This window comes from Pinus tabuliformis, chromosome 3_2, assembly GCF_031772625.1.
Source record: "Pinus tabuliformis cultivar Carrire ecotype Pingquan chromosome 3_2, CPIR1, whole genome shotgun sequence".
NCBI classification, from domain to species: Eukaryota; Viridiplantae; Streptophyta; class Pinopsida; order Pinales; family Pinaceae; genus Pinus; species Pinus tabuliformis.
Window position 1 is genome coordinate 1,147,475,510 of NC_142302.1, and position 72,089 is coordinate 1,147,547,598.

Consider the following 72,089-nt stretch of genomic DNA (forward strand, 5'->3'; position numbering starts at 1 on the left):
TGCAACTCCATTTTGCTGAGGTGTATATGGAATAGTCTTCTGTCGTGCTATACCACACTTCTTACAGAATTCTTCAAATTCCTTGCTGTAAAACTCTCCACCATTATCTATCCTCAGCACCTTTATCTTCTTCTCTGTCTGGTTTTCCACCAGAGCCTTGAATTCTTTAAACCTGTCAAAGACTTCAAATTTCTTCTTAAGGAAATATATCCATGTATTCCTTGAGAAGTCATCTATAAATGATACGTAGTACACAGACTTACCCAGTGATGGAACCTTCACAGGTCCAAACATGTCACTGTGCATAAGCTCTAATATCTGTTTCGCCCTCTTACCACCAGAGGGGAAACTCACCCGATTCTGCTTCCCATATACACAATTTTCACAGAAATCAAAATCCAGAGAGCTATTACTCATACCTTCTACCATACCTTTACCATGAAGTATTCGAAGGCCCTTCTCTCCAATATGTCCAAGCCTTTGATACCACAACATGGTCTTCTCTCCAGAGACCACTAGATTTTTTGCTCCACTTTCAGGAACCACAGAACTGTTGCACCCATCAACAACAGTTCTACCTTGCAGCTTGTACAGAGTTCCAGTCCAAACTCCCCGCATCAATACCAGTGCTCCTCAAACCATCTTGCAGGTATCCTTCTCGAACACTGTTTTTACACTTGCATCATCCAACTTGATTACAGAAATAAGATTTCTGGCTAATGCAAGAATATGCAGAACACCCGGAAGTGTTCTAACCCCTCCACCTTGCAACTTCAATTTTACTTTTCCTCGACCAATGATTCTAGCCTTCCTATCATCCCCTAAGAAGACATCACCACCATCGTATTTATCATACTCGCAGAACCACTCTCTATGGGGAGTGAAGTGAAAGGATGCACCTGAGTCAATCAACCATACCTCATGATCTACATGTGTACTTGAAGAAGCCAAGTACACATCCCCACGTTCATCTGAGGTGGTTTTCACCTTTGCAAAAGGAGCATCATTAGATCCCTTTCCTTTATCAGGAGCTTTAGATTTATAGTCCCTTTTGTAGTGCCCTTCCTTTCCGCATTTATAGCACACCACATTTATAAGTTTTCCTGGAGATTTAGATCTCCCTCTAGGTTTAGATCTCCCACTCGATGACTTTTTTTTGTTTCTATTCTGGGACCGTCCTCATACAGACAAGGCATCACCATTCTGGCTCTCCATATTTTCCATCTCATCTCCTCCGTTAGTAAGGATGAGACTATTTCATCAAACTGTAAGGCAATTGCATTGCTACCTATTGCAATAACCAAACTATCCCATGAATCTGGTAGAGAACACAACAAAATGATGCACTTATCTTCATCTGAAATTTAAATATCAACAGATGCTAACTGACTTACCACAGTATTAAATGGATTCAGATGCTCTATCACCGAGTCTCCATCTTTCATCCTCCAGTTATATAGCTTTTTATGCAGGAACAATTTATTCACCAGAGACTTAGATTGGTACAAAGTCCCTAACTTGTCCCACAAAGCCTTCGCCGTAGCTTCCCCTGATACATTCAGCAATACTGAATCTGAGACACACAATCGTATTGTGCTCTTTGCCTTCCGATCCAACTTCTTCCATTCTTCATCAGACACTCCCGTTGGTTTAATACCCCGATCTACCATGATCCATTGATCTTTATCCACCAACAGATCCTCCATCTTGAGTTTCCACAACTCATAACTCTGACCATTAAATTTCTCGATCTCTATCTTTCCATTGCTCGCCATCTTCTTTCACCACCAGAAACGATCTCGCTGATCTCCCACTGAACAGGGTTTACCACAGGCTCGAGCGAAACCCCTCAGCAACAAAGGCGTCCCCTTGAAACCAAAACTGTTCTGATACCAAATGTAGGTTTTAACCCCATACAAAAAATTACCTGCATATGAATTCTAAAACACAGGAAATAAACAATGTGAGAGAATAACACATAAAACACATATACACTGAGATTTCCCATGGATCCCAAAACTGGGACTACTAGCTTGATTTTTCATTATATTTCTTTCAATGTTACAATACATATTTATACATGCCGAAGCATCCAATATCATGGACTGAAAACCATCGCATCCAATACCATGGACCGAAAACCATCGCGTCCAATACCATGGACCGAAAACCATCGCATCCAATAGCATGGACCGAAAACCATCGTGTCCAATACCATGGATCGAAAACCACCGCGTCCAAAAACATGTGTGAAAATCATGCACAAAACCATAGGTGGGTCTGCCCAACCTAAAGTGGGGCTACGGGTACGCCTCAAACCCCCTGTGACCCCCCCCGCTACACAATCGACACAATGAAGGGGGGCTCCGCCCCCCTCTAACCCCCCTGTTAACTACGTGGGCTAGTCGTGGAAAGAATATAACACAACCCAACATGCAACTTGAGGATGTACTGGTGTAGAAGACTTTGGAAACCTTTCTCTTCTTTCACTTGACCCAATTTTAGGGCTTTCAACCAGCTTTCCTTCTCCTATTTTGAGTTTTAACCTTGTAAGAATGACATAAACTTGCAAACAATTAAATCCTTCTTTCACAAAGCAAATTTATTCCATTGTTAATGCTGAAAATTTGAGATTGTATGAGCCTCCTTTGATTGAAGATATAGGAGAAAGTGTATAGATTCCATAAATTGAAGACTTTTCTCTAGAATTCCTTGATGTGCTTCAACAAGACACTATACTTGACAGAAGGACAAGGATAACAAAAAGGGGAAGCATTGATTATCTTCGAGTGGGTCTCAAAGGAACACATCCATCAAAGGCAAAATGGATTGAAGTGGGGAAGGTCAGGGAAAAATACCCTCATCTGTTCAATAAATGAATATAAATCTTTTGGGGTCCAAAAGGCTTTAGGTGGGGAGGAGTGATCAGGTGCTCAGAATTATGCTCAAAACTAAAAGTTTCAGAATCTTTTCAAACTCAGCTTCAAATTGAAGAGCTCGTCATTCTAAATCCAATGGTGTGAACGACACCCAAATCCAAGTTTGTATGTAGAAGCTAGAGAAAGTCAAAGTTCAAGTTTGATTTGTCACATGGCAAGATTGGGATGATGTGGCAAAGTCTTCAACAAATGACGAGGCGCCAAGTGGTAGCTCGCCATTGGTCCTCGCATATCACATATCACAATGGTAAGTGGTTCGGGTTAAAGAATCAGCCCCCGGTACAGCTAGGTTTGTGATATGTGATATGCAAGGGCCAATGATGGGCTGCCACGTGACACCTCCTCATTCGCTGAAGACCTTGCCACATCATCCCAATCCTGCCATGTAGACAAGTCAAACTTGAACTTGGACTTGCTCTAACTTCTGCATACAAACTTGGATTTGAGTGACGTTTGTACAGTTGGATTCTGAATGACGTGCTCTTCAATCTGAAGCTGATTTTGATAAGATTTTAACACTTTTATATTTGAGCATAATTCTTAGCACTTGATCACTGAATACAAATATTTTGGGGTCCAAAAGGCTTATAGTGGGGAGGAGTGATAAGGTGCTCAAAATTATGTTTAAAAATAAAAGTTTCATAATCTTGTCACACAGCTTCAGATTGAAGAGCTCATCATTCTGAATCCAATGGTGTGAATGACACTCATATCCGAGTTCGTATGCAGAAGTTAGAGCAAGTCAAAGTTCAAGTTTGACTTGTCTACATGGCAAGATTGGGATGATGTGGCAAGGTCTTCAACGAATGAGGAGGCACCAAGTGACATCCCTCCATTGGCCCTCACATATTGCATATTGCAGCAGTGAGGGGTTCGAGTTGAAGAATCAGCCCCCATCACAGTGAGGGTTGCGATGCGATATATCACAATCGCATATCGCACTCGGTACTCGCCGATATATATATATATATATATATATGTGTGTGTGTGTGTGTGTGTGTGTGTGTGTGTGTTACCATCGGTAATGCTAATTGCGATTTGTCCCCGGATGCAATATGTTATACACTATATTTCATAGTCTGGCGGGTCCGCTGATATCGCAGTGGTATGGGTTTTGGTATCAGCCGATGGAAAGCGATGATTGCGATTGGCTACCCAAATGCGATAATTCATAAGTTGCAGTTTAATGTACTGACAGGTCCACCATATCGCTGATTATGTTCTCGCTCCGATTTCCAATTGCGATGAGTGATAAGACCCCAGCTGCGAGATTTTATATGTAATAGTTTAAGTTCCCGTCGGGTCTATTGATATCACAATCACAATGTTTTACTATTTTAACAAGACCTTCCGCCTGTAAACACTCACCAATTTTGATTTGCAATACGCCCGACAGGTTATGGCTAGCAGTGTGGCGAATTTCTCACTCCATCAGTGGATTTTGGAGTGGAAATGTGGTTTTTGGTCAGATTTGGAGCATTTTGTAGAATGAATAGTGGAAGAACTATGAGAAGTCATAACTTCTTCAGTTCTTATCCAAATTGGATGAAAAAAGAGTGAATTCTAGCAGTTTTGGGGATTCTGAACTCATTGCAACAGGTTTCAGAGGCATCTGAGCATTGTAAACATACTTTTGTTGTAATTTGAGCATAATAAAGAGGCCTAAGCCATTGGAAGCTGGACCAAGGAGAGGTAGTCCAGAAGGGGTGAACTCCTTTATCATGTGCTTGCTGTGTGTTGTATTTTGATGTTCTTCGCTCTTATTTTGCTACTGTTCAACATATGTTTTATGTTAAATTGTTTCTAATATTTACATAAGAAACTTTCATGGGAATTAGTTAATTAAGAAAAAGTATTGAATCCTTAAACACTTTATAAGCAAATGATAAGCATCTTGGGTTTAAATCTAAATGGAAAATTAGCACAACATTACTAATCTGCTCCATTTCAGATTAGAAAAGGGCTGAGGAATGCCCTCTGTTTTTTTTCGCATCCACTTGGAACTCTTTCCAATATGTTGTAAAGGAAGAGTATTACCTTGTGGGGAGCTATGAGGACAAGTACATACAATGGACCACGCTGCGACACCAAAGGGACCCAGATGTGCATGAGTTCACAAATACTTTTCATACTTTGCACACAAAGCTTGGTATCGAGGACTCTTAGCAACATCTGGTGCTCAAATACCACAACTGCCTGCACAAATAAATTCAAGAGGAAATGGAGTTCCTGGACATCTCCTCTTTCGGTGCAACATACATATATTCTTCCATGGTTGAACAAAAATTAAAAAAAAAGAAGCACGAATTTGTATTTACGAATAAGAAGTAGGGCAAGAACACCCTCAAACCACAGAACAAAGGATTGAGCCAAGGTGGAGTGGCCCAGGACAATGCATCGAAGCTGCAAGCAAAGAATGACACCACGAAGATGAATAAGGACATGGGAAAATGGTGTTAGTTCCAGAAGAGCCCCACTCACAAAAAAAATGAGTGTCATGCCAAGTAGTCATTGGTGGTAGAGCTAAAATCTTCAAAATCCCAATGCATGTTTTGATTCTGAGCCAAAAACCAACAAGGGGAACAACAAGAGGAATTAATTATTGATGCAGATCCCAGTGCCACCATTACCACCACCAAAGTCCAGAAGACTGAGCCTGAAGATCCATAGGAAGGGGAGCATCTCTTACACTCATAAATGTGGTTGAAGGGCACTCTGTTGTAGCTCATTGTCAACAATGGGAGCCAGAAGAAACTCATTTCTACAAAGGTTGTTAAATGGTTGGGCCTATCAACCACACCACATGGATGAGGTACTGTGTGATATTTTTGCTCTTGAAGTTTGTGATGTGTTACTAGGCCAACCATACTTGTGGAAGCATCATGCTATGTATGAGTCCAAGCCTCACACTGTTATTCTTACTTTGGGCAATAAGTTATACAGGATCCCGAAGGTAGCCCCACCTACTGTCATCTCTTTGATCTCTGCTAAGTAATGCAGTAAGATCACCTCCCTAACTGGGAAATTTGTTTTCTTTCTGATTCACTCTCAAAGCAAGGTGAAGATAGTGGCTACATACATGACCCCCGGGAAGGATTCCCCCATGCAGTAGAAGCAGGTGGATAAGGTCATGGAAGAATATAGGTACATCTTCTCCTCACCTATAGGGGTACCTTTGCATTGTCAGGTCAAGCATTCGATCGAAATGACCCCTGGAGAAACCCTACCTAATGGGATGATATACCACTGCTCCATTCTGGAAAATGAATAAATCAAGCGGTATATGCAGGAGTTGCTGCAAAAAAGGCACATCCGACCAAGTTCCTCACCTTGTGGGAGCCCAATTGTACTTGTACAAAAGAAGGATGGAACATGGCAACTTTGCATTAATTATTGGGTGCTAAACAAAAGAACTATCAGGAACAGGTATCCAATCCCACATATCTATGACCTTCTTGACTAACTCAAGCGGGCCAAATATTTTAGCAAGATTGATTTGAAGTCTGGCTATCACCAGGTTCCAGTAGAAACCACAAATGTATGAAAAACTGCCTTCAAATCTAAGGAGGGCCTTTTCGAGTGGTTGGTCATGCCTTTCGGGCTGACAAATGCCCCTGCAACTTTTATGAAGTTGATGGATGACATCTTGCAGCCTTTCACCAACTCATTTGTGGATGTATATCTAGACGACATCCTCATCTTCAACAAGAGTTGGAAAGATCACTTGCAACACATTCAACAAGTCCTTCAAACCCTATGGCATAACAAACTATGTGCTAACTTGGAGAAATGCACCTTAGGCATGAGCTAGGTCCAATATATGGGTTACATCATTAATGAGAATGACGTGCATGTGGATCTAGCTAAGATCTAAGTCATTTAGGATTGGCCAACCCTGACCACCCTAACAGATCTTCAAAACTTTTTGGGCCTTGCCAATTTTTATCAGAGGTTCGTGTTGGGATTCTCTCATATCACCTAGTCTTTGAGTCAAGTTACCAAGGGAAGAGCGAAAGCAAAGTTTTTTTGGTCTGAGTCCCAATAGAAGGCGTTCATTTAGTTGAAGCACCGCCTTTTCTCTACACTAGTATTCACATTTCCAGACCTACAACAACTATTTGAGATTGAGACATATGCCTCTGAATATGCTATTGGTGTAGTTCTCACCCAATAAGGAATCCGGTGGCCATCACAATGAGACACTTTCTAATACAATTTAGAAGTACCTCACCTACGATAAAGAGATGTATTCCATCATCTAGGCTTGCCGACAATGGAAACATTGCATTCTGGGGAAGGAGATGGTCATGCACATAGATCACCGACCTCTTCAGGTTATACAGACATAGGGGAAGTTGCAGAATGATCACCATCAGAAGTGGTCCACATATTTGCAATAATTCCTTCTAAATATTAAATACAAAATGGGAAACACCAATCATGTTGCAATTTGTCTCATTTATCCCCTAGTTGTAGCACTAACTACTGTTCTCAACTCTTGTGGCCACGAGACCTCTAGATGGTCACAACTATACAAAAATGATCCAGAGTTCGCCACCACATGCCATATGTTAGTGGATGGAAAGAAAGTTCCATATTTCCGCCTCTAGGATGCATTACTATGCTACTTGGGCCACCTTTGTGTTCCTTCAAGTGAGCATGGCAAGATGATTGGAGAAGCACACTACAGTCGAGTCATGAGATATTTTGGTGTGGAGAAAAATGTGGCCATACTACATAAGTATTTTTATTAGCCAAAACCCTGACAGGATGTTGGAAAATATATCAGATCCTGCACTACCTATGCCATCGCCAAGCCAACCATCAAGAAGAAAGAACTATACACTCCTCTACCTACTTCCAACTAGCCTTGGGAATCCATCTCCATGGACTATATGTCGGGCCTCCCTTCTACCAAATACGGTAATGACTATGTATTTGTAGTCGTGGAATTTTTTTCTAAGATGGTTGTATTGGCGACTTGCAAGAAGAGTATCACAACAAAGGACATTGCCAAACTCTTCTTTGAATGTGTGTGGGTACATTTTGGGATCCCAGATATAATTATATTAGATTGAGATAACATGTTCCTGAGCACATTCTGGTCAAACCTCTAGACATTATTGGGCACCAAGCTCACCAAGTCGACTACATTCCATCCCCAGACTTATGGCCAGACAACGGTCGTTAACAAGATGATAGTTCATATACTATGCATGTATAACTCCAAGCATCCATGAACTTGGGATGAGAAAATTCCTTATGTGCAACACAATTATAACAAAGCTCTCCATAGCTCGACTAGTTGCAGTCCCTTTAAAGTGGGTTTTGGATTTTAACCATTGTGTTCGATTGATGTTGCAATGCCTAATGTGACTACACAGACTGAATCCTCACATGTACAGTCAGAGGCTGATAAGAAACTAGGTTTATTGAATGCATCCAACACATCTACCAACAAGTGCACAATATCTTGGATAAGTATAATTCCAAGTACAAGTAGCGACATGATAAACATTAAGTGCCACATAAGTTTCAGGTGGGCGACAAATTCTGGTTGCATTTGCAGAAAGAACGTCTAGAAGGAGCCCATCAATAGCTCCAACCTCTCCGATATGGGCCTTACACCATCACCAAGGATGCTGGAGGCAGTGATTTTGAGATCAACATTCCCCCATTCCTTGGCTTGCACCCAGTGTTTAATGTGGACTACCTTTGACCATACTTCCTACCATTGATGGACACATCATACATTACAGAACAACTAACACCAACAGAGCTCAACCCAAATTGCATGGAACACACCACAACTGATCGGATAATGGAAACATACGTTAAGAACACTCGCCAACATAATATCCAACTGTATCGGTTTATCAAAGCTATACAACTTCTGCACCAAGGCAAGTGGCTCACCAAGGACCATGTTCAACAGAAGTTTCCCCATCTCATGGAGACACTCAATGCAATGGGGACCATTGCTTCCTAAGGGGAAGGAATTATTTAGGTGGATATTGGTGGCCACCCACCTATTCCACTTGGACCTCCACCATTGTTTCTTTTAGTTTTTAATTGTAGCACAACTTACTATTTTTGGCAGATTTTCGGGTCCTAAACTTCCGGAGCCATTTTGAGGGCCTAAAAGACGATTTTTGGGAAAACAAAGAGACTGGAAAAGCACAACATCAATTTCCCAGTCTTCTTTCAACCTCCTCATAGATATGTTTGAAATGAGGTATTATAATAATCAAACAGAGATCGTATGCCAATTACGATCCTAGGAAGTTGATGTTCCAATTAACCCCAACGGGGCCCACAATATTTTGGCACTTCATCTCATAGGGTTAAGTTTTTGGATGTTAAGGGTTTCAAATTGTTTCTTAATGATAAAAAGGCCCCCGCGCCTCATTATAACACAATTGAGAAGGCATGTAGTCACCACATATCTTCTCAAAGATAAGTTACCATTACCTGACCTAGTCTATTTCCTTTATGCATGTATACAATTTTCAGTACTTTTTTATTAATGAATTGAAGTCTTGTTTTCATTGTGACTCTGTATTTCTGTTTATATCTATATTTCATTTCATTCCTTCATAAATCGAGATCATGCATTTTGGGTATTCTTCATTATGCCTTTGATTTATGATTTTCCACTTGAATCTTTTGAAGTAATATTACTAGTTTGTATTTTTTAGTTTTTTCCACTAATTGGTTTGGATTTGGATGTTTTGTTGATCCCCTTTAATTGTAGGGTTTAATATATTATATTTTATTCCTTAAAGGAAAATCTAATGTGAATATCTTATAACTAATTGTACTTTTCTCATACATGGCCTAGGGTGGTCAATTCACCACATCATAAAGACATGAATTATTAGTTTCAATAAAATTCTTATTATAACCTTATATATGCTTGCTTTGTCATTGCATTTGGTTTATTCACACTTATAAGAGCACAAGTATACCAAGAAAAAGTAAAAGAAAATACATAAACAATAACAGATAAGCCTCACTAAAATACTCTTTGGTTTTGCTTGTATGCACACTAAGACAAGGGAAACCCTAAATTTTATGCATGTTGTTAGGAGAAAACCCCAATTTTTTCTTACTCAACTATATGTTTAATATGTGCATTCAAATGTGAAAACCACGAATACCTCTAGAAACCCTAAATTTTTTAAGACTTAGCAAAATCCATTATTCACACCTTTAATCCCAATTTCTAGATGTTTGAAACATAACATATTTATTTCCTCATAGATCATTCCCTCAATAGACATAATCTGAATATCCAATGTTTCAAATATTTGGATACCTTTCCAAACTTATGGACGCCTAGTGCATAATAGATATATTTCATCTTGAATCATCTTGTTAATAGACATAATCCAAATGGTTGGATCTGTCACTTTCACCATGCTAATTTCATTTTTTTTTCTCTTTTCATCTTTTTCCAAATTCCTTCTTGTTAAATGACAGAGTCTAAACATTGAAAATTCAAAATCCAGAAAAATATTTAACTTGTCATTTTTCAAAAACCTAGATGTCACATGTGGAAATATAACTTTGGTGGGTGGATCCTTAACGATATACTTGGATTTTCTTAATTCATGCAAATATCTATCTTGGATTTATGTGTACATGCTGACTCAACATCAAAATTAGGTTTTTTTTTAATTGTGATTTGGTCCACTTCAGGTTCTACTGCATGACCTCTTAGATTTTATGTGGCCCAATCATATCCTACCCTCTAGCATCTGGATTTTTTACCTACCAATCAACATCAGGATCCAAGTATTTTCTCCGATCAACTCTACAACACCTATGAACTTTCACCTCCTTCATCTTATGTGGTGTTAGACCTAAATTATCTTACTTGGTATCCAAATCTGAGAATTTTGTTTATGATGATTTTTGTTATTTTACATATTTCTAGATATTCAGATCTGGCTTATCAAGTATACAAATTTGGAACAAAATTAGATATTTTTCCTTGTGAATTATCCCATTAATGGAAAAAATATAGATATCCAACTTTTCTTACCTACCACTCATCATGCCACCTCAACTTAGACCTGTCATGCCACTTCAACATTTTTTATACTAGAGAAACTTACCTCTGTCTAACATGGAATCCTATGTGGCTATCCTACATGATATCTAGATATGGAATTTTTGTTTATGACAATCTTTGGATTTTTCTAATATTTGGATATGCAAATCTTATTTTTTAAATTTCTGAATCTGGACGTTTTAGACATCTGGACACTTGATTATGTCATCTCACTGCATCTACATGTTCTTATCCTATGTGGTACTTATGCGACATCTACTTATTTAATTTACATGTCATTTGTTTGGTGGGATCCATCTGAGGATATGGGATTTTTGGATATCTAGATATGGGATATGCCATTTTGTCTATGATTATTTTTGGAATTTTTTGGATTTTTAGATATCCAGATTTGGATTTTCAAATATCCAAATCCAACTTTCTTCATACATATGGATGTCTGACTAAACTAATCACATGTGTGACATGTGACATTCTACAATTAGAACATCTAGACTAACAATATTTGACTCAAGCAACTAGACAGTTAATGGTTAACAAAATGTAATGATGACATGAAAGTTAAAATGTCATACTATAACTCATTAGAGAAATTTTGAGGTCTAAAATTTGGCATCAAAACAAAAATGTACTACCAAAATAAACTTTATAAGAACCAATAGGATTCAAGATGATGATGTCAACCATGGGAGATGATTCACCATTTTTTGAGTAAAATAGTAAAAGGATTAAAAAATTAAAAAATTAAAAAAAAAAATTTGACTTGTCTCCCTACATTTTTACTGAAGGAGCACCCATTAGATGGATAATTTAATTCCCCATCCAAGGAGTACCCATATTGCATACTTTTGATGGACCCTACTACACGAAAAATGAGAAATACAGGAAAAATGTGATTGCAAGCATATGTTTTCATGTATTTATCATTTTTCATTTAGTAGGATCCGTTAAAAGTATGCAACATGAGTACTCCTTGGATTAGGAATTAAATTCCACATCCAATGAGTGCTCCTAATCGAAATTTGAGTAAAACTGTAGGGAGATAAATTGAAAATAGGAGTTGAAAAAATAGTTTTTTTCCCCTCTAAAATTTGATGATGTAATCTAATCTTATTTTATTATTTCGACTATTATTTTATAATATTCCTTAGGAGACCCATTTTAGACCTCAAAATTTCTCTAATGGAGAGACTACTCAAGGTTTTGTAGCTTCCTCAACTTCACAAAAATCATATAGGGAGGTCAAGACTATATAAACACATGAGAATGCTTTCTCTCAATGCATGTGGTATAAAAGATTAAGCCCATGAATCAACAACCAAGACTCTTTTGAAATGTGAAGGCCGCTGTGAAAATGTCAAACTTCAAATGGGGGATTATCAGTTGAAAACCCACATGTTTGCCATACACATGGGGGGTTGCGACATTGTCCTCAGCGCTGAATGGCTCCGCACTCTTGGGCCAATCACAATGGATTTCCAGGAGTTATATATGAGTTTTAAGCAGAACAACTGCACACATATCCTCCGTGGACTCCAGGCGGGAGCCCCCTCTATCATCAGCTCGCATAGGATGGAAAAATTGTTAAGAAAGGGAAATCATGGAGTTGTAGCTCAATTTAATGCCATCCAGGCAGTCGAAACCAAACCTCTGCCAATTCATCCTGAGATGCAATAGATTTTAAATAACCATCTGCCGGTCTTTGACAAGCCTCATGAGCTTCCACCCTCGCGAGGGGAACATGATCATAGCATCACCTTGGTTCCAGGGGCCCAACCCCCAAATGTGCGCCCATACAGATATTCGTTCACCCAAAAGAATGAAATAGAAAAAATAATCAAGGAACTTTTGGAAGCAGGTGTCATTCGTCCCAGCATTAGTCCTTATTCATCCCCAGTGGTCATGGTGCTCAAGAAAGACGGGGAGTGGCGGATGTGTCCCGACTTCAGGGCCCTCAATAAGTTGACAGTGAAAGATAAATTTCCCATCCTGGTGGTTGATGATTTGCTGGATGAACTCAATGGGGCTCAATTCTTCACTAAGCTGGATCTTCGCTCAGGCTACCACCAAATTCGCATGAAGGAAGTCAACATTCCCAAGACTGCTTTCAGAACTCATGAAGGCCATTATGAATTCCTGGTCATGCCATTTGGTCTTTGTAATGCCCCCTCTACTTTTCAGAGCCTTATAAACCACATTCTCAAACGATATCTCAGGAAATTTGTCCTTGTCTTCTTCGATGACATCCTCATCTATAGTTGCACTTGGGCCGCACATCTTCAACATGTAGATCTACTCTTGCACCTGCTCCGCAAGCATAAATTATTTGTCAAGATGTCCAAGTGTTTGTTTGGCATAGAAGAAGTAGAGTATTTGGGCCACATTGTGGGGCGTGAAGGTGTCAAGGTGGACCCCAAAAAGATCCAAGCAATGCAGGAATGGCCTCAACCTAAGACCTTGAAGAGCTTGAGAGGATTTTTGGGTCTCACAGGCTATTATTGTAAATTTGTCCGCAACTATGGTCGCATAGCGAAGCCCCTCACCCAACTCCTAAAGAAAAATTCATTCTTCTGGAATGAGGAAGCACAACAGGCCTTTACAGCTCTAAAAAATGCCATGTGTTCCACTCCAGTCTTAGCACTACCTGACTTCACCAAATCTTTTGTCATTGAATGTGATGCTTCGGGTACAGGTATTGGGGCGGTCTTAATGCAGGAAGGGAAACCTTTGGCCTTCACAAGGTAACAACTAAGTGGGAGGAATCTGGGCCAATCTACCCACGAGAAGGAAATGATGGCCATCTTACATGCAGTCGAGATCTGGCGACCTTACTTATTGGGGCGACGTTTTCAAATCCACACAGATCATCACAGTCTTAAATATTTTTTGGAGCAACGCCTATCCTCCCCACAACAAAATAAATGGCTCGCCAAAATGCTGGGATATGATTATGAGATCATTTACAAGAAAGGGAAAGACAATAGTGTAGCAGATGCATTATCTCGCCAATTTGAGTAGGAAAGTACTCTGCTAGCAATTTCCCTCCCCATTCCGGAATGGATTGAAGAGGCTCGTAGGGAATGGTTTTCACACCCCGGGCTCTCCCAACTCATTTCTCAATTGCAGGTAGATCCAAATTCCACCAAGGGCTACTTGTGGCAGGATGATATTCTTCGCTACAAGGACAGAGTCGTAATATCACCAACATCCACCCTCAAAAGTCGCATTTTGGCAGAATTGCACTCATCTCCCATTGCAGGACATTCGGGCTTTCAGAAGACGTATGCTCGCACCAGAAGATCATTTTTTTGGACATGCATGAAAAAGGACATCCTTACTTTCGTAGTAGAATGCGATGTCTGTCAATGCCACAAAGGGGAAACCGTCAACACACTAGGCACATTACAACCATTGCCCATTCCGGCATCAATTTGGACGGAGGTTTCTATGGATTTCATTACAGGTCTTCCAAAGTCAGGGAACAAGTCAGCCACAATGGTGGTTGTGGACCGACTGTCGAAGTATGCTCATTTCTGCGCCCTACCACACCCGTTTACACCAACTTTGGTCGCTCAATCTTTTATGGATCAGATCTTCAAATTGCATGGCATGCCCACTTCTATTGTGTCCGACCGCGACCCGATCTTCACCAGTAATTTTTGGCAGGAAATCTTTAGGATACAAGGCACTCAACTAAAACTCAGTACTTCCTATCATCCACAAACAGATGGTCAAACTGAAGCCGTTAACAAATGTCTAGAAACCTACCTTAGGTGTTTCACTTCAGAAAAGAAACACCTTTGGGTACAGTGGTTACCTCTGGCTGAATGGTGGTATAACACCAACTATCATGCCACCACCAAAATGACTCCCTATGAAGCAGTATATGGTCAACTCCCGCCTTCACCTACTTCGTATCTCAAGGGGTGCTCAAAAGTACAAGCAGTGGATCAACTCCTACAACACCGCGCAACCATGCTCGCCCATCTTCGAGAGAATCTTCATCAAGCTCAGAACCGCATGAAGCAACAGGTATACCAACATCGCTTAGAGCGCCAATTTCAAGAAGGGGATTAGGTCTTTTTACAGCTACAACCATATAAGCAAACATCACTCAAAGACAAGGTGTGTCAGAAACTATCTACCAAATTCTATGGACCATATCAAGTACTTTAGCGCATTGGAGAAGTGGCTTACAAGTTGGCCTTGCCACCTACTGCAAAAATTCATCCAGTTTTCCATGTCTCATGCCTCAAGAAAGTGATCGGGAACAATTGCAGAATTCAGACCAGTCTACCTGAATTAGACGAAGAAGGGTCCATCTAGCTTCAACCCGAACAGGTACTAGACACACGAGACAAGCAACTGCGCGACCGCATGATTAAGGAAGTCCTCGTCAAATGGAAAGACACCTCTCCGGAAGATGCAACTTGGAAACCAGCCACTATTCTTCAGCAGTTTCCGCAGCTTCAGCCTTGAGGACAAGGCTAGTCTTAAGGGGGAGGGCATGTTAGGGTCCCACCCTAACCCCCTTATTTATGTAATGGGATCACGTCATAGTCAAGAGTCAATAAAGCCCATATTAATAATTGTAAGTGGTTAATTCGAAATTAATGACGGGACCACAGTTAGTTGCAAATGGGCCGTAGTATTAGATAGATGGTATTAATAAAACCCACGGTATTGGCCTGTGGTATTGCATGTATGAGTCATATATAAAGGATAGAGACTCCCTGCGAGGAGCATCGTGTCTTATTTTGTAATCGAGCTCTGCTCTATTGGAGGTTGCCCCCTCGAAGAGGCAAGTGAACAATACTCTCTGAATAATAAAATCATTGCTATTCTGTGTTCTGGGTATCTTTTCTTCGCATATTCTGTATTTGGGTATCATTTTGCAGGTTAAGAGCATAACAAAAACAAAGGAAACTATCTGAGTTAACATTTCATTGGAACATTTTGTTTCTTGTATCATAACAGTGCAAGGATGATATTTGATAATTTTGTTCTTTAGGAGCTCCTATCTCAATTTACTGTTTAGGTCCCTAATGTTCCATGATAGAATATTCATTGACAAGTTAGAAGGGAGGGATGGAAATAATCTATCATAAGAGAGTTTCTATGAGAATTTACCAGCATTTATCCTATATCTTGTAGAAGTTGTCTATAGTCTATTTCTCCTTCTACCTCGTTTTTTGTCCTCCTTTCTTGTTTTGTTGATGTTTTTACATGTTTTTTTTTTACTCCTAGAGAGGAGTTACGAGGGATTTTCCCCTTAATTAGCTATTCATGCTTTTCCTGGGATTTAGTATAGGCTTTTGAAACTAATTGAATTTGCTAATTTAGTATAGATTATGGATTTTTTTCTTTCCAAGAGTTTACAATAGAGTGTAGATATATGTCATTTAGGTCCATGTCATACTTGTCCTTTCATTAAACATGTCCTCTATTTCTTGAACCATTTATGTGTCTTCTAGTCCTTTGGATTTCCCCCCTTTTTATGCTTTACTTTGTTTATTGTTATCCTCTTCCTCCTCTAAGGGTTTATGGTTGATGACCTCTAAAATTTTTTGGATACTCTCTTTTGGCTCTAGAATCTTTGCTAAAGTGTTGTTTAGAGCTTCATATCAGTTGTTGGTTTTGGGACCACGAGAGGAAGTGAATCCCAAAGGTTTTTAACTTATTCACCTTATATGGGAGACTTTCTTGAAACCATCCATATCCTTCTTGGTCTAAACATTAGGTGTATTTAAAGGGAAATCACTAAAAATATGGCCATGATTGTGGCATTTGCAGTAATAGAATGGAATGTGCTCATAGTTGATGGGTTGAAGTCAATCATTGTCCTGATACTTAAGACATATAAAACATGGCAAGGGTTTTGGGATATCTATACATACATAAGTTCTAGCGCAAGAGAGGTGTTTCTACCTTGTTATATTGCCTTGAGTCCATAACACAAGAGCCAAGGGAATTTCCAATTCCTTCTAGAATTAGTAATTATAGAAAAAAAGGACTATAACTATTGATTCATTGTTGACAATCATCAATTAGTTAGTATGTGTTGTACATAGAGAAAATGAAATAATTCATTTGTTATAATATTTAAATCATGTTCATGAAATAATTTATTTTCTATAATATATAAATCATGTTCATGAAATAATGTATCTGTTATAATATTTACATCATATTCATGAAATAATTTATTTTTTAAAATATTTAAATCATGTTCATGAAATAATTTATTATTTATAATATTTAAATCATGTTTGAAGTGTTTTTTCTAGTCACTTTGTTATCAAATATGGTTAACCATCAATTAGTGAGTCTTTGATTTTAAATATTTTTATGCTTTTCAATGTTTTATATTGGGAAAATGAAATAATTTATATTTTATAATATTTATATTAATTTTATAAAACACATCAATGACCAAATCAAAGTTATTTTAGTCACTTTATCACATGATTAAATCAACATTTATGTTGCTTGTTTATTTTTCTAGTAGGTATTGATGTTCTTCTTATAGTATTTGTTGTTGGTTTATTCTTCATTAAAGTTTATATTCTTCATCCTTCCTGTTTTCTTAATTATTTTATAATCCTATTGGTTCTTTATTCTTTTTAGTATTTTTTTTATTTGTTTAATGAGACTCAATAACATATTTTATTTTTGATTCTTTTTTATTTATTGATTACTCTTCTTTATATATATATATATATATATATATATATATTAATTTTAATTTTAATTTATTTTATCTCCATTAATTTATTTTATTTATTAAATGATCTTGTCTGGGTCTTGACTCCTTTTTATAATTTCTGACTTCCCTCTTTATTTGAAGTTTGACTTTGATTTTTTTTAATAATTGATTTTAATAAATTAATTTAAATTTTATTTTTCAAAAACTAGCCATTTAATATAGCCCTTACTTATTAATATTTGTTTTTAATAAATTAATATCATAATTTAAATATTATGTTTCAAAAACTAACCGTTTAATATATCCTTTAATTAATAATATTTGTTTTTAATATATCAATAAATTAATTTGATAATTAATATTATTTAAATATTGTGTTTCAAAAACTCTCTGTTTAATATAGGGGTTACTTAATAATATTTGTTTTTAATATATTAATAAATTAATATCACAATTTAAATATTATTTTTGAAATATATGAGTTATTTTAAATTATGGTCTCTACATTGCTCTCTATTTAAGAGTTTGCCATGGTCTGCCTTTTTAGTGATTTTTCTTAAAACAATTCTCTTTTAAAATATATATATTCTACCCTTTTCTAGATTTGAACTTGTAATCTATTGAGGAGAATACCGGTGCTCTTAACCATGAGGTCTACTCAAGTACAAATTATATATATTGTGGCAACTAGTAAACACTGAAGTAATTAATAATAAGGTATAAATTGAAGTTCAAAAACTTACTTCCTGTTACAATGATTCAGCTCATAATGCTTCCCTATATAAAATATATTTCTAAATTCTTGTTGCATACTTATTCTTTATCTTTAACAAAATGTAACTTTTAAAATTTAAAATTGCCTTCAAATAAAAATGAATCTAACATATATTTAAATGAAAAAATTGATTATATTTAATCAACAGCAACTATTCAACCCACATATATACAAATATAATTTAATTACATTTTGGTTGGATCAAAACCATTATAATATACTACAAATAACTAAATATATAATAGGTTGCAAATAATACCATACAATTTAACAAAGCAATATATTAGTCAAAAAGAAATATGATATACTACAAATAACTACATACAATATATATCAGGTTGCAAATAATACCATACAATTTAACAAAGCATGGACATAGCCACTACTATGGTACTTGTTTACAACATCGCAGTATAGTCACTGCTATGATACTGGTTTACAACATGCCACTGCGAATGGCACTTGTTTACAACATGCCTAATTAATTTAAAGAACTACATTTTAAAATTACAGTGATATGGGGTTTAACGGTAAGTTTCGCTGGGTGAAACCCACGAGACGGAGGTTCAAATCTCGTTGAGTATATGGCCTGTTGTGTCTTGGCTAGAAGAGTAGGCGACCCCAGAGTGGACGTCTCGGCTCTTGTTGAGGCATAAGTTAATTGCTATTGTGTGCGGCTTGCAGGCTGTTGCACCTAGCCTAGGTTTATAGTGGCAGCCAGTTGGATTTGATCCTGGGCCTGCTCAGGATAACTCTCACCAGTTACCGATTATCCTAGATCTAAAAAAAAAATTACAATCTTAAAATTTTATTATATTACTAAATATGCATATAAGATTTAAAATGTCATCTAAATTTACATAAAGAATCATATAAGATTTAAATTTTATTTAAAAATTCAAAATCGGTGCAACCAACTCTTTATCGAACTTAATCCAACCCTGATAAAGTGGTGAGCAGGATTCATTAGAAATGATTCAAATGATAATATTAAAAAGATTTCAGAATGTAGTTAATGCTTTACAAATTCCCACTTACTAGCAGCTGGTGAGTTGTGAGCATTCACTGACTATACATCATACAAATGATAATGTAAGGATTCAAGAAGATGATAATGTAAAGATTCAAGAAGATTTCAGAAGGTACATTTTCACAGTTTATATGTACTGTTTTTTTGCAAACTGTGCACTATGTTTTTGTCTAATTTGTCAAGTATTACCTCTGTATCTCGTTACCATTGAACAGCCGAAAATAATACACAATAGTGTTATAGTGTTGGAATTCTCAGCGATTCTACTGTGTTAATGACTAAGTGTTTATTATAAAACATTGCAATTTTTCAACAAAATGTCAAGAATGTTAGTGTAGTAAAGGTGTTTTCACATCCACTACTTCAGAAGCAGGAGGTGGGTGCTGATTTTCTTCTCCTTCTGCTGCTATGGCTATATCAGCTTTTTCGTCAGAAGATATTTTGATCTGGGTAGCATCGTCTTGGCTTTTGCCCCACAGAAAAAGGTAGAGACCAATGAATATAAGAATCACGCCCATCAAACTGTTCCAGTGCAGGAAAATCAAGCATTTCAGTTAATTAATCTTGTAAATTTTAATTTTGTAAATCTGTAGGCAGAATGAGAGAAGAAATAATAAATTTAATGTAAATTGTTAGGGTGGTTGTGGTAAATTTGATTTAGTAGAGTTATAAGTAGTTTTTGGGGTCCAAGTTATGGTTTGGCCCATGATAATCCTGTGGAATATAATCTATTTAAAAGCCAAAAGACTCATGTTAATTTCTTCCACTTATGGAGTCTTTCTGTCTTTAAATAAGCTATATTCCACATAAATACCAAGGACAAAATTATGGGCTTTCATGAACCCCAAAAACAGCTGATAACTTTCCCTAATCAAATTTACTTGAACCACTCTAACACAAATTGAAGACTTAAAAAGACATTAAAATATACTATATTCTACATGAATACCATGAACAAAATTCATGTACAAAACCATGGATACTCATGAGCCCAAAAACAACTAATAACTTTATTCAATCAAATTTACCTAAACCACTCTAACACAAATTGAATATTTGAGAATATAACAAACCACCCAATTGCATATTTGAAAATTTAACAAACCACCCACCTTCCCAAACGCAGTGTGTCTCCCAGAACTATAGATGATAAAATTGCTGACCACGTTGAATATTTGAGAATATAACGAACCACCCACCTTCCCAGACGCAGCGTGTCTCCCAGAACTATAGATGATAAAATTGTTGAGCACACGGTAGACACTGGGCTGAATACTGTAACGAATACTGGCCCTCGTTTCTGCAAACACCATAACTGTAATGGAAATGCCATTGCATTGAATATGATTCCCTGCCAAATTGGATTAATCTTCCACAAATCAGCTTAACCACCTAACAAAAATTTAAGTTATTCATGGCTGGGAAAATTGAGGAAGAACATCATTCATGTATGTAGACTTACAGCAGCGAGCACAGTCAAAATCCCAGCCCTATCCAGTATCCATGATGTTGGAATGATGCCTCTGTCAATAATGGTTATTAGGACAGCAGTTTGGATGGAGCCTAGAATGGCAGTAATTGATGTAAGGGACAGTGTGGCTGGAAATTTCTTCAATGTCTCAACCTGCACATGAAATTATAATCATACATTTGATTGGGTGGGGAGCTTTGAAACTTCTAAATACAGAAAAGGGTTATAATTGGGTATCAATTTAATATGCAAGGTGGTAGGGAGACCTGCAATATCATGGTAGTGGATAACATTATCACTGCTGAGATAAGGTAAATACACCCTCTAATCTGGTTCCCTGAATCTCCCTCGTGTAGAATGTTTTCCACTAGGTGTACTGTATTAGTGTTGGAAACTGATGTTGATTGTCCCCACAGAGGCCAGAGTTGGGCTAGAGTAGGACCTTGAAGGAAACTCATAGCCATTGCTCCACCCACACAAATTACAGTTCCCAGAATTTTGGCTCTGCTGGGAATACACATAATGTCTACTTTCTCCATCCTACACATTTGACACTCACATTAGATTCTAGTCATAATCAACTCCAAATGATGTAATCGACTCCAAATGAAAGCATCAAATATGTGAGCAATTATAAGCTCAAAATAATTTGTTGACCATTCGTAACCTAAATCAAAATAAATTGTTCAGAGTTTCATTTCATTAACCTAAATGAAAGAATCTTCTCCAAATTTCAACTATGTGAACAGTTATAATCTCCTTCCAGTTTAAACAGTTATAAGATAAAACATCAAAATAACTAGTTAGTCATGTAAATGAAACAAATCAGCCCCAATGAAAAACATACTCTTTTCAACTTTGCTTAAATTTTTAGTTGTAAAAGAAAAATTGCTCATTCCAATAAGTTTGTTAAAGAAATGGAGAAAAAACCCAGTATCTTCATCTCAACATACCCAATTTGTTAACTTCAGAAAAATTTGTTAATTTGGCCAACTTTACATTCTATCCAGGTGAGTGGGTATGGACAAAGATTACCAGTACAACTCCATTCAATCTTCTGAAATATGAAATAGAATCATTGAGTTAGAAGTACAAGTACTGACCCCAAAGCCCATGCCAGTATGAATATAAGGACGGGGGCCAAGTTTGTTGGGAATAATGCTTAATTAGTTATGTAAATTTCTATTTAGTGTTCTCTGCAAAAATAAGGCAGCAAATTGTTAGCTGCAGTAGTGCTGGAAAATAAGGCAGCAAATTGTTAACTGCAGTAGTCCTGGAAATTAGCTGTAGATTGATTGCAGAGTTGATTGACAAATATTTTAGTAATAGTTTTAGTATTTAAGAATGTAGTTTATAGTTGAATTAAATATATGAGATTTGCAGCATTTGTTAGCTCACATAGTCACTGTGTTTTTTAATTGTTTTATCTTTTATATGTTTTTTTCTTCATAGTACTGTTTTCTCATTTGGCTGGAAATAAGTCATTTCATATTCTACATGTGGTATCAGAGCAGGTAAAATTATTTTGGGTTAAAGCTGTATTGTTGGAATTTCGCCAAAGTTAATCATGTCGAATTCTAACCAGATGCTAGTTCCAGAATTTGATGGCAACGATTATGATTATTGGTGCATTAAGATGCTAACCTTTTTGATTGGAAAAGATTTGTGGGAGATTGTTGAATCAGGATATGAAGACCCAGCTGATTGGAATGCTCTTACAGCCAATGAAAGAACAGCAAGAGAGGAAGCAAGGAAGAAGAATGCTCAAGCTTTGTTTCACATTCAGATAGCTCTTGATAAGAGCTTATTTCCAAGAATATCTGGAGCAAAAACTGCCAAAGCTGCCTGGGAGACTCTACAAGAAGCTTACCAAGGTAGTGATCAAGTTAAGGTGGTCAAGCTTCAGACATTGAGGCGAGAGTTCGAGAATTCGAAGATGCAAGAAGCTGAAAGTATCAGTGACTATTGTGTGAGAGTCAAAGATGTGGTCAACAAAATGGCTACACTTGGAGAAGCTGTAAGTAATGAAGTTTTAATTAAAAAAGTATTGAGGTCTTTAACACATAGATGGAATCATGTTGCAATAATCATGGAAGAAAGTAAGGATTTAACAAAACTACAGTTTGATGAATTGGTTGGATCTTTGATGTCTCATGAAGAAAGATTGAAGGATACTTTTGAAGCTGTAGAGAAAGCTTTTTCCTCTAAATTACAAATTACAAAGAATGAAGATGCAAGTAGCAGTACCAAAAGCCATCAAGGTCAAGGTAAATGGCAAAGCCAAAATTATTCAAGAGGTAGAGGAAGAGGTGGCTCAAGTGGAAGAGGTAGTTTCAGAGGAAGAAGTAGAGGTAGATTTGATAAGAGAAATGTTCAATGTTACCATTGTAACAGGTATGGTCACTTTGAAAGAGAATGCAGATTGAAAGAAGGTAAAAATGCTAATTATGCTCAAGAAAGTGGTGAGTATCCTCAAGATCACTTATTTTTATCTTATGCCAAAGGTGAAAATACTAGTAAAGATGTTTGGTACCTAGATTCTGGATGCTCTAACCATATGACAGGGAATGAGAAGTTGTTTTCAGCAAAGGATGGAAGTTTCAAATCCAAGATCTAGCTTGGTGATGATAAATCATTGGAGGTTGCTGCCAAAGGAGCTATGGAGGTCCAAACAAAAGAAGGTATAAAGAGTATTCATGACATTTATTATACTCCACAATTGAAGCATAATTTGTTGAGTGTTGGACAGCTATGTGAGAAAAATTATAAAGTAGTCTTTGAAAATAAGACATGTACTATCTATGATAAGAATAAGGGAAATAGGGTGATCACTGTTGTGCCTATGACAAGAAATAGGATGTTTCCCTTGAGGTTTGATGAACATAACATCAATCTTGCTAATATGGCTTATGAGGATTCAAGTTGGTTATGGCATCTGAGGTATGGGCATTTAAATTTTCACAGTTTGAAGTTTCTAACCTCACATGCATTAGTTTCTGGTTTGCCCAAGGTAGAAGAGCATAAGGAGGTTTGTGAAGGATGTGCTAAAGGAAAGCATGCAAGGGAAAGGTTTCCAAAGGGAAGTGCATGGAGGGCTCATTACCCACTTCAGCTTGTTCATTCAGACATATGTGGTCCTATGCAAACTAAGAGTTTGGGTAAGTCATCATATTTCATCACTTTTATTGATGATTACTCACGAAATTGTTGGGTATATTTTTTGAAGGCCAAAAGTGAAGCCCTGGATACATTCAAGAAGTTCAAAGCCCTTGTAGAAAATCAGATCTCTTCTCCAGGGTTCATAGATCTCATGCGTTAATTATTACGGGCATCTCTCTGCGGCTCCAGGTCTCCAGGTCTCTCTGCGGCTGCGGCTCTTATTAAATGAGATCTTATTAAATCAGACCTCTTCTCCAGGTCTTATTAAATCAGATCTCCGCGTCTTTCTCCAGGTATCTGCGTCCTTCTCCAGGTCTCCAGGCGTCTATAAGTATATATATATATATATATACTTAGATCTAATTTTTTATGGTTAGATCTAGATCTAGGCTGCTCATTTTTTGCGGCCAGATCTAGATCTAGATCTTATCTTCTCTAAGGCTGGGTTCTACGGGCAAGTAAAATATGGCTCCGAGCTTCGCAAAAATCACTGGTGGCTCACCCGCCTCTGGAGGGCAATCTCCTGCCCATATCGTCAGTGAAGCCCCAGCTCCCACTATCCAAGTGGTCCAGGCCTCGATCGATGAAGCTTTGAAGTTTTCCGAAAGTGCCCTAATTTGCCGGTTCAATGGTTTTTGGCCGCGGCTGATAGCACTCCACAATTGGATTTCAGAGGTATGGAAGCCTGTCATTTCTGATGAAATTAATATCTACCCTTGTGCTAGGGGTTTCTTTATAGTAGATTTTGAAAATCCTGAAAGCAGACAATGTATTCTAGATTCCGGCCCTTGGTTTTGGGAAAAATCAGGCCTATTCATGAAGCCATGGGACCCATCATTCGATCCTTCTACAGCAGTGATAACCTCAGCACCAGTTTGGGTGAGATTGCCAAGCCTACCCTTGCATCTCTGGAATCTCTCCTCACTAAAAGCCATCGGAAATGCAATTGGGAAATTTTACTGCAGGTGCCCAGAAACAGAGGAATATGCCAGAACCACCTATGCACGCATCTGTGTGGAAATGGACTTCAGCGCCGGATTCCCAGCTGAAATAAACCTAACAAGTAAAGACTATGTGTGGAACCAGAAACTTGATTATGAAAGTGTCCTCTTCAGATGTCGATGTTGCTTTGAGACAGGGCATCTAGCCAAAAATTGCCCAAAAGCCTCTGAGAAAAATTTTGCTAGAAAAAACCACCACAGATCTACATGGTGGGAAGGAGCACAAAAAGAACACTACACTGTCATCAAAGAAGAATATTCTAGAGAAAACTCTGAGTCACAAGAAAGCAGGGAAGAAATAAACAACTCTCAAGACAAGCAAGAAGAAATCCCGCCCCAGCAAATCAACAGTTATGAGGATTCGAATAACTCAGAAAATAAATCTTCATTTAATAGCAAAGCAGATCTCCCAGACCAAACTTCTTCTCCGACTATCTTCAAAAGAACGAACACAATAGATCGCGAAGCTAAGACACCAATGTTCCAAGAACCAGAAGAGATGAAGGAGATGCAAGATAAAGGAAGTTGGAAGACCATAGAGAAAAAAAAGAAAGCTACAACACCAATCTCGCCAAGAAAGACGAGGAGCCAGACAAGTAAAAATTAAGTTGTAGGTCCGATAGACCAATTTGGTCTCAGTGGACGTTAACCACCACCATCATCATCATCAGAAAATGAGAGAGGGTGCAAGATCAAATGTTTGCGGACTGACCGTGGAGGAGAATTCTGCTCAAAAGCTTTCCAGAGTTATTGTGATATGAATGGCATCAGGAGGCAACATACTACAGCATACACACCCCAGCAGAATGGCACAGCTGAAAGGAAAAATCGTACTGTGGTTGAAATGGCAAGATGCATGCTACAAACTAAGGGATTGAGCAACACTTATTGGGGAGATGCAGTTGCTACAGCAGTATACATCCTCAACCGTAGCCCCACCAGTGCATTGAAAAATATGACTCCTTATGAAGCTTGGTATGAAAAAAAGCCTAATGTTAATCATTTCAAAGTTTTTGGTTGTTTGGCTTATGTGCATGTACCTGATCAGAATAGAAAAAAGTTAGATGCAAAGAGTGAGTTATGTATTTTTATTGGGTATAGTGAGACAAGCAAGGCTTATAAATTGTATAATCCTCTAACTAACAAGCTTATTGTCTCAAGAGATGTAATTTTTGATGAAGGGGGAGTTTATGGTCATCAAAAAGGCCATGTTGAGAAGACAAAATCTATTTTGAATGATATAATTGTTGATAATGATAATGAGCAGCCAACTAATGTTTCTGTAATTAGTGGCTTAACTCCACCAAGCAGCGCTTCATCAATTTCTTCAACATCAAGTTCAAGTCCAACTTCTTCTCCAAGTTCTACAAGGAAGGTAAGAAGATTGAGTGATATTTATGAGAGGAGTGCAAATCAAGCACATGAAGAAAGCCCAATAGGTGAGATAGTCAATTTTGCTTTATTAGCTAAGGCTGAATTTGAACCATCATGTTTTGAAGATGCATGTACTAATGAGGTTTGGATGCAAGCCATGCAAGAAGAGATGGATTCCATTCAAAGGAATGACACTTGGAAGTTGACAGAGCTTCCACATGACAAGAAAAAGATTGGCACCAAATGGGTCTATAAGACTAAATTTAACAGTGATGGGAGTGTTGAAAGACACAAAGCAAGATTAGTTGCTAAAGGATTCACACAGAAGTATGGAATTGATTATGAAGAGACATTTGCACCAGTAGCAAGACAAGAGACCATTAGAATGTTGATTTCATTAGCAGCTCATAAAAAGTGGAGCATACATCATATGGATGTGAAAAGTGCCTTCTTGAATGGGTACTTAGAAGAGGAAGTATATGTGGAGCAGCCACAAGGTTTTGAAGTGGAAGGAAAGGAGAATAATGTCTACAAGTTGAAGAAGGCTTTGTATGGCCTTAAGCAAGCACCAAGAGCGTGGTATGCAAGGATTGATGGATACTTTCAGGAAAATGGCTTCCAGAGAAGTAAGAATGATCCTACCCTTTACTACAAACAAGAAGGTATTGATATTTTAATCATAAGTTTGTATGTTGATGATCTATTGTATATGGGTAGTAGTTCTAAGATGAGTGATAAATTCAAAGCTGCTATGATGAATGAATTTGAGATGAAAGATCTAGGCATCATGAAATATTTTCTAGGAATGGAGGTTTATCAAAGTAGGGATGAGATTTTAATTTGTCAGACAAAGTATGCACAGGATATGCTAAATAAATTTGATATGCCTGATTGTCATCCATCCCCTACTCCAAGTGCTCATGGAGAGGTGTTATGTAGAGATGATGATGCTGATTTAGTTGATGAGAAAACTTACAGAAGTATTGTGGGGAGCTTGATCTTTCTAACCCACACAAGGCCTGATATTACATGTTCAGTTTCACTTGTTTCAAGGTATATGACAAATCCATCTGAAATACATATGAAGGCAGCCAAGAGGATTTTAAGGTATGTGAAAGGCACTCTAAATTTTGGTATTCATTACTACTCTTCTGAAAAGTTCAATCTTGTTGGATTTAGTGATTCAGATTGGGGAGGTAGTCTTGATGACCGTAAGTCCACATCTGGAAATTGTTTCTCTTTTGGTTCTGGTTTGATTACATGGAGCTCAAAAAAACAAAGCATTGTTGCCCTCTCATCCACAGAAGCAGAATATGTTGCAGTTACCTCAGCAGGTACACAAGCTCTTTGGCTCAGAAAATTTTTGGAAGAAATTGGAGAAAAACAAGTTCAGCCTACAGTCATTTATTGTGATAATGTAAGTGCCATCAAGTTAGCAAAGAATCCAGTTCATCACAGCAGGACAAAGCATTTTGACCTCAAATATCACTTCATTAGAGATTTGGTGCAGAAGAAGGAGATTGAATTGAAGCATATAAATACTCAGCATCAACTAGCAGATATATTCACTAAAGCAGTTGCAAAAGATCAGTTTTTGGCATTACGAGATAAGATAGTAAATCCTCATTAATCATTAAGGGGGAGTGTTGGGAATAATGCTTAATTAGTTATGTAAATTTCTATTTAGTGTTCTCTGCAAAAATAAGGCAGCAAATTGTTAGTTGCAGTAGTGCTGGAAAATAAGGCAGCAAATTGTTAGCTGCAGTAGTCCTGGAAATTAGCTGTAGATTGATTGCAAAGTTGATTGACAAATATTTTAGTAATAGTTTTAGTATTTAAGAATGTAGTTTATAGTTGAATTAAATATATGAGATTTGCAGCATTTGTTAGCTCACATAGTCACTGTGTTTTTTAATTGTTTTATCTTTTATATGTTTTTTTCTTCATAGTACTGTTTTCTCATTTGGCTGGAAATAAGTCATTTCATATTCTACAAAGTTGGGCATGGCCGAAGCAAAGGCAGGAGAGGTATCCCTCAATCCCATCAGCAAAAAAGCCTGAAACCCACAGACACTGTAACAAACCAACAGAGCACAAAATGTTTATGAGAATCTCATTTATGATAGTTCACTAATAGTAGCCTGAAACCCACAGACACTGTAACAAACCAACAGAGCACAAAATGTTTATGCGAATCTTATTTATGATAGTTCCCTAATATTTTAATTGGCGATGGGCCCATAAAATTTCAAAAGCCCGTGGGCCAAGCCAAAAAAATATTAAATGAAAATGGATCTCAATTTTCAAATATTCAACTCACCCTCCAAGAGATAGCATAAAGAACTGTCCGAGTAGAGTTAAACTCACTGTTGTTGGCCGGTTCTTCCTGCATTCCAAACACGAACCATGGGTTTGAAAATTTTGGAATTGAAAGTTGGAAGGAATATCAAATCAAATGAAAGATTGGGGCCATACTTACTTCTCAAAGAAAAATGCAAATGGGATCAACACCAGTCCTCCAACCCCATTGGAATAAACAATGAAAGCCAGAGGACTCGCCCCCCTTGATAACTCCTTTCCCATAAGAACACCGACCACTGCATAACAAATCTGGACACCCACCAAGGAGGCATAGATGCCCAACACTTCCAGACTGCAGGAAGGGCGTTTGATGGTATACATTTTTTATTAGATTTTCTTCAATTCAATTTCCCCAATTGTTTTGTTACATATCACAACCAAAACTGGGTTTTTTTTTTTGGGTTGGAGAAGAAAGGTGAGAAGCAAATTCCATGCAGGTATGAATCCCGTGCATGAAGAATTGAAGGCCTGCTATAGTATTCTGCAAACAATACCACCGATGAATCCATGACGGTAATTGGATTTTGTGGTAGTTGAATTCAGAAGTTTGAAATTCCTGTGGAGGAGATGCCAAACAGAACAAACAACTAAACAACGTTGCCAATCAGTCAACGCAGAACACGTTATTACCCTACCCTTCGCTCATCAAACTTGTAAACATACCCAAAAATTTTATTAACCTATTCGGTAGTCTACCTGTTATGTATTTTGGAGTTTTTCTCTTGTATAATTTTGATGTGGAATCGGTTTTGAATTTAGTAAATTCATTGAAAAATGAAAAGGTTCTCTTGGGAACACACCTTTAAAGTCTGCAACTTGAAAGATCGAAGTTGACACTAGGATTTTGCATTAGGGTTCCATGGCGGGATGCGCAGGGGGAGCGCCACTCATAGAAGGAGACAAGGAAGCATGAGGGAAGCATTTCAAAAGCAAGAGGCAAGGAGATAGTTGGAAGAAACTAATCCCAGGATCAAGAAGGGAATCAACAGGAAACAAGTAAAGAAAAGGAGAAGGGAGGCGGCAGCGGAAAAACAACTTCCATAAGAACTATGGGAGTTTGCAAACCCAAATCGAGCATCATTCCCTGGGTCGTATTGAGTGACCTTGTGATTCAAGCATACAGGGACCATGTGAAAGAACATGCGATCATTTGCAAGTTCATGGGGTTATGGCCAACAGAAAGGGCTTTACACATCTGGATAAGGAGCCATTGGAAGCCAAAAGGAGAAATACATTTACATCTTGGTTCTAAGGGCTTCTTCATGGAGGTGTTTGCGAGCCTAAAGGACAAAGATCGAGTGTTTGAAGGGGGACCTTACTTCTACGCTGCGGTAGAACTCTACATGCGGCCATGGACGATGAATTTTGTTCCGGAACATGAAACATTCACATCCGTACCGGTTTGGATTAGACTATACTCATTACCTCTGGACTACTGGCAACCAAAGTCCTTGAAAACCATAGGCAACAAGTTGGGGCATTTTCTGAAAATTTCAGAGGCAACTCTCAAAGGTAAATATACTTTCTTCACTCGAATATGTGTGGAAATGGATCTATCTGGAGCCCTTCTGGAAGCCATAATCTTAGAGGTATATGATGAAGAATGGGTGGAAACGGTGGACTATGAGCACATACCATTCAGATGCCGCAAATGTCATGAACATGGCCATCTATTCAGACACTGCCATACAAACAACTTGGAAAGCAAAGGAAAAACCTTTGTGGACAACGATCATGAGGGTTTTACCAAGGTTGGGGGCAAAGGGAAAGGGGGTAAACGATCACACAAGAAAACAAGCGAAGAGAAACAAACAAGACAAAACAGTTTCAAGATCCTAGAGGAAGTGGAGGAAAGTGTGAGACTGTCCAAGTCAAGGAGAACGTCCTTAAGGAGCAGGATATGGAAGCTTAAATGGAGGATATCCCAGCGAACAACCAGCAGACAGGGGAGCTACATAACTACATGGAGATCAACAAGGACCATGAGATGACTCCAAGTGAGGTAGGTACGGAGGATCACAAACTGCAAGAGATTTTAGACAGGGAAAATCTAGATCTCGAGCAATTTCTGGAACAAGGAAAGAACAAAGGAGTGGACTCATTGCCAAAAGAAGATTATGATCGAGTCCAACAACTCTATCTATGGAGGGCACAATCGAAGGGAACTGGTGTCAAAAGAAACCACGAAAGCCAAGAGCACAGTGGAGTCAAAATGATGGAGAATCCATAGACACTATCTCTAAAAAACCCAGGGAGGAAAAGAGGAAGGAAAAGACAGAATGAACTGCTAAATGAATGTGGGAAACTACTGATTAACTTAGGTAAGATGAAAGATCTAACCAACTATTCTTTTACCAACCTTTCTTAATGAAGCTTACAACTTGAATATTAGAGGTGTAGGTAGTAGAAGGAAACAGAGAAATCTCAGTGATAGAATAAAAGAAGAAAAACCAGACATGGTCTTTATTCAAGAGACAAAATGTTCAATGGAAAAAATAAGAGAAATTCATAACAAATGGTTAATCAAGTATGATTATTTAGAAGTTAAAGCTAATAACTCTGCAGGTGGGATTCCTACGCTGTGGAATCTACAGAATCTGGGAATCCTGGATGCTGAAGCATCCAGGAACTATCTTTCTGTGGTTTGTAGTCCCGTAGGTGACCAGGAGACCTACATGATAACTAATGTATATGGCCCTCAATAGCAAGCAGATAAACTCAAGCTTCTTACCTCCTTGGAAGGTCTCAGAGCACGTTATCCCAATATACCTTGGATACTTGTAGGTGATTTCAATATGATAAGATCTCTCTCGGAAAAAAGAGGAGGCACTAGACAACTTGGCAGAGACTCTGAAGCCTTCCAAGATTTCCTCTTGAACATGGGACTAGTGGACACCGAGACTATAAATGGAACCTTCACTTGGAACAACAAAAGAGGAGGAGTTTCCCAAGTGGCGTCAAAACTAGATAGGTTTATCGTTTCTGAGGATCTCCTCCTTACAGGATCAGCAATCATAGCATCCATTCTGCTCTTTGGTGGCTCAGATCATTGGCCAGTTCAGCTAGAAGCTTCCTTTATGGGCACTCCGAGAAATAGGCCTTTCAGATTCGAAAATGCCTGGCTCTCTCACCCCAAATTCACCAGTAACATTGCCAAATGGTGGAAGGAGGATTTTAATATTCAAGGTACTAAGATGTACATGCTCCAGCAGAGACTAAAACACATTAAATCCAAACTTAAGGATTGGAACAAAAAGGAATTTGGTGATATCATCAAGGCCAGAATGAGTACTAAGCAGAAACTCCAGGAAATCAATTAGATCAACATCACAGAGGGCTTCAATGAGGAAAGGCAAAAACTAACTGACTCTTTGCAGGAAGAATGGGAGGAGCGTTGCTTACAAGAGGAAACATTTTGGAGACAGAAATCCAGAATTCAATGGATAAAAGAGGGAGAAAGGAACACTAAGTTCTTCCACAAATCCACTATGGCCCACAGGGCACATAACAGAATCACAAAGCTAAAGGATTCTCAAGGTATTGAGCTTGTCGCTCACAAGGACATGGAATCAATCCTAGTACAACACTTCTCTAACATTGCAAAGGAGCCATTGGAAGACAGATCTAGGTTCATTGATAAGTTCACCCAACACATTTCCAAGTTAGTCACCAACGAGGACAAGCACAATCTAAACAGGCCAGTCTCGAAAGAGGAGGTTAGTGAGGTGATTAAGGAAATGCAAAGTGGAAAAGCACCAGGCTTAGATGGTTTCAATGTTGATTTCTTTAAAGCCTACTGGGATACAGTCAAATAGGATATCCTCGAGGTTGTGGAAGACTCAAGACAACACAAAAAGGTTTTGAAAGCACTAAATGCGACCTTTATAGCTTTAATCCCCAAAAAGGAAAATGCTATGACCCCGGATGGGTTTAGGCCCATCGCCTTATGTAATGTGGTGTATAAAATCATCTCCAAAGTGATAGCCAATAGACTCAAGCCATTGCTACCTTCTCTCATCTCAGAAGAGCAAACAGGCTATGTGGAAGGAAGACAGATTCTGAACAACATCATCCAAGCACATGAGGTGGTACACTCTCTCAAAAGCAAAAAGAAAATAGGTATGATCATTCAATTAGACCTTGCGAAAGCCTATGAAAAAATCAACTAGTCTTATATTAGAGCCATTCTAAAAGCATATGGCTTTGACCAAAATTGGATAAGATGGGTTATGGCACTAGTCACCTCAACCAGTTTCTCCATTCTGCTTAATGGAGATCCCTCTAATACTTTTACTCCTTCGAGAGGGCTCAGACAAGGCAACCCGCTCTCCCCATTCCTCTTTGTCCTCATGATGGAAGGGCTTGGTAGGGCAATCAAATTGGCAAATGTTGAAGGTAGAATTCAAGGGATCAAACTCACCCCGGATGGAGAGGCTAACACTCATCAACAATTTGTGGATGATACTATGCTGAGGGTATAACCACAGTTAGGGAAGCAAAGGCAATCAAAGATATCTTAAACAAATATTGCTATATAGAGAAATATCACCAGGATTCTTGGTTTTCAAAGGAACGAGTTGCCTTCCAAATATCTTGGTATTCCTCTTACAAACAAACCTCTATGTAAGCAAATATGGGAACCTATTTTAAACAAACTTTAGGACAAAATCAGGAATTGGACTTGAAGAGCTTTAAACTTTGCAGGGCAACTTGTGCTCACTCAAGTGGTATTGCAGGCCATTCCCATTTTCATGTTTGCAGCTATCCCTGCGGCTCAAGGGATTAAGCAGCAAATAAGAAACATTCAAAGAAACTTTCTGTAGGGCAGAGGGGAAGAGAAAAATAAGTGGGCTTTAGTTTCCTGGGACAAGCTCCACAAGCCCAAAAGCCAAAAAGCCATGGTGGTTTGGGGTTGCATGATCTAGAAACACCGAGTCAAGCTTTGGGAGCAATGCTCTAGTGGTAATGGATCAAGGAGCTGAGAGCCCCTTGGACCTATTTTTAGACACAAAAGTACGCCAAGCATTGGCAGGAACAGGATCACATTAGAATGACAGGACAAATCAGGGGCTCACACATATGGAACCTTGCGTGGGAGAACAAAGGTATTGTTCAACAACACTGTTTTTGGGAAATTCGAGCAGGGGACTGGGCTCGTTTCTGGGAGGACAGCTAGCAACAGGAACCCATCCTAAACAGGAATGAACTAGCAGCCCTCAAGAGAGACACAGACAACAAAGGTCTTTTATTAGTAAAAGATTTCTAGGATCTGGGGAGGGATAAGGAAAAATGGAGGAAATGGAAGGACCTAAGTTACAATGAAGAGAGCCCTCTGAAGGCCATGGCAGAAGTTCTTGCAATGGACTTAGAGCAAAGAAGGATTCTGGTTTCCTCCTCACCTGACCAATTAAGATGGGGAAAGAATAATGAAGGCAACTATAACCTCAAAGAGGAAAAACAAGCAATCCCAGGATTTAACTTTGTAAACACTGAGAAAGTCTGGCAGGAGTTGTGGTAAACTCCTCAATGGATGAAAATAAAATTATTTATTTGGCTAGTTCATCAAAGGAAAATCCTAACTTGGGAAAACCTTCTTAAGAAAGGTTTCATTGGCCCCTCTAGATGTCACCTTTGTGGCTCTCATGAGGAAACGATTGAACACCTTCTAAATCTTTGCTCCTTTTCTGCGAAAATTTGGGATTGGGTGGTCTCAAGCTTCAAACAGACCAACAAGGATAGGCTTAGCATATCCAACACTTTAACAAAATGGAGGAAGAACTTCTCAGAGAATGAGATCATCAACAAAGCCTAGATGCTTGTACCAGGATTTGTCATCTGGAATATTTGGAAAGAGCACAATATGCGGATTTTCAAAAATAAAGCTAGAGAGTCCCTGCTTATAATCAATCAGATTTTAAAACAGCTCAAGGAAACAGTTAGGAGCATTCTGAGAACAACTCCCTCAAATCCTCCTCTGCCTCATGAGGAACACATTATTATTAATTTGGGTCTTCAATCCATCAACCCTCAAGGAATAAAGAAGGAAGTGAGAGTAATAAACTTTGGGGATAGGGGTTGGCAGCCCCCTCCACAGGGCTTCATCAAAGTAAATATTGATGGAGCTTCTAAGGGAAATCCAGGGGAAGCTGGTTTCGATGGTGACATCAAGGATCCTGAGGGGCACACAAAATATATTTTCCATGGTCACTTGGAAAAGGGTACCAATAACATGGCTGAACTTTTGGCTTTAGACCAATGTTTGGAGATCTTGGTGGAGGCAAATTTATAGAATGTTATCATTGAAGCAGATTCAGAATTGGTCATCAAAGTAGCCAAGAAGATTTAAAATGGAACCTCGCCAGACAAAGTGTCAAAGCATTGGAAGCTGCTGCAAGTTTTTCACCGTATCCACTCACACTTACAAATCCTTAAAACAATAAGATTTGTTCATGTTAGAAGGAAAAAAAATATGCTTGCAGATAGGTTAGCCAATGAAGGAGTGGCCAATAAGGATAGAGACTCTTGGCATCCATGGGAGTTGCTTCCTACCAGAAAGCTGCGGGAGGATTATTTCACGCTGGTAAATTCAGATTGGGATTCATGGATGGACAATGATGATCTAGAGGACAGGGGTGAGGATGACATCGCCTAATCCGTCTTCGTTTTCTAATCATGGTTACTCTTCATAACTTACATGGCTTTCGGATGATGGATGAAGGTTTCGAGTCGGGCAATGACACAGATTGGACTATTGGGTTCAGATGGCTCAGCAGGTTTCTGTGGGTGACTCCAGGAGGATGGCTTCGAAAAGCCGAGCTCAGAAAGGCTGGCGGGATTGGACGAATGGTCTTCATTTGGCAATTCCATGAACACAAAACCATAAGTGGTTTATCGCATGGGCTTCAAATGGTATCTGGTTTAGTGGAAGAAGCACGCGATTCCACTCAGGGGGTTACACGTGGCGTTGGGATGAGACAGGAAACCGCTCTCATCGCACGGTTAACCTCCGTGCATCTCGGACACATGATATCTCTGTGGGTCGTTGGATCGGGCCGCTTCTTTCTATGGTTGGGATTAGTCGTGTGGGTTGCTCAAGGTACCGGACCCGATGGTCCACGGTGGGACCCTCTGTGGGCCTAGCGCTCCACAAAACTAGATCCCACTTCCTTGAATGGTTTTCGCGCGGCACTATGTTGGTTTTTGGTTTTTTGGTTAATGCAAGTGATTCTAGTCAGGAGGTGACGCGTGGCAATGAGGGTAGAGAGGAAACCGCTCTCATCACGCGGCTAATCCCCGAGCATCTTGGCCATGCGATATTCGTGCTTGCCATTGGATCGGACCCTTGTCTTCAATAGCGGGGATTGTTCGAGCTAGTTGCTTGCTGTACGTTTGTTCGGGTTGTCGGTCTGTTGCGCATGGGTCTTGTACCCGTTTGCTCAATGGAATCTCCTTTTTATTGTTGTTGAGTCATTTTGGGGGTTTCTTTGGCTTGGTTGTTTCGGTCCTGTAAGCTTCTTCACCGCCCCTACTGTCTAGGGCCCTCTGTATATTATGTAATTTACTTTGATTAATAGAAAGTTCGTCTCTTACTTATTAAAAAAAAAAGAATTTAGTAAATTCATTCGAATTACAATGACTTTCACATAAAGTTAGTTTTTCAGAATTTTAAAGAATTAAAAATCAAAATTTACCCAAAAAAATGGTTCAGAATTTTAAAAAATAAAAAAATCAAAATTTTACCCAAAAAATTGTTTTAACAGATTCCCATCAAAAAAATCCAAACAACACCTTAATATTAACCTTAACCACATCCCCATTAATCAGTACATGGAAATGACAAGATTGACAACACCCATTTTGTACTTTGTTTAAAAGCACACGGAATTCCAACTAAACCTCCATATTGGGTGGAGCATTCAGAGGAGGAGATCGCTTTCTCGTTTGTGTATAGAATTAAACTTCATAAAATTGATGGATCGCTTTCTTGTTTGTGTGTAGAATTAAACTTCATAAAATTGATGGGTAGTCTCGTTCAGGCCGAGCATGTTTCGTTTCATTGACCAATGAAAATTACAAGTGATAACAATGCTTTTGTGATTTGATTCAGAGTCCATATCCATGTGAAGAGAAATTTTCCCCTCTTTTATGTACAAAATTACACATCTACATAAAATGAGGTAGGTATTCTCTTTCATCAAACTATAGAAATTATGAAAACTCCTTTTTATGTACAAAATTACACATCTACATAAAATGAGGTAGGTATTCTCTTTCATTTGTTAAACACACATGGGCAATAGAGGAATATGAAGGATAAAACATGAGAGTACATTTTTATTAACAAATGATTTACATTTATAGTACATATTGCGACCGTTGGGTTCCACATCCCAAGGTCTCTTCGATTGCTTTGTCTATTCGGCTTCCACACTAACCCATTCAGGATTAGGTGTCCAACATTCCCCCCCTTAATCCGAAGGGTTATGTATGAGTCCAAGAAGAGAGCTGTAATACAAAATGTGCAAAAATGTATGGCAGCACTAGGCTAAATGTGCTCTGTGAAATGTTGGTATAAAAGGGCGGTGGTTTAAGGATGACCACCAACACTGGAACGCTTAGTGCAGTTCCCGGAACTCTTCCAAAACTGGTAAGAAGCTGAAGTCTTCTACTAGAGGAAGTGCTCCTATTGTTTTGAAGAGGGAAACCTTCAACCATGAAAGGGAGGTCTCACCTCGCATAAAAAGGAGAACTTTAACCTGAAAAGGGAAGTCTCAACCTGTGATGGTTTAAGGATGACCAACAACTCTGGAATTCTTAATGAAATTCCTGGAACTCTTCCAAAACTGGCAAGAAGCTGAAATCTTCTGCTAGAGGAAGTGTTCTCAATTTTGTTCCTGGAATTCTTCCAAAAATGGCAAGAAGCTGAAGTCTTCTGCTAGAGGAAGTGTCCAAGATTACCAACTAAAGGCATGATTAGGGGCATCTTTGTCTCTAGCTACAATTTTGACTCTGGTATGGCAGGTTGTGGCTCAGGCTCGCTTGATATAACTTTGAAGCTTGTAGATGACCATCATTTCCCCCCTGTCAAATACAAGGTGAGATGATGGAGAAAACTCAATTGCAAGATTGTTCAATATTCTGGAACAGGTTCTGACATGTGATTGGAATATCTTCTTCGCTGTTGATGCCCATTGCCAAGAAGTGATCCATCCAAGATGAATCTTTGTTCTTGCAGGACGTTTGTTTTTGAAGCATCTATTTGAAGAATGACTGGTTTTATGACAGTGCTTACATGGATGAAGGTCAAAACAATGATCTTTCAAATGGCCAACTCGGTCACAGTATTGGCATTTCACAATTTGTTGTTGTTGTTGTTGCTGCTGCTGTGGAAGAGGGGCAGAGTCTAGAATAGTTGGAGGTGAACTGTCATGAGGAGTAGGTGAACTGTCATGAATGAATCCAACACTCTGAAACTGAATTGGCTTGGCGTAGTCTGGAATATGAAAGGACAAGTCCTTGTCATATCCAAGACTAGTTCTGTGCTTGTTGTGGACAAGCTATTCCCAAGGTCTAATGATGGGCTTGGGAAGTGCAGACTGAGTTTATGCATCTGCATGTACAATTTCTGCTTTATTGGGTACTAAATCTGAACCAACTGTAACATTATTGACTTGCTTTTGATGGGTTGCAGTCTCAATGTTCTGAACAGAAACATGTTCAGAATGATGACTCCTCTGTTTTAATTCTTCTTGCTGTAGCTGAGTTTCAAGCTGCAAAAAATCAATTTTCTCTTGTGCATTTTGTAGACAGACTTGAATGTCTGTGAGAGAAACTTTGCTGACTTTTAATGTATCATGATTAGTAGACAATATCAGAGTTTTAAGGAACTCTAATACTTCACTGATTCTGGCCATTTTTTTTTCAATGTCTGATTTACACCTTAAAAACTGATCACAACTACTACTCAGTGCAGAAAAGTAATACCCACTCACAGTACACAGCAATATCCTTTATAAATGTGCAGCAAATGAATCAAGGAAACAATGCATATATATGTAGACAGATACTATAATGAGTTTTAATATTTGAGATACCAGATTTGCATGAAAACAATAGTCCACTTCAACTTTATGTAATAATTGCATGAAGATATTTGTAGTGATGTACGCTGCTACCAGAGGTGCCACTCTGCAACTAGTTCATGATTCGCTATAGGACAAGTCCATGTCCCTTTATCAATAATCCCCTTGACTCCAAATGAACTACGGACAGACAATGTCCTCTTTTCCTCAACTTGAGATCTCGATCAATTTGCCCAAAGTTAAGCCTATAGGTGAAGTCCTGTAGCAATGAAGGACTGGAAACTTGGAGAAACTATAGCTATAGTGATAGCTCGTGTCTTTGCCCTGTGTAGATTCCTTTACCAAAATTTAAATGATTTTATGCAAATAGCTGCTATGCAGGCTCCTTGGATTTGCTCCAATTTTTTTTTTTTCTTTTAGAGAAGACAAAAATGATCTTTATAAACTTGCTGATAGTGCTTAATGCTATGCTGGAAACAATGCGTCCCTCTTATCTAGCAGAGAAAGATGACCAGGAAAGCAATATGAACTTGGTTTGGAAGCTAAGTTGGCCTTCAAGGTTTGATATGTCCAACACGACCTGATTGTGGAAGTGTTGCTTCAAAAATTAAATTCTGGAATTTACGTACTTGAAGAATGGCCTGTCCATTCAGACATGTTCAAAAATTCAATCTCTAGTGGTAGTCTGAACTTGGTCTCCGAGTGTTGTTGACATCTTAGAACTCAACCAATTTAACATAAGCTCGGCCTCTTCAGAGAAATATTCTATAAGGAATGTTTGCACCCACAATCAAAAGTAGATTTCGTCCATATTCTGGGACTAATATTCAGTGTGATTCTACCTTCTTGATATTAGAAATTCGTTCCCCTATCTACAATCTTAGAAAGGGATTCAATTTGGTTGTTGAGCCGAATGCCTTCTGCTACCTTGATTAACTCCTCAATTAGACTATTCCTCTGGCCACCAGCACCGACCCCTTCCGTTTTGAAATGTCAATGAAAGACAGTCTTTGTTGATACATCTTCAGCAAAACCGCAATATAAACTCAATGAACTAGCACAAAGAATGGACACATAGTCGCAATTGAACTCGGCTTTCACCAGCACTGTGGGTAGAAAATAGCAACATATTCAACCTCGACGAGCGACATTCATTCTCCACGCATGCACAGACACGCTTACAGATAATTAATGGCTGCAAGTTCTCGGAGAGGGATAGAGAACAATGAGCAGCATCAAAACTCGAAACTTGAAAAGGCCTCCCAGTGCTTTCTTTGTATTCTTAGATGAGTTGCGAAAGGAATACAAAAATCAAAACCTAACGCGAATTCAGTTTCCACTGTCGGGAAAGCAGGAGCAGCATCAGGATAGTTCAACGCATGTCAGGTCAGCGTCATAATGTAATAAGCAGCGTGATAATGTTATGAGCAGCGTTCAGCACACAGCATGTCAGACAGGCAAGCAGACTTTGGTATGGCAGTTCAACGTATGGATAGTGAGTCAGACACCAAAAATAGAGACATGCGGATTTCAGAGGTCAGGAATGTCAGGGATGGCAGGATAATGGCTAAAATTGGTCTTTATTCAACGCAGAATACAACTGCAACAACCGACTACGTTTTTTTTTTTCATATGACTGACACACATGGAGATCACTAGGCACAGGGATGTTCAAAACGTTTTGAATTCCTTTGACCGGTGTACAGAGACACAACACAGGGAAAATCAACTGTCCATTCCAACACATGGAGATATATGCATTCAAAAGCCATGAACTATGCTCAGACTTCAAGCTCAATGCCAACGCATGAATCAATGAGCAATATGATTGCACCCAGACTTCACAACGCACATAACATTAATGGTCAGAGTAGGTAGCTTGAACAGAAATGAGCCAACGCGCCAGGACTTTTAACTCTCAACGTTTTTGCACGGCCTTCAACACATAGCAGAGGTCATATTTATAACCACATTCCACAGTCCAAGGCATACGCTGCATATTTAAATATGGACCAATGCATCTGGCTCAATAAGACCAACGCATCTACCTCACACTATTTCAATGCTTTCCATACACCACATTGTGGTATTCATTCAACGCACCAAAAATTATACATATGCTAGCACAAATATATACAACAAATTCAATCATATATAAATATTTAGACCAACACATATATAGAGTTTTGATTAGGAGCAGGCATATAAACTTCAAAATGTGTACCACTATTTCAATGCTCTATTCCGAGTAAAGCTTCAACACCAGCGCATGAATTAATCAACCAGCAATATCACTGCACCGAGAGTTCACGACCCACATAACATTAATGGTCAATGCATAGGTCTGGTGAAAGAAACACAACAAAAGGCCACAAGAAAACAATGACTCAAATATGAGCAGGGCCAGAATTCGCCTGCTCTTATACCATGTTAAACACACATGGGCAACAGAGAAATCTGAAGGATAAAACATGAGATACATTTTTATTAACAAATGATTTACATTTATAGTACATATTGTGACCGTTCGGTTCCACATCCCAAGGTCTCTTGGACTGCTTTGTCTATTCGGCTTCCACACTAACCCACTGATGATTAGGTGTCCAACATCATCAAACCATAGAAATTATGAAAACTGATAAGAGTGATTTGTAATTACACATCAACATAAAATGAGGGAGGTATTCTCTTTCATTAAATCATGGAAATTATGAAAACTGATAAGAGTGATTTGTAGTTTGATTAATAATACATTAACATAAAATGGTAGGTATTCTCATTCATAATACTATGGAAATTATTAAAACTGATAAGAGTGATTTGTAGTTTGATTAATAATACATCAACATAAAATGGTAGGTATTCTCATTCATCATACCATAGAAATTATGAAAATTGATAACAATAATTTGTAATTTGATTAATAGTCAATAATACTGTGTAAGAAATTTCAACTAAAGAGGTGGAAATTCAAAGAAATTTTCCCTCCTTTGGGTGGATTGTCTCATTCATCAACCTATATGGTTATGACAACTGAGAACAATGATTATGTAATTTGGTTAGCAATCATTATCAATATCTAAACAATTTCAACTAAACAAACTTTTCTTATTCAGTGGAACATTCAAAACACACTGAGGAGGTGGTCTCTTTTTCCTTCTCCCTTGTATATAAAAATATACATTATTGTAAAATTATTGATCAGTAGTTGTGGCTTTTAATTAAAATGTATTGTTGTTTTGCTATGTAGGAAAGTCTTGTTTTCCCTTTTTGGGTTGTGATATAATTTATTAATTATTATATATTTTAAATAAGGGAAGGATTATTTTAATAAACTATATATTTTTGTAAAATCACTGAGTAGTTGTTTTTTAATTAAAATATATAGTTGTTTAGTTAGGGTAGGTAATTGTTTGTTTTTTATAATTATTATACACTTTAAATAAGGGAAGGACTATTTTTAATAAGATAAAATATATTTTACAAATAAAAGGAAAGGAATATGTAAAAATATATAATATAGTTTATGTAATTTTTCTAATTTGATTTATGTATTTTTATCATTCTATATTTAATGTGAATAATGATTAAAAAATTGATTAGATTAAATTTGTACAAGTTCAAATAAGTAGTAATTTATTGGATTTTGAATTGGTGGTGAATGAGTGTTATATTAAGGCACTCTTTGTCAAAAAGATCAATTGTTTAAATTTCCCGTGATTTAGTCCAAAATAAATAAATAAATTATTAAGTAATTAATAAATTTTGAATGTCTATGTTAGTTTTAGAGAAAATATCTGTATCAAAGATATTATACATAAATATGTTAAAATATTTTTAAAATTTCTAGGAAAAAAGTAAAAAACTATCATATTGTTGAGTAGTCAGGATAACATGAAATGCAACAAAATATCTTATATTTTGTATTCTTCCATACACTTCCCCTGACCTATAACTTTGAACAATAATACGGTTTTATTTAATATTTTAATATTATTAAACATTAAAGTATTATACATTATATTTCAAAAATAAAATTTACTTGAATTTTAATTAATGTATTTTCAAATAATCAATGCAAAATTATCTTTATTTAACAAATAATATTTTTTATAAATTTAATAAATCTATAATTTTAGATATTTAAATGTTTTTATTGAAAGTTTTAAGACATTAAATATTTAAAAATACTATATTATTGTAATTGATAAAAAATAAAATTTACATGTTTAATTTTTAAAAAATATTATAGATTTTATTTTAATTTAGAATTGATTAATTAAAATGTATTATTTTTAATTAGATTATGTAACATATTGTTCTTTATTATGTTAGCTAGGCACTATTTACTTTTATAAGTTGTGATATTATTTATTAGTTATTATGGCTTTTAAATATTAAACATAATTTTTTTTTAATAAAAATAGTATTTTATGTATGAGAAGATGTTTAAAATAATATAATGTATAATGGCATGAATGTTTCTTGTGAACACTTCACCCATATTCAGGGGTAGGAAGCAATTGATAGGAAGAGTGCATGACCAAAGTATATATAAAGATGAAGGGAATTAGCGATTAGAGATGAAATACATGATTATTTTGATTACCAAAGGGAGACAGATTATTAATTAGAATTAAATTCTATTATTTTTTTTTGAATTATGATAGGAGGAATTAGAACTAAGAAATAAAATTAAGAAAAAATATATAGACGAGAAATTTTTGAAATTTTAAAAAATTAGAGATTAAAAATGTTATTTAATATAATGTAGTTTATTTATTTATAATTTAATTTAATTTAAATATTATTATAATTTTAAATTTAATATGAATAATGTTTACAAAATTGATTAAATTAAATTAATATAAGTTTAGAGAATTAATTTAATTGATTGTTGAGTATTTAGTTGATTTTGGGTTAAATTTTCTATATTATTTGTAAAGAAAATTAAAGTTAATTTATATTAAAAATGTTAGGTATACATGCGGTGAAACATTTTCTAAGTTTCTTATATTATCTGTAGTGTTATCCTCCGGAGTCATCACATTGCATTCATGTTTGTTGGAATTGTTTCTAACCAATTTCTGTAGTTCATCATGAGGATTAAATCCATGAATGAATAAGTAAGAACTCAATGTTGACAATCATTAATTAGTTAGTATGTGTTGTACATAGAGCAAATGAAATAATTCATTTGTTATAATATTTAAACCATGTTCATGAAATAATTTATTTGCTATAATATATAAATCACATTCATGAAATAATGTATTTGTTATAATATTTACATCATATTCATGAAATAATTTATTTTTTTAAATATTTAAATCATGTTCCTGAAATAATTTATTATTTATAATATTTAAATCATGTTTGAAGTGTTTTTTCTAGTCACTTTGTCATCAAATGTGGTTGATTTTAAATATTTTTATGCTTTTATGCTTTTCAATGTTTTATATTGGGAAAATGAAATAATTTATATTTTATAATTTATATTAATTTTATAAAACACACTAATGACCAAATCAAAGTTATCTTAATTACTTTATCACATGATTAAATCAACATTTATTTTGTTTGCTTATTTTTCTAGTAGGTATTGATGTCCTTTTTATAGTATTTGTTGTTGGTTTATTGATGTAGGAGCATCTAGCTGACAGGTCAAGACAAAAGGAAGGCTGTTTGGTCTCTGAAAAGGACAGAGGAGTAATTTGCCAGTGGATAATGTGGTTGTTTTTCTTTTACTTTTATTTGATTATGTTGTCTAATTTAGTAAACGAACAGTAAATAGGAATGGTCAAGAATTAGAGTTAATTAGAATAAATGTTTTAAGCATCTAGTTTTACTTTCGTAATAATGTTGTAAGACAATAATAGTTTTGTAACTAAACGGATGTAACTAATAAGATATAAGCAACAACGGTTGGAAAACCAAAACAATTCTGACAATCATTTTTAAAAGAGGAACAGAACACAATTGAGGGTTCGACTTTTTGAGAAATGAAAAAAGAATTATAATTTCTGTGCACACATTCCTCTCCAGCGTCCAAAAGCTGTTTGAATTATTTATATGACATTACATCGATTTTTATGTGCAGTACAAGTCTGTTTATAGTCTATCTTACAGGCATATGGTCATAAATGTGACTTGAATTACATTGGTCCCAACAAGCAAACAAAATCAGACAGGTTGCAAAGATAACTCAAAGGACGTACTGCGAAAACAAATCTTACAGTCCCCGAAACAACATACAAGTGAACGTCGAAGAGCCGGAACAAGCCGAATGCCAAACAAGTAATAAGGTGCAAGCATTGCCAGGTATGCCCAGAGAACAAACATCCACAGTTTCATTTTTAAAATAAGTTCGAAGGGAAAAACAAAATTTCTGTTCATTCATATATATATATATATTGTTCGAAAAAAACCCCGTTCAACAATTATACAGTCCATGCCAAAATCTATGACAAATTTGGAACAAGATACAGTACGGGTTTAGAAACCCTCGGCCTACCTACAGCCACCAAATAGAAAAGAACGACTGTGTAAACCTACAGCCGAGACTGTATACAGCCGGTGGCTTAACAAACTATTGACACACGGACTTTAACAAACCCCAACCTAAGGCGTTGAACGAAAGCAACAAAAGAACAGAGAACGACACTACCCGTGTCTAGCCGGAGCAAATGAACCGCCAGGCATCGAAACCCTTCGAGTAGCCATACCTGCAACAACAACCATTTAACAAGATATGTAAGAATCAGACAGCGAAGAGAAGTGAGGGCATATAGACTAACAAAAAAAAAAAACCAACTCCAGAACTTACGTGACAGAGGCAAGCTGCGGCCATAGCAGTTCCACAAAGTCACCCTGCTCGCAAGGAGCTAAGACATTAGTCGACCGAGAGAAAAGGAGTAAATACTGACAGCATGGAACCAGGAGAACTTACCTTGTGAATGTCGAAGGAGGTGAAGAAAGTTGCAACCACATTTTGCTTAGACCCGAGGAAGGACGACTAGAAACTAGAAGATTGTTACCTGGAACAGTTCCAACCAGCAGAAGAACACAACGACCGTGGAAATTACAGGCATTAACACCGTATGCTAAAAAAAGGCGCAAAGACGTAACAACAAGCCACAAATACACAATAAACAACTAGAAATAAGTACAGACCAGGCAAAGACTGAACCTAGCATGTTGACAGAGCTATTACCGAACGAAGGGAAGAGATTTTCAGATTGAAACCCTAAACCAGAATACATAACAGCAAAACCTCATACTGAAACTTCCAGAGTCTACCGAGAACGCAAAGCTCATAAAACTGAAAGAATGTGCAAGTGAATGACTCAGGTTAGGGTTTGATCGCCCATACCAAGGCAGGCTCGAGAATCCCAAGGGAGGACACTTGTCAAATAACCGAAGCGGGAAGTACCAATCACAAGTGCAGGATCCAAGGACCAAATCCACATCATTACAATCAACCGCCGACGAATCAACCTTACACCAAATCTACTGTTCATTATTAATTTTCGCTTTATTCCCGCATTGATAACTGTGGGAGGTGTGATAACGTGGGCTGGACTCATTAAGTGGTATCAGAGCAGGAAATTGAAAGAATTAGGATATGGAGGTTGGAAGACAAGGACGTGGAAGAGTTGTGCGCAGAGCAATAGATGAGGGTTTGAGGGAAGAAATAAGGACCCTTACTGCTCGCTTAGAGGCAGTGGAGGCAGGAAGGAGAAGAGACCCAGAACTTGGAGATGACAGCGAGGAGGAGGCAGTAGCTACTACAGACGGATCAGATGAAGAAGCCCCAGAGATAAAATTGTTGAGGTCAGTGCTGCTAGCTAGTAGCAAGCCCAAACCAGAAATTCCTAACTATGATGGCAGTCTGTCCGCAGAAGTCCTGTTGGACTGGATAAGCGAGTTGGATAAGTATTTTGAGAACGAAGAGATCAGTGAGGACAAAAGAGTCAAGTTCACTGCAACCAAATTGAAGGGACACGCTGCCTTGTGGTGGGATAGTGTCCAAGCAGACAGAAGGAGAATGAATAAGCTACCGATAAGGAAGTGCTCGAGGATGGTGGCAAAGCTGAAAGGCAGATTTCTGCCTAAGGACTATCAGGTTGCGCTTTACCGATAGGTACATAATTTAAGACAGAAAGGCATGACAGTAAAAGAATATACAGAAGAATTCTACCGTGTGAACTTGAGGGCTGGTTATACTGATGATACTCCAGAGAAGACAGCAAGATACGTGAACGGTTTGAGGTTGGAAATATTGGATGAGATCAGTATTCTTTCCCCACGGAACATAGAGGAAGCCTTTCAGAGTGCTGTAAAGGCTGAAGAAAAGATTAATAGAAAACAGAATAATAGGAGAGGACGGGGAAATGGCAGAGGACGAGGGCAGTCCTACGGCAGAGGGAGAACTGCCAGTAACAGTGAAGAAGGCAGCAGCTCTAGGGCTTCAGGAATAACAGAGAAAGGAGATAGCATGAGAGGAGGTCGGCCATACTAGCAAGGAAGAGGAAATGGCCGAGGAAGAGGAGCTAACGTCCAGTGCTACAGGTGCCACAAATGGGGGCACAGATCTTTTGAATGCCCAGAAGTAGAGCAAGCCGGCCAGAGGGGAACATTTTTTGCACAACCCGAGGAAGTTTAGGCACTGCCCCAGGAAGCAGAAAATGTGGCAGAAACTGGGGAGGCCTTGGTTCTAAACAAAGTACTGTTGAAGCCAGCCAAGGAAAATGCCGAGCAGACCCAACGGAAAGCACTGTTTCAGATAGTTTGCAAATCACACGGAAAGTGCTGTAAATTGATCATATACAGTGGGAGTACAGATAATTTGGTTGCCACCGAGATGGTGGAGAAGCTGGGATTGAGGTGACTTAAGCACCCCACACCTTACAAGGTGTCGTGGCTGCAGAAAGGCCACCAACTATTAGTTGATGAACAATGCGAGGTTGAATTTCACATTGGCAGATACAAGGACAAGGTTGTCTGCAATATCATGCCAATGGACGTGTGTCACAAACTGCTGGGGAGACCATGGCAGTATGATCGGAAGGTGGTACACAATGGGAAGACGAATTGCTATAAGTTTGTTAAAGATGGAGTCAAGCATATGCTTATACCCATCAAAGAAGAGGATACAACAGAAGCAAGTGGGACAAAAGTGTTGTTAGTAGGTGGAAAATAGTTTATTAAATAGATTGAGGAGAACGAAGTGAATTATGCTGTCGTAAGGAGAACTAAGACTATGCTGCTGCACACAGAAATGTCTGAATTTCCTGCAGAGATTCAAGAGATGTTACAGGAATTCAAGGACATTGTAGTTGATGATTTACCGAACAAGTTGCCTCCCAAGAGGAGCATCAGCCATCATATCGATTTCATACCCAGAGCGAGCCTACCAAATAAAGCAGCATATCAGATGAGCCCGAAAGATAATGAAGAGATTAGGAAACAGGTGCAAGAGTTGCTAGACAAAGGGCTGATCAAAGAAAGCTTGAGCCCTTGTGCGGTACCAATAGTACTCGCGCCTAAGAAGGGAGGAGAATGGCGGATGTGTACGGACTCGTGGGCTATCAATAAAATCACTATTTGATACAGGTTTCCCTTACCAAGGATGGACGATATGATGGATTGTCTAAGTGGGGCAACTTATTTCACGAAAATTGATCTGAAGAGTGGCTATCATCAGAGAAGGAGACGAGTGGAAGGCAGCCTTCAAGACCAATGAAGGGCTATACGAGTGGCTGGTCATGCCGTTCGGTTTGAGTAACACTCCTAGTAATTTTATGAGGTTGATGAATGAAATGTTGAAAGAGTTCATCGGTAAGTTTGTGATAGTATATCTTGATGACATCTTGATTTTCAGCAGAACGAAAGAAGAGAACCTTCAGCATGTTCAAAGAGTGCTAGAGAAATTACAGCAGAATAAACTATTGATAAACTTGAAGAAATTTACTTTCCTGCAAAAAGAACTAGTTTACGTGGGCTTTGTAATTGCAGAAAATGAATTGAAGATGGATCCAGAAAAGATCGCAACAATCGTTAATTGGCCGTCATCGAAGAGCTTATTTGAGGTATGTAGCTTTCACGGGCTGGCGAGTTTTTATCGCAAGTTCATAAGAAATTTTAGCGAGATCTGTGCACCTATGTTAGACACCATCAAAAAGGCTGGTCAGCCTTTCTGTTGGACCGAGGCAGCAGAGAACAACTTTCAGCTCCCGAAGTGGAAGGTTACAGAGAGGCTGATTCTAAGGCTACCAGATTTTAATAAGCGTTTCCAGGTTCGGTGCGATGCAAGTGGGATAGCCATTGGCGCTGTGCTCAGTCAGGAAGATAAACCGGTTACATTTTTTAGTGAGAAATTGAACGAAAGTAGGCATAAATATTCCTCGTATGACAAGGAATTTTATGCCGTCGTCCAAGCTTTAAAGCATTGGAGACACCACCTGCTGGGGAACGAGTTTGTATTATTTTCTGATAATTCAGCGCTGCAATATGTAATGCAATAGCATAAATTGAACCACAAGCATGCCAAATGGGTAGAGTATCTGCAGAGTTTCACCTTTGTGCTGAAACACATCAGTGGGCAAGCCAATAAGGTGGCAGACGCATTGAGCAGAAGAGCCTTGCTCTTACAGGAAAGTACAATACATGTGTTGGGATTCGAACACTTAAAAGATTTGTACCAAATCGACACAAACTTCAAAGAGGCCTTTGAAGCCTGTCAGAATCCCGTGCTGAGGAATACAAGTCCATGGTTGGACTACAACTTGCAGGAGGGACTATTGTTTAGAGGAGGACAGTTATTTTCGATGAGAGAAAATATTATACGAGAGGAACATAGTGGGGGTCTAGCCGGTCATTTCGGCATAAACAAAACTCTGGAGCAGCTTGAACACTTCTATTACTGGCCAAGAATGCGCAGGGATGTACAACGGTATGTGAATAGGTGTAAAGTCTGCCAACTAGCGAAAGGACATAGTCAAAACACTGGACTTTACATGCCGCTACATGTTCCAAGTAGACCATGGGACTCAGTCAACATTGACTTTGTCTTAGGACTACCTAGAACACAGTGAGGATATGATTCAGTGATGGTGGTGGTAGACATATTTTCAAAAATGGCGCATTTCATCCCTTGTCGAAAAACTAGTGATGCCACTCATGTAGCTCACCTGTTTTTCACGGAGATTGTTAGATTACACGGCCTACCTAGATCTATTATTTCTGACAGGGACGTAAAATTCACGGGACACTTTTGGCGCACCCTGTGGAAAAAGTTGGACGCACAGTTGAACTTCAGTTCTGCATATCATTCGCAGACTGATGGACAAGCGGAAGTGGTGAACAGGAGTTTGGCAAATTTGTTATGAAGTTTGACTGGGGAAAATTCACGGTTATGGGATCGTGCTCTCGCTTTGGCAAAATTCGCTTATAAAGATTCGCCAAATCGTAGCATTGGACACAGTCCATTTCAAATCCTGTACATCATGCATCCTCGGGGAATACATGAACTATAGGATTTGGGAAAATTAGAGCGGAGAAGTGTTGACGGGGAAGATTTTGCTGAAGCGATGAGTGAACTACACGAACGGGTGAAGCTAAAGTTGCAGGTCAACATGCAGAAATATAAACAACAGGCAGATTTAAAGCGGTGAGAAGTCCAATTTAACATAGGTGATAAAGTCCTTGCACACTTACGCAAAGAATGGTTTCCTAAGGGCGCGTATAATAAGCTAAAATTCAAAAGATTGGTCCCTGTAAAATTTTGCGTAAGTTCTCAGCCAATGCTTATGAAATACAATTGCCACCTGATATAGGCATATCCCCTACTTTCAATGTGGCAGACCTATTCCCATATATTGCCAACTCAGAGGAAGACAGTGTGGTACGACAAGAACGGAACACCCAAGTTGGAGACAGTTCTTGGATGAGGCACATGCCTTCGGTTCAGCCCCATGAGATCGAGAAGATTCTCGATACCCAAGTAGCCAAGAAGACTCACAGGAAGGAGTATCTACGATACCTTGTCAAGTGGAAGAAATTCCAATTGAGGACAGTTCGTGGCTCGACGCGGCGCAGATACAGAAGGCTGGTTATTCTGTGGAGGAGCTCATGGAATGGAGCCATGACTTTTTCTTACCCTGGGAGCCTGATGCAGGAGCATCTAGCTGACAGGTCAAGACAAAAGGAAGGTTGTTTGGTCTCTGAAGAGGACAGAGGAGTAATTTGCCAGTGGATAATGTGGTTGTTTTTCTTTTACTTTTATTTGATTATGTTGTCTAATTTAATAAATGAACAGTAAATAGGAATGGTCAAGAATTAGACTTAATTAGAATAAATGTTTTAAGCGGCTAGTTTTAATTTTGTAATAATGCTATAAGACAATAATAGTTCTGTAACTAAACGGATGTAACTAATCAGATATAACCAATAGCGGTTGGAAAACCAAAACAGTTCCTGACAATCATTTTTAAAAGAGGAACAAAACACAATTGAGGGTTCGACTTTTTGAGAAATGAAAAAAGAATTATAATTTCTGTGCACACATTCCTCTCCAACGTCCAAAAGTTGTTTGAATTATTTATATGACATTACATCGATTTTTATGTACAGTACAAGTCTGTTTATAGTCTATCTTACAGGCATATGGTCATACATGTGACTTGAATTACATTGGTCCCAGCAAGCAAACGAAATCAAACAGGTTACAAAGATAACTCAAAGGACGTGCTGCGAAAACAAATCTTACAGTCCCCGAAACAACATACAAGTGAACGTCGAAGAGCCGGAACAAGCGAATGCCAAACAAGTAATAAGGTGCAAGCATTGCCAGGTATGCCCAGAGAACAGACATCCACAGTTTCATTTTTAAAATAAGTCTGAAGGGAAAAACAAAATTTCTATATATATATATATATATATTGTTCGAAAAAAACCCCGTTCAACAATTATATAGTCCATGCCGAAATCTATGACAAATTTGGAACAAGATACAGTACGGGTTTAGAAACCCTCGGCCTACCTACAGCCACCAAATAGAAAAGAACGACTGTGTAAACCTACAGCTGAGACTGTATATAGTCGGCGACTCAACAAACTATTGACACACAGACTTTAACAAACCCCAACCTAAGGCGTTGAACGAAAGCAACAAAAGAATAGAGAACGACACTACCCGTGTCTAGCCTGAGCAAACGAACCACTAGGCATCGAAACCCTTCGAGTAGCCATACCTGCAACAACAACCATTTAACAAGATATGTAAGAATCGAACAGCGAAGAGAAGTGAGGGCATACAGACTAATAAAAAAAAAACCAACTCTAGAACTTACCTGACAGAGGCAAGCTGCGGCCATAGCAGTTCCACAAAGTCACCCTACTCGCAAGGAGCCGAGACATTAGTCGACCAAGAGAAAAGGAGTAAATACTGACAGCATGGAACCAGGAGAACTTACCTTGTGAATGTCGAAGGAGCCGAAGAAAGTTGCAACCACATTCTGCTCGGACCCAAGGAAGGACGACTAGAAACCAGAAGATTGTTACCTGGAATAGTTCCAACCAGCAGAAGAACACAACGACCATGGAAATTACAGGCATTAACACCGTATGCTAAAAAAAGGCGCAGAGACGTAACAACAAGCCACAAATACACAGTAAACAATCAGAAATAAGTACAGACCAGGCAAAGACTGAACCTACCATGTTGACAAAGCTATTACCGGATGAAGGGAAGAGATTTTCAGGTTGAAACCCTGAACCAGAATACATAACAGCAAAACCTCATACTGAAACCGCCAGAGTCTACGGAGAACGTAAAGCTCACAAAATTGAAAGAATGTGCAAGCAAATGACTCAGGTTAGGGTTTGATCGCCCATACCAAGGCAGGCTCGAGAATCCCAAGGGAGGACACTTGTCAAATAACCGAAGTCGGAAGTACCAATCACAAGTGCGGGATCCAAGGACCAAATCCACATCATTACAATCAACCAGCGATGAATCAACCTTACACCAAATCTAGTGTTCATTATTAATTTTCACTTTATTCCCGCATTGATAACTGTGGGAGGTGTGATAACCTGGGTTGGACTCATCATTTATTCTTCATTAGAGTTTATATTCTTGATCCTTCATGTTTTCTTAATTAATTTATAATCTTATTCTTTCTTTGTTCTTTTTAGTATTTTTGTTATTTGTTTAATGAGACTCAAAGGCATATTTTATTTTTGACTCTCTTTTATTTATTGATTATTTTTCTTTCTATATATATATATATATATATATATTATTTTAATTTTAATTTATTTTATCTCCATTAATTTATTTTATTTATTAAATGATCTTGTCTACGTCTTGACTCCTTTTTATAATTTTTGACCTCCCTCTTTATTTGGAGTTTGACTTTGATTATTTTTTAATAATTGATTTTAATAAATTGATTTAAATATTATTTTTCAAAAACTAGCTGTTTAATATAGTCGTTACTTATTAATATTTGTTTTTAATAAATTAATATGATAATTTAAATATTATGTTTCAAAAACTAACTGTTTGGGTTACTTAATAATATTTGTTTTTAATATATTAATAAATTAGTATCATAATTTAAATATTATTTTTGAAATATAGGCATTACTTTAAATTATGGTCTCTACATTGCTCTCTATTTAAGAGTTTGCCATGGTCTGTGTCTTTAGTGATTTTTACATAAAGACTTTTCTTGAAACATTTCTCTTTTAAAATATATATATTCTACCCTCTTCTAGATTTGAACTTGTAATCTATTGAGGAAAATACACTTGCTCTTAACCATGAGGTCCACTCAATTACAGATTATATACATTGTGGCAACTAGTAAATGCTGAAATAATTAATAATAAAGTATAAATTGAAGTTCAAAAACTCGCTTCCTGTTACAATAATTCAGCTCATAATGTTTCCCTATATAAGATATATTTCTAAAATTTTGCTGCATTTTTATTCTTTATCTTAACAAAATGTAACTTATAAAATTTAAAATTGCCTTCAAATAAAAATGAATGTAACATATATTTAAATGAAAAGCAACTATTCAACCCACATATATACAAATATAATTTAATTACATTTTGGTTTGATCAAAACCATTATAATATACTACAAATAACTAAATATATAATAGGTTGCAAATAATACATACAATTTAACAAAGCAATATATAAGTCAAAAAGAAATATGATATACTACAAATAACTCCATACAATAAATAATAGGTTGCAAATAATACCATACAATTTAACAAAGCATGGACATAGCCACTACTATGGTACTTGTTTACAACATCGCAGCATAGCCACTGCTATGATACTGGTCTACAACATGCCACTGCGAATGGCACTTGTTTACAACATGCCTAATTAATTTAATAAACTACATTTTAAATCATACTCTTAAAATTTTATTATACTACTGAATATGCATATAAGATTTAAAATTTCATCTAAATTTAGATAAAGAATCACATAAAATTTCAATTTCAATTTAAAAATTCAAAATCGGTGCAACCAACTCTTTATCGAAATTAATCCATGTAGAACCCTGATAAAGTGGTGAGCAGCATTCATCAGAAATGATTCAAATGATAATGTAGTTAATGATAATGATTCATTAAAAAGATTTCAAAATGTAGTTAATGCTTTACAAATTACCACTTACCAGCAGTTGGTGAGCTGTGAGCATTCACTGACCATACATCATACACATGATAATGTAAGGACTCAAGAAGATTTCAGAATGTACATTTTCACAGTTTATATGTACTGTTTTTTTTCAAACTGTGCAATAGGTTTTTGTCTAATTTGTCAGATAACCACATTACCTGTGAATCTCGTTAGCATTGAACAGCCGACAATAATACACAATAGTGTTATAGTGTTGGAATTCTCAGCGATTCTACTGTGTTAATGACTAAGTGTTTATTACAAACATTGCAATTTTTCAACAAAATGTCAAGAATATTAGTGTAGTAAAGGTGTTTTCACATCCACTACTTCAGAAGCAGGAGGTGGGTGCTGATTTTCTTCTCCTTCTGCTGCTATGGCTATATCTGCTTCTTCGTCAGAAGATATTTTGATCTGGGTAGCATCGTCTTGGCTTTTGCCCCACAGAAAAAGGTAGAGACCAATGAATATAAGAATCACGCCCATCAAACTGTTCCAGTGCAGGAAAATCAAGCATTTCAGTTAATTAATTTTGTAAATTTGTAGGCAGAATGAGAGAAGAAATAATAAATTTAATGTAAATTGTTAGGGTGGTTCTGGTAAACTTGATTTAGTTAAGTAGTTTTCAGGGTCCAATTTATGGTTTGGCCCATGATATTCCTGTGGAATATAACCTATTTAAAAGCTAAAAGCCTCCATGTTAATTTCTTTCACTCATGGAATCTTTCTGTTTTTAAATAGGCTATATTCCACATGAATACCATGGACAAAATTATGGGTTCACATGAACCCCAAAATAGCTGATAACTTTACCTAATCAAATTTACTTGAACCACTCTAACAGAAATTGAAGACTTAAAAAATATACCATATTCCATATAAATACTATGGACAAAACCATGGATTCTCATTACCCAAAAACAACTAATAACTTTATCTAATCAAATTTAAATTCACCTGAACCACTCTAACACAAATTGAATATTTGAAAATATAACAAACCAACCACCTAATTGAATATTTGAGAATATAACAAACCACCCACCTTCCCAGACGCAGCGTGTCTCCCAGAACTATAGATGATAAAATCGCTGAGCACACGGTAGACACTGGGCTGAATACTGTAACGAATACTGGCCCTCGTTTCTGCAAACACCATAACTGTAATGGAAATGCCATTGCATTGAATATGATTCCCTGCCAAATTGAATAAATCTTCCACAAATCAGCTTAACCACCTAACAAAAATTTAAGTAATTCATGGCTGGGAAAATTGAGGAAGAACATCATTCATGTATGTAGACTTACTGCAGCGAGCACAGTCAAAATCCCAGCCCTATCCATTATCCATGATGTTGGAATGATGCCTCTGTCAAGAATCGCTACTAGGACAGCAGTTTGGATGGAGCCTAGAATGGCAGTAATTGATGTAAGGGATAGTGTGGCTGGAAATTTCTTCAATGTCTCAACCTGCACATGAAATTATAATCATATATTTGATTGGGTGGGGAGCTCTGAAACTTCTAAATACAGAAAAGGGTTATAATTGGGTATCAATTTAATATGCAAGGTGGTAGGGAGACCTGCAATATCATGGTAGTGGATAACATTATCACTGCTGAGATAAGGTAAATACACCCTCTAATCTGGTTGCCTGAATCTCCCTCGTGTAGAATGGTTTCCACTAGGTGTACTGTATTAGTGTTGGAAACTGATGTTGATTGTCCCCACAGAGGCCAGAGTTGGGCTAGAGTAGGACCTTGAAGGAAACTCATAGCCATTGCTCCACCCACACAAATTACAGTTCCCAGAATTTTGGCTCTGCTGCGAATACACATAACGTCTACTTTCTCCATCCTACACATTTGACACTCACATTAGATTCTAGTCATAATAAATCTAAATGATGTAATCAACTCCAAATGAAAGCATCAAATATGTGAGCAATTATAAGCTCAAAATAATTTGTTGACCATTAGTAACCTAAATCAAAATAAATTGTTCAGAGTTTCATTTCATTAACCTAAATGAAAGAATCTCCTCCAAATTTCAACTATGTGAACAGTTATAATCTCCTTCCAGTTTAAACAGTTATAAGATAAAACATCACAATAACTAGTTAATCATGTAAATGAAACAAATCAGCCCTAGTGAAAAACAAACTCTTTTCAACTTTGCTTAAATTTTTAGTTGTAAAAGAAAAATTGCTCATTCCAATAAGTTTGTAAAAGAAATGGAGAAAAAAACCCAGTATCTTCATCTCAACATACCCAATTTGTTAATTTCAGAAAAAATTGTTAATTTGACCAACTTTACATTCTATCCAGGTGAATGGGTATGGAGTCTGGACAAAGATTACCAGTACAGCTCCATTCAATCTTGCGAAATATGAAATAGAATCAGTGAATTAGAAGTACAAGTACTGACCCCAAAGCCCATGCCAGTATGAATATAAGGGCGGGGGCCAAGTTGGGCATGGCCGAAGCAAAGGCAGGAGAGGTATCCCTCAATCCCATCAGCAAAAAAGCCTGAAACCCACAGACACTGTAACAAACCAACAGAGCACAAAATGTTTATGAGAATCTCATTTATGATAGTTCACTAATAGTAGCCTGAAACGCACAGACACTGTAACAAACCGACAGAGCACAAAATGTTTATGCGAATCTTATTTATGATAGTTCCCTAATAGTTAAATTGGCGATGGGCTTGTTCTAAAATATGATGTAAACCATAAAGGTTCAAAAGCCCATGGGCCAAACCAAAAAGATATTTAAATGAAGATGGAACTCAATTTTCAAATATTCAACTCACCCTCCAAGAGACACCAGAAAGAACTGTCCGAGTAGAGTTAAACTCACTGTTGTTGGCCGGTTCTTCCTGCATTCCAAACACGAACCATGGGTTTGAAAGTTCTGGAATTGAAAGCTGGAAGGAATATCAAATCAAATGAAAGAATGGGGCCATACTTACTTCTCAAAGAAAAATGCAAATGGAATCAACACCAGTCCTCCAACCCCATTGGAATAAACAATGAAAGCCAGAGGACTCACCCCCCTTGATAACTCCTTTCCCATTAGAACACCGACCACTGCATAACAAATCTGGACACCCACCAAGGAGACATAGATGCCCAACACTTCCAGACTGCAGGAAGGGCGTTTGATGGTATACATTTTTGATCAGATTTTCTTCAATTCAATTTCCCCAATTGTTATGTTACAGATCACAACCAAAACTGGGTTTTTTTTTGGTTGGAGAAGAAAGGTTAGAAGCAAACTCCATGAAGGTACGAATCCCGTGCATGAAGAATTGAAGGCCTGGTATAGTATTCTGCAAACAATACCACTGATGAATCCATGATGGTAATTGGATTTTGTGGTAGTTGAATTCAGAAGTTTGAAATTCCTGTGGAGGAGATGCCAAACACATCAACTTATATAACAACTAAACAACGTTGCCAATCAGTCAACGCAGAACACGTGATTACCCTACCCTTCGCTCATCAAACCTGTAAACACACCCAGAAAATTTATTAACCTATCCGGTAGTCTACCTGTTATATATTTTGGAGTTTTCTCTGGTATAATTTTGATGTGGAATTGGTTTTGAATTCAGTAAATTTATTAGAATTACAATGACTTTTACATAAGGTTAGTTTTTCAGAATTTTAAAGGATTAAAAATCAAAATTTAACCCCTTAAAAAAAAATGGTTCAGAATTTTCAAAAATTAAAAATCAAAATTTGAAAAAAAAAAAAAATGTTTTACCAGATTGCCATAAAAACTCCAAACAATACCTTAATGTTAACCTTAACCACATCCCTATTAATCAGTACATGGAAATGACAAGACTGACAACACCCATTTTGTACTTTGTTTAACAGCACACGGAATTCCAACTAAACCTCCATATTGGGTGGAGCATTCAGAGGAGGAGATCGCTTTGTTGTTTGTGTATAGAATTAAACTTCATAAAATTGATGGATCGCTTTTTCGTTTGTGTGTAGAATTAAACTCCATAAAATTCATGGGTAGTCTCATTCAGTTCGAGCATGTTTCGTTTCATTGACCCATGAAAATTACAAGTGATAACAGTGCTTTTGTGATTTGATTCAGAGTCCATATCCATGTGCAGGATTTTTTTTATTAGAACAGTTTTCCTTGCTAAGACTAGAGGAGAAATTTTCTCCTCTTTTATGTACAAAATTACACATCTACATAAAATGAGGTAGGTATTCTGGTTCATCACATCATAGAAATTATGAAAACTGATAAGAGTGATTTGTAATTACACATCAACATAAAATGGGGTAGGTATTCTCATTCATCAAACCATGGAATTATGAAAACTGATAAGAGTAATTTGTAGTTTGATTAATAATACATCAACATAAAATGGTAGGTATTCTTATTCATCATACCATGGAAATTATAAGAATTGATAAGAGTGATTTGTAGTTTGATTAATAATACATCAACATAAAATGGTAGGTATTCTCATTCATCATACCATAGAAATTATGAAAATTGATAAGAGTAATTTGTAGTTTCATTAATAATCCATAATACTGTGTAAGAAATTTCAACTAAAGAAGTGGAAATTCAGAGAAATTTTCCCTCCTTTGGGTGAATTGTCTCATTCATCAACCCATATGGTTATGACAACTGAGAACAATGATTATGTAATTTGGTTAGCAATCATTATCAATATCTAAACAATTTCAACTAAACAAACTTTTCTTATTCAGTGGAACATTCAAAACACACATTGAGGAGGTGGTGGCTTTCTCCTTCTCCCTTGTATATAAAAATATACAACCTTGTAAAATTATTGATCAGTAGTTGTGGCTTTTAATTAAAATGTATTGTTGTTTTGCTAGGGAGGGAAAGTCTTGTTTTCCTTTTTTGGATTGTGATATAATTTATTGATTATTATATATTTTAAAAAAGGAAGGATTATTTTAATAAACTATATATTTTTGTAAAATTGTTGAGTAGTTGTTTTTTAATTAAAATATATAGTTGTTTAGTTAGGGAAGGTAATTGTTTTGTTAGGGTAGGTAATTGTTTGCTTTTTGATAATTATTATACACCTTAAATAAGGGAAGGACTATTTTTAATAAGATAAAATATATTTTACAAATAAAATGAAAGGAATATGTAAAAAAATACTTTTTTAATATAGTTTATGTAATTTTTCTAATTTTTCTAATTTGATTTATGTATTTAAGAAAGATTCTTCGGCGAAAATCACATGGAATATCATTTGTCGACGCGTTTCGAACCAACCAGTGTGATTCATCGTCACGACAAGTTGAAGAAACAGATCAAGCTCATCATGTTAAATAGTTGGCCTTGATTTTTGAACTTAATTACCTTTTATCTATTAATAAAAAATTAAAGAAAATTATTATTATTATTTTTATATTAATAAAATTTAAATAAAATTATTATTTTCTATATTAATTTTTAGGTATTCTATAAGGCCTTTTATTCAACTAACTTTCCGTTAAATTATTAATAATTTTTAATAATTATGTCTTTAAACAAAATTAAACGAATATAATAATTTTGACCTCTGTCCTTGAGTCAAACTAGCCGTTAGAAAAGATAGCTCTTGGAGGCTCCGATTAGGCTATTTAACATGATGAGCTTGATCTGTTTCTTCAACTTGTCCTGACGATGAACCACACTGGTTGGTTCGAAACGCGTCAACAAATGATATTCCATGTGATTTTCGCCGAAGAATCTTTCTTAACTTGATATGGATCACAGAAGCCTGAACTCTATTATTGATTTATGTATTTTTATCATTTTATATTTAATGTGAATAATGATTAAAAAATTGATTAGATTAAATTTGTACAAGTTCAAATAAGTAGTAATCTATTGGATTTTGAATCGGTGGTGAATGAGTGTTACATTAAGGCAATCTTTGTCAAAAGGGTCAATTGTTTAAATTTCTTGTGATTTAGTCCAAAATAAATAAAAAAATTATTAAGTAATTAATAAATTTTGAATGTCTATGTTAGTTTTAGAGAAAATATCTGTATCAAAGATATTTTTTTTATTTTTTATTTTTTATTTTTATTTTTATTTTTATTTATTTATTTATTTATTTATTTTTTCTGTGTAAATACTAATTCTATTAAAAAGGAGAAAAATATGTACATGGAGGTCGAGACCTCAGAGGGGGTAGAGGCTAGCCCTCAGCCAAAGATTCTGAGACATACATATCCTACTATCTGCCATTTTCGGATTATAGACTTCAAAAACTTGATTTGTTAGACAGTGACCCATTAAAAAATAATTCTGTTCTGAGTCTAACATGACATAGCTATCGCCATCAGAGGCTTTACTAAGACGCATGCTATCATGCCAGTCATGAACAAAAGAGGCAAAACATAACTCATCAGACCCAAAGTTGTTGCTGCAAACTAAGAACAGGTTGGCTAGCGCCAAAAACTTAAACAAGAACTGAAACCAGACACAGGACCAGAGACCTAGAAACAAAGACACATAGCGAAAAACAAACAGAGCGAAGGCAAGAATGCCACCCGTCGGTGATGAACCAGCCTTAATCTGCATGTTGCGGAGAGTCGGGCATGTCCTTATCCACCTGGCTAGACGAAGCAACCCAGGTGACGAAACCATTGTCTTCAATTCCTTCGATGCCACCTTCTGGAGGAGTTACCAGGTTGAGAATGCTACCTGCACAATGAGTCGGTCCACAGGCAAGAATCTCGTGCTGTGTTGAATCGGCCGGATGCGGAGGCGCTTCAGAAACAGGGGTGTCATCCTGCATGTTGTCTGCATTAAACACCACCCCAGCCATCTCCCCCTGAAGGACGCTGTCTTCCTGAGATTGAGAGGTGGTGGTGTGGGCTGAGCTGTTGGGATTGTCCTCTTCCTCAGCAAGAATAACTGTGATACTAGCAGACAAAACTGGCCTGTTGAGCCTGCTATGGAAGGTGAACCGGGTAGTTTGAAAGGAATTGTGCGGGAGAGGCCCAGCGTGACCAGAGGGCGGTGAGGATGGGGAGGCCGAAGTAATGGGGATGACATTCTAAGGAGCAGACCGAGAGGTTCTGCCTCTGTTACCGGTATTACCTCCTCGGCGACGAGGCATTCTCAGAATAACAGACCAGCTGAGAAAGGGAAGATGGCGGAGCTGACGGGAGAGAGACTGAGCACAAAGGAACCCAACAATACCAAATAACCAGGCGAGCTTCCAAACAATGCAGGGGTGCGGGAAGAACAACGGGCTGAGGTGAAAAGAACCAGGAGCAATGGCGTGAACCAGATATCGAGCCATACATAAAACCTTGAGCATGAACTCTCGAACCAGGCGCACATTAATGCCAATCTGTGCGACCAACATTCCGTCCAGCAGCCGATTAAATGCGCATGCCATGGAGATCGTCCGCCAGCCAGGTGCAGGGCCAACTACCTACCTTGTGCGAACCCTCATAAATTTTGTTTATTGACACCCGCATCCGGGTATCTGTATCAAAGATATTATACATAAATATGTTAAAATATTTTTAAATTTTCTAAGAAAATAGTAAAAAACTATCATATTGTTGAGTAGTCAAGATAACATGAAATGCAACAAAATATTTTATATTTTGCATTCTTCTATACACTTCCTCTTACTTATAACTTTGAACAATAATGTGATTTTATTTAATATTTTAATATTATTAAACATTAAAGTATTATACATTATATTTCAAAAATAAAATTTACTTGAATTCTAATTTATATTCTAATTAATGTTTTTTCAAATAAGCAATGCAAAATTCTCTTTATTTAATAAATAATATTTTTATAAATTTAATAAATCTATAATTTTAGATATTTAAATGTTTTTATTGAAAATTTTAAGACATTAAATATTTAAGAATATTATGTTATTGTAATTAATCAAAAATAAAATTTATAGATATTTAAATGTTTTTATTGAAAATTTTAAGACATTAAATATTTAAGAATATTATATTATTGTAATTAATCAAAAATAAAATTTATATGTTTAATTTTTAAAAATATTATAAATTTATTTTAATTTAGAATTGATAGATTTCCTTTTTAGGCCACTTTTAATTAAAATGTATTATTTTTTTATTAGATTATGTAACATATTGTTTTTTATTTATTTATTTATTTTTTTTTTTCAAAAGGTGGAAAAACCTATCAAACTCAGTTTGTCAAACCAACAGTGAGGACAACCATCTCTCGCTGCTATCCGCGAATGTTTGTTTAACACATCACTGTTATCAAGGAAAACCACGCCACCTGAAATAACCCGCTGGTGGTCCGTAAGGGAGCAGGCTTTCACTCCTGCCAGATGCCACTAGCTAGTTTTATAAGTTGTGATATTAATTATTAGTTATTATGGCTTTTAAATATTAAAAAGGAATATTTTTTTTATTAAAAATGGTATTTTATGTATAAAAGAGAAGATGTTTAAAATAATATAATGTATAATGGTATGAATGTTTAGGGTGAACACTTCACCCATATTCACGGGTAGGAAGCAACTTATGATAGGAAGAGTACATGACCAAATTATATATAAAGATGAAGGGAATTAGCGATTAGAGATGAAATACATGATTATTTTGATTACTAAAAGGAGAGAAATTATTAATTAGAATTAAATTCTATTAATTTTTTTTGAATTATGATGGGAGGAATTAGAACTAAGGAATAAAATTAAGAAAAAATATATAAAGGATAAATTTTTGAAATTTTAAAAAATTAGAGATTAAAGATGTTATTTAATATAATGTAGTTTATGTTTTGTTATTTATAATTTAATTTAATTTAAATATTATTATAACTTAAAATTTAATATGAATAATGTTTACAAAATTGATTAAATTAAATTAATATAAGTTTAAATAATTAATTTAATTGATTGTTGAGTATTTAGTTGATTTTGGGTTAAATTTTCTATATATATATATATATGTATTTTTGTAAATCAACAATTATATATTAATTCATAAAAATACATAGGATACACAAGGTCTATACATACAGACAAAGCGAAATCATCAACGCATGCTCAAAATTACTGTAAGCAATTGAACCTATATCTACTAAAACTGAGGCTAACCACGCAGGGCTGCCTAACGAGGGGTCTAAACCAGAAAAAACCACCACTCTGGGCTGCTTGTCAGTAATTCCAAAAGGAAAGAGGGCTTGGAGGACCTCCACAGCTACGACAGAGAGATACAAAAACAAGAGAGAGACAAGAAACTGAGAAGCCATTACAGCTTCAAAATCACATAGTCTTTACTGGGTGCACTTGGGCCTGCCATTGCAGTCACGAACTCGGGCTGTTGAATCCTTTGCGGAGTGGGGCGCTTCTCCTGGCTGGTGTCCGTTACCTCCGCCGGGACTTCCATCGCAGCATTGGAACCCTGATGGATGGAGTGCCTAAGGAGACTGATGAGGACACTTAGCTTTTGTGAAAGGATTCTGACTTCCTGAGTCAGGGCACTGAAATTGAACTCCATGGCATCAAGCTTAGCCAAATTCTCAGTAGAAATGAGGGAGATGGCTTGGTGAGCTCTCATGATATCTTCAGCCTACATACTGAGCGCCTTGGCCAGCATGGTCTTCATTCTCCACATTTTTACTTGGGTTCGAACGAACTGTGTTGCTCTTGTAGTCGTCGTACCTGGATCAGAAAGCCAGTCCATTTCCTTCTCTAGATCCTGAGCGTCCAACCGTTCTTCCTCCTTTGTAACCGCAACTTTGAGCTCTTTGATTTTGCGTTTTTCTCTCTAAGTGGTCCGGGTTTCATAAGTCTCCTGAGCTTTCTGCAGGTCCCAGTTAGCGAAGACATTCTGACTACCCTCATGCATCATAATGTAATTGTAGGTCGAGGATACAATGAAAATCCTAGCAGCACTGCGATTGTTAAGAAAAGAGCCAGGAGAAAGCAGTGTTCTGATCCCCTGGTTTGACACCTTAGATATAGCTGAGGGTGGTAAGGTTTGGCTTGAGATCTCCCACTTCACCGTCGGAGATATGTTGTTCCTGCCATAATAACTACCATTACGGTTTCCCATCTCCTTCTCATGATGCCGATTCAGAGCCTTAACTCTGCCACGCTTGAGGCTATTAGTTGAGAGCCATGTGTCCTCCCCTGCGTCCTGTTGATGACGCCAATCATATTTTTTGTTGATTGTCCTCATGTACGATGAAACGTGTGGGTGACAGAGGGTGACGGAGACTCTTTAGAGAACCAGACATAGAAGTAAGCAAAGTGTTGAGGACGAAGAGTTGGGCGAGGAGACAAATATGTAGGAGATTTTAGGTGAAACACTATAGATATATAGATATAGATATAGTGGAAGAATGAGCGCATATATCCCCGGAATCTGGCCGAGTTACTTCTTTTTCTTTTCCGGCGTGTCTGCCCCTGCCTGCTATTCGAGGCAGCGGATTTGTCATGCTGGAGTTTTCTTGTCATGGGCCACATGTCATCCGCTGAGCCTAGAGATTTCTGACAATCATTCTTCTGCAGGATTTCCTTCATCTTCCACTGCAGGTGATGGTGTCTGCCCTCCCCAATCCATTTCGGGGTATTATGATCCAGGACGTGAGCCTTAAAGGCTATCTTCATTCGCTATTAAGGAATGTCCCGTCGAACTGCTGCTCCTCTCCTCCCTGTAACGAATGTCTTGTCTCGAAATATGTAAACACTGATCTCGAAGTTCTGTGCATGTGACATCATGCCAACAGGTGTCCGGGTAGGTAATGAGGTGATCAATCTCGTAGTTGGCCAGACAATCGACTACTGCATTTGTCGTTCTTCTTGCTGCTTGCAGAATGATTCCGTCAAGGCTTGAGGGGTGCTCTGCTATGTGCTCTGTGACATTGGACAACCTCCAATGCTTCGTTACCTTACCCAATTTCGATCCCATCTGCATTTTTCTTGTGGCATTGATAGCCAAAAGAGAATCCCCTTCCACCACTGTAGCTCCTTTTCCCAGATGAATGAGTATTCGGAGCCCTTGTTCTAATGCCGTGAATTCCATCTCATTGTTGGTTCCTTCTCCCAAAGATTGGCTAAAAATATGTTGAATTTCCCCTTTGTAATCTCAGATGACACCTCCTATACCTGCCGGTCCAGGATTGCCTCGAGAAGCCCCGTCGAAGTTGAGTTTGTGAAAGCCTGTTGGTGGTGGTATCCAGACATTCAAGGAGGGGCCTTGCTGTTGTCGCGGTTCAGATGGACTAGAGATGGTGCCTACCTCAATTCCAAAAGTCTGCAGAATTTGTAAGTCAGTCACTGAGAGATCTTTGTTTTGTTCTGCTTTCCATCTGGTAAGAGTCGTTTCCCTCATGTTTTGCAGTATGGTGGCTCTGATAACTTCTATGGTTTTTGCTTCATTTTGAAACACTTGTCTGTTTCGTTCTTTCCAAACCGACCACACTATGAACCCAGGGATTAGTTTCCATAATGTATTGACTGTTTGGGATTTGGAAAAATTACTTCGCCAATTCCCTATGCTTTCTTGTATTGAGTCTCTGTTTCTGTCCGTGCTTCTGAATATGGTTTCCATCCAGTTCCATAGGCTTTCTGTCCAGCTACAAATATTGAGGAGATGATTCATGGACTCTTCCTCATTTTCACACAGGGGGCAGTGTGAGGGGCCTATGAACCCTTTTTTTCGAAGGTTCTCCCATGTAAGAGTTCTTCTGTGCATCAAGAGCCAAAGAAATGTTTTAATCTTCGGCCATAGTTTAGCATCCCATACTCTGTTATACCAATTGAATTTTTCCCCTTGGTCTCTTCCTTCGATATATCCTCTTGCTTCTTTGAGGGAGAAATTACCCCCCTCGAGCTTGCCCCAACACAGTTGATCTGCATCATAAGCATTTATTATTTTCCTTTTAGCTAGCTCTATTTGCATCGCCCTCATAATGTTGTCCTCCTCTTCTGGTTGCAGTATATCATTGAAGATCCACTGTTGCCAAGCTTGATTAGTGTTGTTAGGCCTCCAATAATGATTCACAGTTATCTTCCCTAGTTCTTGGTTTCTTCTCTGAATGGTGAGGAAATTTGGGCTTTCCAGCCTAGGTAATTGTTGCCATGCATCCTCCCAGAACAGAGCAGTCTGTCCATTACGGACTTCCAAAAAACTCTATTCCTAAATTATGCCTCGATTATTTCTAGTAAGATTCTAGATTGGAGATCCATCTGGCGGTTCCTACATCTTGATTAGAATCTAAGGGTTGTAATTAACTTCATACTTAGCTTTCTAATGTTTGGCCCAGAATATGTTCGGTTCTTTAACCCATCTCCACCATAACTTAGCTCCACAAGCTCAGTTGACAGTATAAGGGTCCTAAATATTTAACCCACCCAGGTGTTTGGGTTTGCAGATCTTGTCCCATGACATTAAAGACCACTTCTGTTTAACTGAGTTTCTCGACCAGAGAAAGGCTTTCTCAATGAGTCGAATTTTCTGAAGAACACCTTTAGGTGCCGGGAGAATTGATAGCATGAATTGAGGAATAGCCTGGAAGACAGATTTTGTGAGGACAAGGCGGCCTGCAAAGTTAAGGGTCCTATGAGTCCAATGCTGACAACACTTTTCTAGATTAGAGATCATTTTTTCCTAATGCGTTTTTTGCCAGGGTTTGTCTGTCAATGGAATGCCTAGGTATCTGGACGGGAGGTTACACCTCTTGAAATCGAGGACATTAGATAGATTTTTCTGGACTGCTATGTGCGTATTAAAAAAGAATATGGAAGATTTAGCTAGATTGAGTTCCATACCTGAAGCAAGGCTGAAACAATTGAGAATGTTTTTGAAACCAAGAGCTTCTTTGATTGAGTGCGTGCCATGTAGCATTATATCATCGAAAAACTACTGATGGGTGGTTGCAGGGCATGCGGGCAGGGGTGTGAGTCTCTAAATCAAGCCATCCTCTTTAGCTTTTTTGATAAGCCTGCTAAGACCTTCCATTAGTATCACAAACAAGAAGGGGGATAGGGGATCCCCTTGCCTGACCCCACGAGAAGGTGTGAACTGGGCTGTGGGAGCTCCGTTAACTAGAATTGAGAATCTGGTAGACTTAATCAGGGCTAGGATCCAAATTATCCACTTCTTCGCAAAGCCAAAGGCAGTAAGAATAGCCTCCAAGTAGTGCCAGCTGACTTTATCATAAGCCTTCGACAGATCCAGCTGCATTAGCATGCCAGCTTTTTTCTGAGTTTGGAGGGTGTGAATCATCTCTTGAGCTAGCAATATGTTATCCATAATCTGTCTCCCTTCTACATAACCAGATTGTTCTTCCGAGATGATTCCTGGAAGAATTGTCTTTAGTCTGTTAGCTATGAATTTAGATATAATCTTGTACAGAACATTACATAGAGCAATTGGTCGAAATTTCGACGGAGTGTTTGCTTCCTCCTCCTTTGGTATAAGGGTTATGAACGTAGAGTTGAGAGATTTTAGGATGGAAGAAGAGTGCCAGGAATCCTCCACCACTTCCCAAACTTCTGTTTTGATTATATCCCAGCAGGCTTTGTAAAAGTCGATGGTGAAACCATCCGGTCCTGGCGCCTTACCATTGGGAATTTCTTTCACCACTTCTTCCACTTCTTCCAAGGTGATTGCTCGATTTAAAGCCTTGTTTTGATCCTGCATAATAAGCTTGGGAATAGAAGTCATTAGATCCCTAATGGCTTCCTCTCTATCAATGTTGGGTTCCAAAGCTATTTGGCTGAAATGGTTTATGAGAAAGGCTGATATTTCATGATGAGTTTGCACAGAGGTCCCCTGATCATCCTTTATTCTTAATATTTTTTTAGCACACTTGTGATCAATGGCAGATCTATGAAATAATTTTGTGTTCTTTTTACCTTCCTTAAGCCACTGAATTCTAGATTTTTTCTTCCATAGAGTTTCCTCCTGTTGACATCTGGTCTACCACTCCTACATGAGCTTTTGTTCTGTGTTTCTTATTTCTTGAGTCATATTCCCCTGGATCCATTCCTTGTGAATCTGTTCCAATTGCTCCTCCAACACCTTATTTTCTTTAAATATGTTGCTGAAGACTTCTTGATTCCAGGATTTTAACCTGGTTTTGATATGTTTAAGTTTAGCTTGGAGCATGTACATTTTAGTGCCTCTTATACCTATCGGTTCATTCCACCATTGTTTTATTTTCGATGTAAACTCTGGATGACTGACCCAAAATTTTTCAAAACTAAAGGGCTTATTCCTTGGTGTGCCCAGGATGGCCGCATTCATTATTATGGGCCAGTGGTCCGACCCTCCACTAGGTAGTATGTCCGAATCCACAGTAATCCCTTCCAGAAGGATGGTTTCATTTACCAAGAACCTGTCCAGTCTAGAGGCGATTTGCCTATCACCCCCTCTTTTATTGTTCCATGTGACAACTCCGCTCTTAGGGATGATGTCTACCATCTTGGCTGGTTTGATAAAGTCTTGGAAAGCTTCAGTATCCCGGTTGAGCGTTTTGATTCCTCCTTTTTTTTGGTAAGTGAAGTAATCATATTAAAGTCTCCTCCAAAAAAAGCTTTTTCTTGGGGATATCTCTGCTGCAGGTTGGATAGACCTCTAAGCAATAGCAATTTTTCCTCTAGTTTTTGAGGGCCATAGACATTTGTGCATAGATAGGTGTCGAGATTCCCTACCATTTGGATTTCTATAGAGATGTGAGATCTGGCCGCTTCAGAAGATATAATCTGGATAACATGAGGATTCCAAAGAATGACCATGCCCCCTTCCTATCCTTTGCTCGTTGTTTCCAGGCATTCCATCCTTTTGCCCAATTTTTTAATGATGTTTTCCATTGTTTTGGTGGAGCATTTAGTTTCTTGCAAAAAATCCATATCTAGTTGTTCCTTTTTGACTTTCTTCTTTAATAACCTTTACTTCTTTAGGCCATTTAGCCCTCTAGCATTCCATGAAAGTACTTTCATAATAAATGAATTTTTAGGAGGTTAGTGTAAACGCCTCAAGGGCTTTCATCTTACCTGAGTTTAGGAGCATTTGACCAAGCTCTTGTAATGCTTCATTGTTTGTTCTTCATCCTCATTTTTTCCGGTGCTTTGGGTTGGTTGTAGCTTGATGCATCCCCTGAGCTCTCACCCCTAGGCCTTTTGTTGTTCCCATGCTTCTTCTCTGCATATCCATCTCTGCTTGTTGTCGTGCTATGAATAACGTGTTGATTCTGTTCACCTCCTCTTCCGATATGTGTTCAATGCCTTTCTTTTTCCATTGTTCTACCATGTTTGGTAGGTCCATTCCTTCCTGTTCCAGAATGTCACTTAGTTCCATATCCTCGAGTCCCATTTCACTAGTCATCATTTCTGAATCCTCTTCTAGTCCTTTTGTTGGTCTCGGAACAAGAGGGAAGTTGTTTGCTGGACTAGAAATGGGTTCTTGTGTCCCTGGTGTGGTTGTGGTCTGGTTTTCTCGCAATGGCTCCTGCTCTTGAGTGGTGTCCTCTGGTTCCGTCTTTGATTCCAACACCTCAAAAGCATTGCCTGTGCTTTTGAAGGAGGTACTTGCTTTATTTTGTTGTCTTTTGTTTGCTCGCTGTCTAGCATGAGGTCGAATAAAAGCCTCCTTATTCTTACCCCCTGTGTTTTCCTTGGGTTTCTCCATCGTTCTGTTCATTGGGAATTCTCTGATCAGATGTCCATGTTCATGACATTTCCTGCAGCGAAATGGGATTTTCTCATAGTCTATGGCTTGAAAATACCCTTCATCTCTGTATTCCAACCATAGACCCTCATGCAGAGCTCCCGAAACATCCATCTCGACATAGATCCTAGCACAAGAGGTGTATCTCTTCTGTAATGTTGCCTCTGAGGCTTTGATGAAGGTTCCTAACTTGTTGCCTATCTGTTCAAGTGTTGCATGTCCCTAGTAGTCAATGGGTAGAGAAAATAGGCGAATCCAAACCGGTACTTGTTTGAAGGTTTCCTGTTCTAGTGTGAAGTTGGGCTTCCAAGGTCTCATGTACAGACCTGCTGAGGCGAAGAAATACGGGCCTCCATCAAAGATGCGATCCTTGTCATCCAGATTGGTGAATACCACTGTGAAGAAGCCTTTGGCTCCTAGGTGGAGTCTTACATCTCCTTTGGGTTTCCATTGTTGCTTGATCCACAAGCACAGAGCTCATTCTGTTGGCCAGAAACCCATAAACTTGCAGATCACTGCATGTTCTGCCATGTGTTCTCTGTACGCCTCTAGTTCTGGGTCAGAGATTATTACCCTTAGGGTTTCAGTTGCTTTAGGCTTGCATGGTCCCTGGGTCTCTTTCTTTCTAGCTTTTGTATCTGTTCCTTCCTGTCCTGCCTTAACTTGGTTTGAATCCTTCTTTTTCCCTGATTGTTCATCCTCAAGCTCCTTTTCTTGTGATTTCTGTTCTGGGGTATGGTTTTCCTTGTCTCTGTCAGCTCTGTTGTTGCCTCTAATGATTTCTTTTCGTTTCTGGGCCCTCACTGTTTAGCTTTCCTTTATTTGTCATATCCTCCTTTCCTGTCTTCTCAGAACCTGAGATTTGCACCCCGTCCAGTGCAGTTTTACCCTTGTGCATCATTGCCTGTTTATAAGATGGGGTCCCTTTGGACCCCGCGTTTTTCATCTGTAGGGTCAGAACCTGCCCTCTTCTGCGAAGCTCTGCCGCTCTGGCACTGTCTTCCTCCAGATTTGGTACTCTTACTACAGTTTGAACAGGTATTCTTCAAACCCTAGCCGCCATCTTCTGCGAATCTCTGCCGATTTGGCACTATCTTCCTTCAGATTTGGTACTCTTACTACAGTTTGAATAGGTATTCTTCAAACCCTAGCCGCCACCTTCCGGGTTAAATTTTCTATATTATTCGTAAAGAAAATTAAAATTAATATATTAAAAAAGTTAGGTATAAATGTGGTGAAATATTTCCTAAGTTTCCTATATTATCTATAGTGTTATCTTCCAGAGTCATCACATTGCATTCATGTTTGTTGGAATCCTTTCTAACCAACTTCTCTGGTTCATCATCAAGGTTAGATCCATGAGTGAATAAGTCAGAACTCAATGAGGTTTAAATAAGGGTGGGGTTGGGATGGGAATGAATATTAGCCGACATACTAGATGATGTAATTTAGTTTTGTTATAATTTGTTTATTTTAATTTTATTATTAATTTAATAATTATTTTAGTTATTGGTTTTTAATTCCTAATTTAATATCTAGATTTACATTTTTTAGATTAAAATTAAGATTAGAATCATAAATATTAATTAATGATTATCAACTAACTAATAATTATCTGTATAATTAATTAATTTTATTAATTATATGATTGAAATGAATATTAATGATATACACTTTTTAATTAAATA

General features: G+C 37.6%; 3 protein-coding genes and 1 long non-coding RNA gene across 5 annotated transcripts; 1 reads left to right on the forward strand and 3 right to left on the reverse strand.

The window, feature by feature from the left end:
* Window positions 1-19,690: 19,690 nt before the first annotated feature.
* Window positions 19,691-29,504, reverse strand: LOC149184772 (WAT1-related protein At5g47470-like). Of its 2 annotated transcripts, none has more exons than XM_089417700.1 (8): window positions 29,012-29,504; window positions 28,853-28,918; window positions 28,528-28,605; window positions 22,102-22,140; window positions 21,265-21,538; window positions 20,990-21,151; window positions 20,727-20,878; window positions 19,691-20,049 (listed from the first exon to the last, which is right to left on the reverse strand). In XM_089417700.1, exons 1-8 carry the CDS (start codon window positions 29,212-29,214, stop codon window positions 19,857-19,859), a joined length of 1,167 nt encoding a protein of 388 aa, XP_089273826.1. In that variant the 5' UTR covers window positions 29,215-29,504; the 3' UTR covers window positions 19,691-19,856. The 2 variants fall into 2 exon arrangements, with proteins under 2 accessions (XP_089273826.1, XP_089273825.1); XM_089417699.1 differs by having other exon boundaries at window positions 20,640-20,878; window positions 29,012-29,503.
* An 18,005-nt stretch (window positions 29,505-47,509) lies between these two features.
* LOC149184773 (uncharacterized) lies at window positions 47,510-48,585 on the forward strand. The gene is made up of 4 exons (XM_089415441.1): window positions 47,510-47,586; window positions 47,808-47,861; window positions 47,961-48,142; window positions 48,275-48,585. The coding sequence occupies exons 1-4, from the start codon at window positions 47,510-47,512 to the stop codon at window positions 48,583-48,585; spliced, it is 624 nt and encodes a 207-aa protein (XP_089271567.1).
* A 2,888-nt stretch (window positions 48,586-51,473) lies between these two features.
* On the reverse strand, window positions 51,474-53,889 carry LOC149184774 (uncharacterized). Its single transcript, XR_016257799.1, has 3 exons — window positions 52,451-53,889; window positions 52,328-52,371; window positions 51,474-52,228 (listed from the first exon to the last, which is right to left on the reverse strand). It is a non-coding gene; the product is annotated as an uncharacterized LOC149184774 (long non-coding RNA).
* Window positions 53,890-54,734: 845 nt separating this feature from the next.
* On the reverse strand, window positions 54,735-58,192 carry LOC149184775 (WAT1-related protein At5g47470-like). Its single transcript, XM_089417702.1, has 7 exons — window positions 57,666-58,192; window positions 57,507-57,572; window positions 57,120-57,236; window positions 56,276-56,549; window positions 56,001-56,162; window positions 55,738-55,889; window positions 54,735-55,182 (listed from the first exon to the last, which is right to left on the reverse strand). The coding sequence occupies exons 1-7, from the start codon at window positions 57,866-57,868 to the stop codon at window positions 54,990-54,992; spliced, it is 1,167 nt and encodes a 388-aa protein (XP_089273828.1). The 5' UTR covers window positions 57,869-58,192; the 3' UTR covers window positions 54,735-54,989.
* Window positions 58,193-72,089: the final 13,897 nt, after the last annotated feature.

What these genes read in the sequence shown, in the direction of transcription:
- LOC149184772 (XM_089417699.1), bottom strand. Translation starts at nt 29,214, where the DNA reads ATGTATACCATCAAACGCCCTTCCTGCAGTCTGGAAGTGTTGGGCATC. An exon ending in TTTGCATTTTTCTTTGAGAA is followed by an intron (nt 28,919 to 29,011) that starts GTAAGTATGGCC and finishes TTTGGAATGCAG; the next exon opens with GAAGAACCGGCCAACAACAG. An exon ending in GCTTCGGCCATGCCCAACTT is followed by an intron (nt 22,141 to 28,527) that starts TGTAGAATATGA and finishes CCCAACAAACTT; the next exon opens with GGCCCCCGTCCTTATATTCA.
- LOC149184775 (XM_089417702.1), bottom strand. Translation starts at nt 57,868, where the DNA reads ATGTATACCATCAAACGCCCTTCCTGCAGTCTGGAAGTGTTGGGCATC. An exon ending in CCACTACCATGATATTGCAG is followed by an intron (nt 56,163 to 56,275) that starts GTCTCCCTACCA and finishes TTTCATGTGCAG; the next exon opens with GTTGAGACATTGAAGAAATT. An exon ending in GACACGCTGCGTCTGGGAAG is followed by an intron (nt 55,183 to 55,737) that starts GTGGGTGGTTTG and finishes GCACTGGAACAG; the next exon opens with TTTGATGGGCGTGATTCTTA.
- LOC149184773 (XM_089415441.1), top strand. Translation starts at nt 47,510, where the DNA reads ATGGCCGAGGAAGAGGAGCTAACGTCCAGTGCTACAGGTGCCACAAAT. An exon ending in GATCTTTTGAATGCCCAGAA is followed by an intron (nt 47,587 to 47,807) that starts GTAGAGCAAGCC and finishes GATCATATACAG; the next exon opens with TGGGAGTACAGATAATTTGG. An exon ending in GTGGAGAAGCTGGGATTGAG is followed by an intron (nt 47,862 to 47,960) that starts GTGACTTAAGCA and finishes TCACATTGGCAG; the next exon opens with ATACAAGGACAAGGTTGTCT.